Genomic DNA, 72,089 nt, shown 5'->3' with positions numbered 1-72,089 from the left:
GCAAAGACTGAATTGATTCAGTCTTGGACTTCTTGACTGCTAGCCCAACTGTTTCTCTCTGCAGCTTTTTCTTTAAGAACTTTTGTTTTGATCTCAGGCCATCTGCCATGTTGCCCTTACCCAGACTCAAGAACAAAGTTGCACTTCAGATTGAGTATTACTATTATGGATGACAATTCATTACATTTCAAACAGGATTTAGAACATGAACACAGATCATGTTATAGGCTCAGTAAAACTATAGAGAGAGATAACTGGGAGAAATGACTCATGACTTACCACTGGAATTCAATGAAAACAATATTAAACAAAGATCTTGTTTTATACTTGGATAACAATTTATCACTTTGCAGAATCACCCCTGCAAACTCAGGGGTTAAATGTCCCTACAATGTGTTTAAACTGGCACTCTCTTTTCCCCAAGATTCTTCAAGCACCATAAATATGGGAGATAACAGTTAAAAATAGAGACTTTCAAGTTACTGAAAAATGATCTCGCATTACACTGGCTTCAGCCACTGTTATGAAACAAAATATTTCCCATCAACAGTCATTAGTATTCAAGTCCATGTTAGAGTACTGTTTGTTACAATAGAAACCACTACCCACCATGGAATAGAAAAACCAGCAAAATGATTATTTTTCTAATTTAAAAAATATATTTTAGAACATTAATATTGCCTGTGTGTTTTCTTTGCTTTCATTCCAATGAATTAGATCCTTGTCTGACAAGAGCCTTTTCCAGTATGTACAAACCCTGCCCCCCACATCCAGCCACAACCACATGTATAAAAATGCGCGCGCACACACAGATGCTGAAACACAGATTTGCCCACTGACAGACAAACATCTGCATACGAACAGAGGCATATACAAGAAGATGTAAAAAATACACTTGCATACAACCATGCACACACATGCCTAAAAAATAGAGATACACAGAAATGCAGGCATGGGAAAAGACACACACCTACATTATAATTCAGGATAAGTTCCCTTTGATGGGTAGTGCTTAAAACTAGGGTTGGGAAAAATACAGTCCATAGGCCATATCCAGCCTACCAATTGATCCTGTCTGGCCCATCGACTGCCACTGGGAACCTGAAGAGGGAGGCTGCACCCTGCAGCACTCTGCTCTGCTGTAGCTGGGGCTGGATGGAGCTGTTTAGCATGCAAACTCCTCTACCCTTCCCCCCCACCCACCCCCCAAAATCTATCTCCGCACCTGCCCAGCTTCCTGTTGCTGCTGTGACTATGCAGTCCTGGCACTGCAGCAGCAAGCAGCTACCCTGCCTGCTGAGATTGAACTGCTGCTGCTGTGGTGCCACTAGTCCATGCTGGATGGGGGGCATGAAGGGGGAAACTTAACCTGGCATAACTTTCCTGGGGTAGCACATTGGCAGCAGTGGTTTTGGTGGGGCGGGGGGAGGGGATGGCTACTCATTGTGCTGTATTGCATCCTATCCTGTACTGCTGGTGGCCACAATGCCAGGACTGTGCAGGACCAACAGGAAGCTGGTGAGGGGGAATGGATGCCATGGGTTGGAAGAGTCTGCGTGCTGGCTGCATTAGAGTGGTGTGGCACAGGGCACAGTTTTCTCTCCTCAGGGTTTTTAGCAGGCCAGATAGGATCAACTGCCCCCACCTTCAGCCCTCTACAGCTCACCAAAATCCCTTAAGTGGCCTTCCAGCTCAAATAATTGCCCACCCAAAGCTTAAAAACATACTTAATTCTAAGTTAGTTTTAAGTTAAGCTTGTATTTAATTCCCATTGGTTTGGTTGAGAACTAAGTGCTAAGTTGTAACATGTATTTCCTAAATAGGGATAGACCTGAGCATGTGTGTAAGTATCTTGCTGAATTATAACTTTGTTTTTACCCTTGCACTTACAAAATAATGTTGAAAAGTCCCTTCAATTTAATGTTCTACATCTTAATGAATTCATTATCTCACCCTGCCCAAACATTACAGCTAGGGGAATATTACAAGAGAAAAGCCTGATTAGGTGAGGAGAATTTGGATAAATTAATAATCATTGGTAATATTTTCAAAACACTTAAATAGTTCAGGAGCCTCAGTCCCATTTTCAGAAGTCACTTAGGTCTTTAGGAGCCTACATCTAATTGTCGTTCAATGAGATTTATGTTCTAAAGGCCAAGATCCCCAGAAGTATTCAAGCACGTACCTTCCATTAGAGCTTGGAGGATCCAGGTCTGTTTTCCCAAGTCTTGTCTGAAAATGGGATTTTGATGCATAAGGGCAGGACTACACCTTCTTGGAGCATCTAGAGAGTGATATGGCTGAGTGGACCCTCCCACCTGCTTCTGCTCATACACACCAAGCCTGGAAAAGTGGTACATGGTAATTTTTTTATTTGTTGGCCTAAATCCCAAGCTGGTGTAAATCCATATATTCTGACTTGCATCACCCTATGTCCATACACAAGCAGGGATGTCCTCAACTCTAACAGACATTTTTCAACATCTTTGTGGCAAGGCCAGCATGGTGGCACAGCTGCCCCTCTAATTGCCCTCTGCAGGGTGGGGGACTGGTTCTTGCTGAGACTCTCACCTGGCACAACTTGATGGAAATAAACTAGTAGAATTTGGCCTAGTTAGAAGTGTAGTAGAAAGGGAGTTAATCCTTACTACGAGTGATCTCATCCACAGGAAGTGGTCAGGGATTAGTTGTTACAATAAAGGCTTAATGAAAACACGGAGTCTCCCTGCTTCTTCCAAAAACCCAGACTAACAAAATGTGTCATGAGTGGCAAATCCTGCCACCAACAGGAAATCAAACAGGTAATTCCCAACTGGTGGATCCAACTAGCAGCAGCTGAATCCAGCGCAGAGCAGAGACAGGATGTTTCTACCTGCAGCAGAGCCCAGTGCAGCACTCAGGCTGGCTACAGAGACCATGCAGGCACTCCAAGTTGCACCACCGGAACAGTTTGATTTCCAATCCCCTGGAACGTGGCCTCGATGGATCAGGCATTTTAATTGCTTTGGGGAAGTGTCAGGCCTGGACAAACAGCCAGAAGCTTACCAAGTGAGTACTCTTATCTACTCTATGGGAGATCAGGCAGATGAAATTCTGCTATTACTGCTTCTTACAGATGCTGAGAAAAAGCAATATGCTCCAGTGATAAAAGCATTAACTGATCATTTTCTGAGCAAAATAAATGTGATTTATGAACGAGCTAGTTTCTACATCTGTAAATAGGAGCTTTAGGAACCTGTGGACAGATTCATTACATCTTTGTATACAATGGCCGAATCCTGCCAATATGGGGAAATTAAGGAGGAGCTAATTAGGGACCACTTAGTTATGTGGCTTTGTGATACAGAGCTCTCACAACGATTGCAGTTGGACCCTAATTTAATGGTCCAGAATGCTATCACACAGGCTTGCCAATCAAAACTAGTTAAACAGTAAAAATGAGAAATCCAGAATGATTCTCAGTCCTGTTAGGCATTAGTTAATATGGATGCAGCGCACACTGTAAAGAAACTACAAACAATACAAATAGAACTGACAGGCACAACAAATACAGGGAGTGGCCTCCCCAGTGCCCACAGAGGCAATCAAGTGGGAAAGGAGGCTAATGCCGCAGGTGTAGATAAACTCTAGGACATAGGCGTGCTCAGTCTCCTGCCATAGAAGAGAGATGTCAGCGATGAAAAAAGAAAGGTCACTATGCTTCTGTTCGTTGCTCTGCCACTGGAGTCTGTGAAGTCACAGAACAGGATGCAGAGGATTGCACAGTACTTTTAGATGAAGTTACAGTCTTCATCAGATCCAGGAGTCTGGATGACAGAAATTGAGCTCAATGGACAGCCAATACCATCTGAAATAGATACAGGAGCAGCAGTCTCAGCTATCCCTGATTCTTACTATAGCCTACACAGGGATGGGATTCTCCTTTACTCTTGCTAAACAGTTACGGGGACCAGGAAACACTACCCGTAAATTACTGGGATCCTTTAATGCAAAGATGACACTGAAGCAGAGATGTGTAGACCAGAAAGTTTATGTGATTTGGTAATCTTGCTGTGCCTTTACTTGGATTACCGGCTACACAGGCACTGCAACTTGTCTATCAACCAGATGAAATAGTGGACCAGAAATCCTTGGAGCAGTGCAACTGAACCAAATATCCATCAGTTTTTTTCTGGTCTGGGAAAAATGTCAGTTACGTCTAAAAGCTGATGACAGTCCATATGCATTAATTACTCCAATACGGGTACCACTGCCACTAATGGGCAAAGTTAAAGAAGAGCTAATATGCATGGAGGAAATGGGAGTAATTACAAAGATTGAAGAACCTACTCCTTGGTGCTCTGGGATGATGGTTGTGCTAAAACACAATGGTAAGATTAGGATATGTGTTGACCTCACACAGCTGAACAAGTACGTGTGCAGAGAAAGACATATTCTTCCTTCCATGGAACCTACCTTAGCTCAACTCGCAGAGGCCACAGCTTTCACAAAACTGGATGCTTGGGCAGGGTTCTGGCAGATTCCTCTAGCCACTGAATCATCCAAGCTAACAACTTTTATTACCCTATTTGGATGCTACTGGTTTAAACAGCTACCTTTTGGAATCTCATCAGCTCCTGAATTCTTTCAGTTTTGGATGTCACAGATACTGGATGGCCTAGAAGGAGTTCTTTGCCATGCCAATGATATTTTGATTTTTGGGACCACCAAGACACAACACAATGCAAGAGTGGATGCAACTCTCAGAAAACTCCAAGAAGCTGGAGTTACACTTAATGAAAAGTTCACCTTTGCTACTTCACAACTCATGTTTATGGGGCGCTGGATTACACTGTGTGGGATCCAGCCAGATCCATCTACAGTTGCAGCCATCAAGGGGTTCCCGGAACCCAAAGATGTCCCCAAATTATGCAGATTTTTAGGCATGGCCACATACTTGGGCTGTTTTGTGCCAAACTTGGCAACAATAACAAAGCCTTTAAGAAACCTCTTAAGTGACAAGAACATATGGCTCTGGGGACCACGACAGCAGTCATCCTTTAACGAGATCATATCTATACTCAGCTCATCCCTGATACTGACCCCATATGGTCCAACACAAGAAACTTGTATTGTAGCAGATGCTTCATCATATGGGATCAGAGGCGTGTTACAACAATGTCAGGAAGCGGGGCACCTATTGCTTTTGTGTCAAGAGTGCATTCTCCACCTGAAACTCGATCTGCACAAATAGAAAAAGAAGCACTAGCAGTTACATGGGCATGTGACGATTCAGAACTTTCTTTGTGGGCCTGAATTTTACTTTACAAACTGATTACAAGCCACTTGTAATCAGTTTGTAAAGACAAACCTCTCGACAAATTTCCACTGAGAATACAGCGATTTTGCCTCAGAATGCTGAAATTCACCTACAATACAGTACATATCCTGATAAAAGTGTTACAGACAGCTGATACTTTTTCTAGGGCACCATTACAGACTCCAGTGTCTCCATAGGAATTCTGCCAGGAGTGAGAGATCACTGTTTACGTTCATGTTCTTGCAGATGGGATACCCATATCTGCTTCACTACAAACGAGAATTCAGGAAGCTCAAGAAGCTGATTCCTTTTGCCACTGTATAAAGAAATACTGCTTGGAAGGATGGCCTCAAGTAAGATTCAAGGACTGTGAACTAGCAAAGTACCAACAAGAGAGACTCAATCTCCATGTTGTCAGAGACTTAGTTATGTTCCACAACAGAGTACTGATATTTTCCACACTACACCAGGAAATCCTAGAGAAGATTCATGATGCTTACCAGGGCATTACAAAGTGTCAAGCCAGAGCTCGCCAGACAGTATGGTGGCCCTCCATCTGTGATGACACACACAACTGGGTGGCCAGTTGTAAGGTTTGTGCTCACCACCGACCAGTCCAGGTGAAGCAATGCCTCACGACTGATTTTCCAGATCACCGTGGCAGATGTTGGGGGCTGATTGATTCACCTGGAAGGGTTATGTTTACCTTGTTGCTATTGATTATTATTTCTGTTACTTGGAGATGGTGCAATTACAGAGCACCGCAACAGAGAGAGTTATAATGGCATTGAAGAGTATATTTGCATGTCATGGCATACCTTCAGTTTTAAGCACTGATAATGGCCCACAGTTTTCTGGAGCCATGTTTAAGCAGTTTGTAGCCCAGTATGACTTTCAGCATGTCACCAGCAGTCCACATTTTCCCCATAAAAACAGACAAGCAGAACATGCAGTGCAGACTGTGAAGGATTTGCTCCAGAAGAATAAAGATCTCTATAAGGCACTCTTGATCTACAATTCAACACCACTGAAGCATAGGTGGAGTCTAGCTGAGTTGCTTATGAGTTGTCAACTCTGAACAAGCCTCCCAAGTATGAGCAATAACTTGGTGCCAAAACTTGTCAATCCACAGGCATTATGTGAGACAGACAAACAGATAAAGGACTGTCAGAGATGGAACTATCACACCCGGCATGCTTCAAGACATGTACTTGCTCTATCCCCCCAGGAGGAAGTTTGGGTCCCAGAGCCAGGGGTCCAAGGCACTGTCCAGGCTAGGGCAGATACCCCTTGTTCATACTGGGTGGAGATGCCTAATAGTCTTCTCCATAGGGATCAAGAACATCTCTGCCACATCCACACTAGGTCTGGATGTGCCTCAGTTCCATCAAAGAAATTAGATCTGTGAATTAGGTGGCCCTAAACAAATAGACTTACCAATGTTTTTGCTTTGTTTAGGTTCTTTTTGTAACTTCAAGTTATCCCCTGAGAAAGGGGGATGTAGTAGTAAGGGTTAACTCCCTTATTAAAGAGTGACGTCATCCACAGGAAGTAGTTAGTCAACCATTTTGGGTCAGGGGTTAGTTGTTACAAAAAACGCTTAGTAAGAACACAGAATCTCTGTTTCTTCCAAAACCCCAGAATAATACATGAAGAAATACCTTGCCCCAGCGTGGGCATGTCCCCTGATCAGCTCATCCTATCCTTATATGTCGGTTGGCCTGGCTTTTATGGGGTCCAGATAGGGAGCTCCTCCACACCTACACTCCCACCACAGGCCTCCATATGGTTTTTCTTGTCCCGCAGGACTCTGGCTGCAGAGTTGTTGTTACACTAGCCCAGAGGGTCTCTTAACAGTGGATCCCTGGCTTCATGCTGGGAACTCCTGACAGTCCATTCATTATAAAAATAAAGAAATCCAGGCTTCTCACGCACTTCTGGTGTGTGTCCTGCCATCTGTTGTCTGGGGCATCTCTCCTCATGTCTGGGAGGGCTGTGCGAAGGAAGCTTCAGTCCCTGATTCAGTTCAGCGAAGATTCAGCATGATTCAGTGGCCCAATCTCTGAATCTGAATTGAATCAGAGGACCCTTTAATCTCTCTGAATTGAATCGGAACCCTCCAAATCGATTTGGAAAGATTCAGTGATTTGGACATAGACACAGCTTTAAATGTTTTTTCTATATACCTCGAGGTAGCAGGGGCTCATGAGTGCTGTGATGCTGGGGTGCATGGAGTGTCCCACAGAAGTGCAGGGGGCTCCCCAGCACACTCAGCAGCAAGCCTGGAAGTGGACCAGAAGCACTTCTGGTCCACTAAGGTGTGCACTGGGGGACACCCCTGTGCCCCCCTGGCTCAGTGACTGATACCTCCTGGGTCTGAGCGGGGGGCACCCAGGGTTCCCCCATGGCTGATTGCTGAGCCAGGGGGCCATGGGGGGGGGGACAACACGCTCCCCAGTGGACCCAGAAATGGACCAGAAATACTTCTAGTCTACTTCCAGGTTCACTGCCAAGCATGTGGAGGGCCCATACCCTACTCCTGTGGGATGCTCCATCCGCTCCAGCATCGCAGTGTTCACAAGCCATGCTGGTACCTTGAGGTTTGTAGAAAAAACATTTAAAGCTGTGGCTGTGTCCAAATCACTGATTCTCCAAATCTTCAGATTTGGATTTGGCTGAATTGAATTGGGGACAGTGATCTGAATCAATGAATTGATTCACTGTCCCTGATTTGGGCTGATTCCAAATCAAATAGGACCTGCTTCGCGTACCCCTAATGTCTAGCATCCTTTTACTTCTGCACTGGGAGTCATCCAGCTAGTCAGATCCAGGGCTTTACTCCTAGATGTGGCTTGTGCTCCCCATGAGAGGAGAACCGGCCTGCGATGAGTTGGAGGCAGTACTCTCTGTCCCCAGGGCACAGTGTTCCCCAGACCTCAGCACCCAAGCAGTGCCACTTCTGCCCCTGGCCAGTACTTCTCTCCCCGGCAGCTGAGTGTTCCCTGCCTGGGCTTCCAGGATGCCATGCACCTCTGGCGAGTCCCATCATGCAGTGCCAGGCATCCTGGCTACATAGCCCATGGCTGGCAGGGATCTTTGCCAGCTCACAGGTAAGTGGGAGGGGGCAAGCAGGGGGTTCACTCTCCTGACTACCCTCACCCTGTTACAGTCTTATAGGGGCTTTGATTAATACAGTAGTGCCTACGCTTCAAGAAAGTAAATAAAATACTATATAATTTTATAACTGTAAAATATTACCTCTGAAATACAGGCTCTGCTGAAACAGTCTAACTGTGTCTCATTCCATTCCCCTTTTACTTACTCAGGATAAATGAAGGTGTTTCAAAACTTCACATGTTCTTTAAAGGAAAAGTAATACTTTTTTTAGCTTTGCCTGAGGCAGAGAGACACTGCTCATCCTTTCTGACTGAATGAATGAAACTGCCAGCTATAACCATTTATAACTGTTGAACTGAGTTCTATCAAACCTGGATTTTCCCCCCAGTCTCCCCAACACATCTAAATCGGGTTTGATATTTTTAGCTTTGATTGTACTTGAGTTAGGCAAGCACCATATTTATCTCTGGAATCTGTTTTTTTCCCTTGCTTCTCATCAAACCTGTAGAAACGAACTGATTTTGCTTTAACCCCCCTGCCCTCCCCCCGCAAAATATCTATATATTAGCCATGTTGGAGCTATAGCTCTAGGCTGTCTGTTTATGGAAAATTTTAATGCGGAGGACATTTGAGAAAGTTATGAACAACCAAAGAATAGGGAAGTAGATTGGATTTTGGAATTCAATACTGAGTACAGTGCTTACTAAGTAAGGTCATATGGATGCTCAATGCATTACTGCTTTAAAAAGCTTTGAAATGACTGCACAGCCAGATATGAAAGGAACTAGATGGAGTTTTACAGGTCTTCCCGAGCAAAATAGAAATCCCCTCATGCTCTTTATACTTCTTTGGAGCAATATCTGATGGGTAGGGAAAACTCTAGCAGGAAAATTGCAAGATTTTTTAAAAGACTATAAAGACAGCCTTCAAAGTTTTAAAATGCAAATGATTAACTTCCTGCCCCTGGGGCAGAGGGCTGGTCTTGATGATCTTCTGAGGTCCCTTTCAGCCCTAATGTATATGAAAGAACTTGTTCTTGAAGACAGAACAATCTGATACACTTACATGAGGAATATGACCATGCTTAAAGTTTTAGTGCCAGAATCCACAAAGAACTCCAAAGGCACACATAGCAACTCTCTTGTGTTGCACTGCCTGTAAAACTACCTATCAGACAGAATCTATGAATATTTGTTATGAAACACATATTTAAGTGACATGGTTTGAAAGGAAATTATGATATTCTAGAGCAGCGGGGGCCAAGCATTTTGGCAGATGTACCATTAATTAGCCCTGAATCTTCTTCTAGTACCATTCTGATCCCTTCCCCTGCCTAATCTGCTGCTCTGGGTTCTACTTCCCCCCCTGTACTTCCTGCCCAATCTGCTGGTCTGCTTTCTGTTCCCTGCCCTATCTGCTACTGTATTCCCTGTCCCATCCCCAGTCTGCTGCATGCCACATAGAGGTTGCTTATGCCACTTGTGGTATTCATGGCACACATTGGCCACCCTTGAGCTAGAGCAAATTTTCAAGGCTATGATGAATGTAAATTGAATACATTTATTTTTCCTTCCATACTATGAGGTTATGGGGAGAGGCCAGGTGGTTCTGTTTTGTTGATATCTATGCTTTACTCTTTCTTTTCCTGAAAACATATTTTTATCAGGTGCAGCTGATGTCTACTGGCTATCATAATGCAAGTGAAAAATCGCCTGTTGCTAAAACATCACAGTTCAGGTGTCTACTGTGGATGAAAAGATAATCAAACATAAAGAAAGAAAGGATAAGAAATCTATGGAAGGATAAATCCTGTCCCTTCCATTCCTCTCCTTATAGCTAGCCAACATCTGAAAATGTAGCACTGTCTGCAGATATTTTCAGACAATGGACGAGAAAAACTTAGAATTCCCACATGCTATGGAGCACAGCTTCACAGGAGCTTTCTGCACTTTGCACCATAGAAGGTGCGTCTATATGAGATGTTTACTGTGGAGTTGCCTAATTAGCTCTGCAGTAAACATCTCAGCATCTCTATCTGCAGTGCTATTAGGATGAAGTGGAGTAATTAATTCCACCATAGGTTAGTACTTGTAAACACAAATACTATCTTATGTCAGAGTTTTTTACTCCACAGCAATGCATGTGTAGACACCAATGAAGCTGGCTGGGGCATCAGGGTGCTTCAGTGCTGAGGCTACCTGCCAACTAGCTCTGCAGTAAAGCACCCTCATGCTTCAGCCAGCCCCTCCACAGCATGCTGAGCTGCGTCAGAGCAGCCCTCATCTGGCAGGCTCGGTGCTCCAACCTGGCTCACCGTGCTCTAGTCTCATGTGCATGTGAAGATGTGGCACCTGGGAGCAGTAAACTCCAGCACAATATGCACTGGAGTTTCTTGCCCATTAATTGCATGTGTAGACATGTCCAGAGAGTAGCAATGCTTGAAGCCCAATCAGGAGGAACAGCAGTGGAAGCAATGGATTAGCACTATCCAAATTTTCCACAAGGGCTTCTGCAGTCCAGAACCTGTAGTACAATTCATAATGCTGCTCAGCCACTGAACTGAGCATAACCTGCCTGTCCTAAAGCATACGCTACCGAAGTAAAAAAGCTCATGCATGTGCTTAAGGCATATGCTGAAGTGCTTTGCTGGATCACAGTCAGAATGCCCAGCTCACTGCCAGGACCAAAGTCCTAGTAGGGAAGGACCCTTTTTCTCCAGCACCAGTGGAAATCCCTTGCCTACAACCCACTCAGTTGGCCCACACACAGGGACCAACATTTGGCTCCAAGAGAAATGACTGCGTCACAAACAAACAAACAAAAAAAGAAACTGCCTCTTTCCAATTCAACCCAGATGGGAAGTTAAGAGTTTCAAGAATATGTTGAACCCAAAGGACACAATGGCAGCTGTTTTTGCATACATGCTCTTGTCTAAGATGAAAGCCAAGCAAGATTGTGAGCGAACCACCCATCTGTCCATCTAGATTTGGGTCATGGTGGCATCTCCCCCCTGCTCTCCTTTGCCTCTCCTTTTTGCTCATTAAAGGCTAGATGGAAACCAGAGCAATGAAAGCGCATTACAAAATGTTCAGCAAAGCCAAGCAGCTATTTCAGAACTTGTGTTTAGTTTTATTAATGAAAAACATTAACAGGTCAATATGTCAGTGAGCTAAAATCCTCCACAATTCAGTTCCTCCAGAGAATAGCAGTCAGGCAATAAGATACAGTTCTCACAGTGTCTCAGGCAGTGTCTCCTGAAATTCTACCTCTGATGGGCTGTATAAATCGTTCTCAGATTGCTGATTGGACATAAATCTTTTTGAAACCGCGATGCTTACCAAACATTATTGTATTATTGAGACATAAATCCCATGTCAGCTCAGTGAAATGTCTGTGGCTGTTGAGTTAAATGAGTCAAGACAGCTACTTAACTATTCCCAAACATTACCTTATAAAATGCAGACAAGAAGCACATGAGGAACTGCACATATGAGATGGATTCTTAACAGCCATTTATCACATTTGCACAGCAAGTCATAAACAGGTCCATGGTTCTTGGCTCTGATTTGGATTTTAGGGAGCAGAGATGCTTCAGAAGTGGGAACATCAGAAGCTCCAATTAGATAAGTGCCTAGAAGTCTGATTGTCACCCCAGGCTCTGCAAGCAACAGATTTATTTTTCCATAAAACCTATTGACACCCCAGTGCCATTGCTACCTTCCCAGTCAACAGGCATCTTGGTCTGGTGACCAAGATATACATACCTGTCTGATTTGGGGACTTCTGAAAATACTCAAACTACTAAAACATGTGATTGTGTGGAAAATGTAACATTGTGGGTCCTGTCTGACAAGGCAGCTAGTAATCCTCTCTAATCCTGTACGATAAAGTCTCCGTAACAAGCTTTCCCATATCATATTTTAGCATCACAGATTGAAAACAAATCTGAAGCCAAAAGAGGGTATCTAATAAAGCTTTGAATGGAAGCTGAGACTCAGCCCACGGAGTGGTGACTGATGCCTTCGTAAGGAACAAGATTTATAGTATCCCATTCCCACTACTGCCTAATTTAATCTAGTCTTGAACATCTGCTGTTATGGTGCATCACCTTGCTCTCTTTGGCAGTCTATCTGACTGCCCAGTTTTTCCAGTGGTTGAGTATTTTTTCCCTAATGTCTAGTTTAAACCTTTCTCTTGTTAGCACCACACTACTGCCCCTTGTCCTACTACCTCCTACTGCTATGACCTACCACCAATTTATACCATCACCTTGCAGGTATTTTTTGACTGTGATCACATCTCCCCAGAGTCCACTCTTCTCCAGACAGTATAAATGGAGCTTGAACTGAGAAGCCTCTCAGAGAAACCAGCCAATCAGATTGCATTTCCCGGGAGGGCTCTAACTCATTTCTATAGCCAACTGGAACAATCTAATTATGCTCTACGTTACAGGGAGAGATTTAAAACCACTTTACTTTGCGACGCTAAGTCCCGTGACTTGGCTATGAGTCCTGCCAACTGCTTCACTCGTTCACAGTATGAAATATCATCTCAGCCTTGCACAGAGCATTCTCTAAGAGTTGATGCAAAATCTTCATATGGATGGGAGTGAGGAAGCACCCAAGTGTTTGGCTCTTATTCCAGGTTTATTTAAACATTATGAACTTCTTATTTCTGCAGAACTGAGCTGTAAATCTCTTAAGAATAGGGTCTCATGAGATTTCTGAGACTTTCTGCTTTGACTCATGCTGGAAGTACAGTGGGAATAAGCCTGCCCATCTGTCCATTTGTCCATCCTCTGAAATATGGTCCTCACTGCCATAGTATCTGAAAAGCTATTCTTCAAAGCAATGCAAAGATTCCACCTGAATTCTTTTTTTAGTATCAGTCAAAAGTTCAAATCAGTCCTTTTTAAGGGTTTATCCGTTCCTGATCTAATAGCAATAGTTCCCTGCTGTGTCTTGGGCTCTCTCTGTGGTTAGTTAAAAGATTCTAGTTTCCTTATACTCACAACCTAAAGCAGGGGCTGGCAACCTACAGCCCACAGAGCAGGGACTTTGGCATGCTTTGGTGGCAGTTAGGCTTCACCTCCACCACACTGAGGCCAGGCAGAGTGGAGTGGTACCTGGGTCCTAGTGCCAACCCTTCTTGGACCCAAGCTTGGTCATTCTGGCCTGCTGTTGGAAAGAGTTCCCAATCCATGGCTAATGTTTTTGGCTCAGGACTAGCCTACATCTTGTGATTATCCCCATGAAGATCACATAATACCAATGAAACTGGGAAGAGCAAGGAAGAATTATAATGAAAGCAGTGCTCAGTATTTAATGGGGAAAAAGAGCTACTGGAAATGGATATTCCCAAACTTATGGGAAACAGAAATTAACCATTAAAAGGTACTTTTATTCCACATCTTTTTGTTCAGAAGGTAATGTGAAGCCTCCAACTGGACAGGCTGGTGTCAAATATTGGCCTGGAGCCATAGTGAATGGTAAGGATAGTAAGTGCCTCACTGCCATGCATGCAAATATCATTGTGGCTGAAGTGATCTTGGACAGCAGGCTAACAGGCCATGGTAATGCAAGCCATATAAGATTCAGTACTAAATAGAATAGAGCAAAACTATGTTCTGTGGGTGATTACCTCAGCATTGTTTGAAGGGAAGGGCAGGGAGCTCAAACAAATGAGTTCTCCAGTCTTCTAATAGATCAACACCTTTTAAAGCCAAAAGAGACCATAATGATTACCTAGTCCAGTGGTGGCCATCCTTTTTGGCAGGAGTGCCACAAGTTAAGCCCTGTCCCTCCATAAATGCCACTCTGATCCCTGCCTCTCAGAAGCAAATGTAATAGAGTTTGCACTCAGGAGCACTGAGATGGAGCCAGGGGCGCCTGAGTCTCTGACTTCATAGAGCAGATTTGGGGCAGGATACTGTTGTAAGAGGAGGTGTCACTGCCGAAAGCCATGTTAACTCTTCCTTACCCTGCAACTGCTGCAGTTTTATATGGCAAGTAAAAATCCGAAGGCCATAATTTGGCAGCAGCTGCAGGGCCATGGAAGGGTTAATGTTGTTCTTGGCAGGAACACCTGACATCTCCTCTAGCAGCAGCATCCTGTTCCTGCTCCCCTCAACCCCCCCTGCTCAAGCCCCCCTTCCTTCATTTTGGTGCCTCCTTTTACTGAGTGCCTGGGGCTCGTGTGCCACACACAGCAGCTGCACGTACCACTTGTATCAGACATGCTGCGGGGTGGCCACAACTAATCTAGCCTGACTTTCTGTATGACACAGGTCAGTGAATTTCACCTCCCAAGTCCTTCACCAGGCTTGTAACTTTTGGAGCTAAGGTAGAGCACCTCTTTTAGGCAGACATCCAACTGTGGTTGAAAAACAAACATATGCATGGATAAATTGTTCCTTAGTTAAGTTTCCTCACTATGAAAAATTTGCAATTTATTTCTAGCCTGAATGTGTTGACCATTTTTTTCCAGCCACTAGATCTTGTTATATTTCTGTCTGCTGGCTTAAGGAGCAAATTTTCTTCTCCATGTAGATATTTATAGATGTCATGTTCAAGCCACTTCTTTATATTCTCTTAAACCAGCAGCATCCAGGCTTTGCTGGTACATGGGAAACAACACCAAGCAAGTTACATGCTCCAAGCAACGTCATGCTTTGCTTTCTCTCTCTCTCCCTCTCTCTCTCTCTCACATACTCAGGTTTAACTTTTTAATTTTGTGTGGCCACAAACAGCTTTGGGAGGGTTTCATGAGCAGCATGTTAATCATGAGACATATGTAAGAGACCACTTTGTTAGATAAATGAGATAACTCAGCCATTGTTATAATGTGTTTTCCTAAATTCTGTTTAGCAGAGCAGGAAGTTTGACTTACCCTGTGTTGGAAAGTTCCTACCATATTTTGGCCATTTTCCGAACCTACATAATGAATACGTTGTAATTATTAGTTTATATAAAAGTAGGCCTCAGGGACTTCTACACTCTTAGGGATGCAATAATTTTTGCAGGGCTCAGAGCTGCCTCAGAGTAGGAAGTAGAAGTTGAGATTTTTTTTTTTAAGTAAACCTTTTTTACCCCAAAATATCCAGTTCTCCAAAGCAAGCATTTTCACTCCTGTACATACACACAATATATCAATAGTGAGGAAATTTTCTTCCTTCTACAATTGTGTGTGCCTTCTTCAGTTTTAACATTTTAGTTCAGAAATTTCTATTTTTAAATATTATTGAAATGGTGATTGGCAATTTGGTAAACCAGACTGCTAGTAAGCTCATTGAAAAGGTACTGGTACATAAGCGACTGAAGTCAAGCAGTTTATTCAAATGGGAGGTGTGGGTACTGTTGCAACAGTGTGGAGGTGGGAGCAGCAACCTACAGGCAGTTAAACAATACCACAAAAAGTGGGCTGAGACGTATTCTCATCTTAAGCACTTCATAAGCAACTCAACACCTTATCCATCCTGGTACAAGCTCCCCTGCAACTTATGGATTAAACTAAATAGGATTCACTCTGGAGCTGGATGCTTTAATGCCACAGTCTGTAAGATTGGCTTAAGGGCAGTCCATTATGTGAGTGTACTGATGCACCCAGAGACTACTGACCACTAAGACTGTGTAAAGTTTCGGTCCCTGATTCAATTCAGTGGAGATTCGGCTTGATTCAGTGGCCATATCTCTGAATCTGAATCAAATCAGAAGACCCTTTAACATCTCCAAATCAATTTGGAGGATTCTGATTTGATTTGGAAAGGTTTGATGATTTGTACATAGACACAGCTTCAAATGCTTTTTTCTACATTCCTCAAGATACCCTTATTAATGTTGAGATGGTGGGGTGGATGGAGCATCCCACAGGAGCATGGAGGGCTCTCCAGCATGCTCAGCAGCAGACCCGGAGGTGGACCAGAAGCACTTCCAGTCCACTTCCGAGTTCACTGGGGAGCGCATGCCTTGCCCCCATGGCTCCCTGGCTCAGTGACTGGTGCCTCCTGTGTCTGGGCCCCCCATGGCTGAATGCTGAGCCGGAGGGGCACAGGGGAGCCCCCCTGCACACTCCCCAGCAGACCCAGAAGTGGACCGGAAGTACTTCCAGTCCACTTTCAGGTTTGCTGCTGAGCACGTGGGGGCCCCCCCATGCGTTCCTATAAGACGTTCCATCTGCCCCACCATTGCAGCATTCATGAGTCATGCCTGGTACCTCAAGGCATGTAGAAAAAATATTTAAAGCTATGTCTATGGCTGAATCGCTGATTTTCTGAGTTGTCATCAAATTTTTAGATTCAGATTTGGTTGAATCAAATCAGGGACAGTGATCCAAATCATCTAATCAAATCACTGTCCCTGATTCAGTCCAAATCTGAATCCAAATCAAATATGGCCCATTTTGCACACCCCTACTGACCACCTCCTCACATGTGCAGCACACCTGCACACCCAAGATGAGAACCTGGCAAAGCTAAACAATGAAGCAGTTGTGTGGCTCTGCCACATTAATGATGTGCAGAGGGGGAAATTAAGTATATGAGAGAAGATAAGGTACTCAATAAAAGTTTTCAAGAAGGTATGCCAATAGGGTGCAATGCAGTGCTATGTAGAGATATCCACATTAGTTCCAGTCAAACTAGTTCTGGTATCTTCTGAGGACCATAGGTGAGTAGTCTAAGTGGAGCACCATACTAATAAAGATTTTCTGGTTCCAGGACCCCAGCTGTTATCTCTGAAGGACACTGTAGTTTGTAGATATACCATCTTGTTCCTCCTTAGCATGGGTATCTCATATGATACTTCATTGTATTGTGTTAGACATACTCTACATCACTTGAGTGCTTTTGAAAATTGTATCTTCATTAATTGGAACATTATATTGGAACACTGTAATTTAGATATGTGGTGGCTAATTTATTAGCCAGTAAATACTATTTAAATGTTTGCAAACCAAGAATGTAAAATCAATTTTCATAATGCATCTAAACAATATAATCTTTCAGTTTACGTTTTAACATCAGTGTTAATATAAATTTGACATTGATATTTGTTTACACAATTTTACTTGCTGAGAAAGCAGTGACCTACATTGTTCCAGCATTTTTATATTGCAGTCTGGAAAACATTATACATCCCCAAGACACGCGTGTTAATAGGAGAATTACATCATATTACCACCAGCTTACACCAGACTCCAGCATTCTGTGGCCCCAGTCACCTGGGACAAGATAGTTTATTTGATGGGCAACACAATTCCCCCCCTGCTGCGCACACACACACACTCCCCCCTCCCCCAACACTCCTATTTCTGTGGCAGGTAGATCTTGCCTCTTGGCTAGTAAATTTTCCTGTCACTGTTGCATGGCTGATTCACATCTAAATGTAAACCTTATAAGCAGGAATCAAACAATGCTGGGGATTAGTGGGATAAGCAATTTCGTCCCAAGGGAGGGTCAGGAATGGAATAGCAGAGAAGGGAGTTTCTTGTATAAAACACTGGCCTGGAGAACACTAGCTATTTCAAAAGTACTGAAGTGTATCCCATACTGAGGTGGGAGGGAGGGATGAAGGGAATGTCAACAAATTAGCAAATGAAGTCTTTTCCTTCTTGAAATTGTGTTGGCTTCTTACCATCCAGCTGTGTTTTCCCCTGTGGACTCAATCCTTTCCTCAGGGCTGGAGTTAAAATGACCTGTGTCTAATTTCTCACTGTCTTCTGAAGAACATTTTCATAACACTATTTTGTCTTCTTTAGGGACCAGTCCTGAACTGAGCCAAAGCCTGAATTCCTCTGCTACTTAACATCTAATTTCATCCTCCCCAGGTTGTTTCCTGAAAGGCCTATAAAAAGCCTGAGAAGGCCACCACAGTTTTTCTATAATCTCTTACTCAGGGGGAAGTTATAACTCAATGCAGGAATAAGTAGATGAGGCTTCTCTAGCCTGTGTTATGCAGGAGATTGGATGAGATTAACATAATGTTGCTTCTGGTTTAAAATCCATGAAGTTAGAAGAAACACTGTGAACAATAAGCAACTGAAAGGTACTGCATCCAGGGAATCATAGACTAGTTTTTATCAAAAAGAGACCTGAAGCTTGAACCTGAGGATGATTTCTCTTTCCTTTCTAAGTGAATTTAATAGTTTAATAAACTTGCAAAGTTACCAAGCGCTAAGTTGAAGCTATGCATAGCATAATGGAATACTGATTTATCTAGCTAAATAAATGTATCCTACCTCCATTCTCTGTTGGTACAAACCATCACACAGTGGTCAGTGGGTCTTATATTGACTTTTAACATTTACTGCTATGCCAGTCCTATGCTTCTGCATAACTGTCTCAGTAGACACATCTACACAAAATGCTAACTGTGCAGTAGCCTAATAACACTGCGCAGTAGCATGCCAGGCAAAAACTGTGCTAATATGCTACTGTGCAGTAGTATTAAGTTACTGCACAATAAGTGTCACTAAAAACCTATGTGCTGGTGCTACTATGCAGTAGGACTGTGCGAAATTTTGCCAGCCGTTTTGTTCCAACATTGTTTTGACCAATTTTGAGGTCAAAACAGCAAAACTGGAACAAAACAAAGGCCGTCAAAATAGCCTCAAAACAAAATGAGGCCGGTCAAAACATTTCGAAAGTCAAAACATTTTGACCATAGGCTGGGGATGGGAAGTCAGTCCAGCTGGGCTGTCTTTCCATCCCCACACTAGATCATGTTGGGGGTGGGAGGCAGCCCAGCAGGGCTGCTTCCCAGTGCCCCACACTAGATCACACACTCCTGATCTAGCATGGGGCACCAGGAAGCAGCCCCACTGGGCTGCCTCCCCGGCCCTGGCGCGATCTAGGGTGGGGGACAGGGAAGCAGCCCCACTGGGCTGCCTCCTGGACCCAGCATGATCTAGCTAAGGGAACTGGAAAGCAGCCCAGCTGGGCTGTCTCCTGCCCCCAGAGCAATCTAGGATGGGGTACCGAGAAGCAGCCCAGCTAGGCTGCCTCCAAGTGCGATCTAGGGCAGGGGACAGGGAAGCAGCCTCACTGGGCTGCCTCCTGGTCCTGATGCAATCTAGCATGGGGCACCAGGAAGCAGCCCAGCTGGGCTGACTTCCCATCCCCGCAAAACTTGAAACAGTGTCAAAACAGACTTCTGTTTCGACAGAACCGAATGGAACAGCTGTTTTGACTCAAAATGAAATTCAAGATGAAACACTGTTCCCTCGAACCATCAAAACACAACACGCACAGCCCTACTATGCAGTAGCACAAATTACTGTGCATTGATTTAGTACTTGGTTAACCAAGTATTAAACATAATGCACAGTAACTTTGGCACATTAATGAACATGTAGACATACCCACTGTACCTCTCACTTCTGATTTTGTAATATTCACTGCTAATCCATCACTGACCTCCATGTTCTCCAGGAGATACATTGTATACCTGAAGTAGGGGGCCTTCTTGCTTCCATCCCAAGCCTGCTGAAACATCTTCACCCTGACTTTCTTAGTTCAGATCTAGAGGTTCACCCAGGTGTGCCAATATACCTATTTTGTAAACCCAAATAAAAATAATGGCAGTTCTCAAAGGAATGGCTCCCTATGGAAGAGACTGCATGTTGCAGAGATTTTTAGAAGGGGACCACAGCTAGACAGTGCTATTCCATGAAAATTATAATACCCATGAAGTTGTCTCTAAGGAAAAATGTTTTGTCAGAATCCTGGGCTGCTGGCATTCTCATTGTCCAACCTGATATGGGGAATCCTAGTTATTCCTTGCTGTCTTGCAGTCATGATGCGCTGTTGGAGGTATGTATACTATAGGATCCCTTGTTCACATCTCTGCTTAAGAAATGTGATCCAAAATGTACTGAAGTCAATCAGGAATCTTCCCATAAAAGACTCATTTAGAAGCTATAGAGAGGGAACAGTTTTGTGCAAAACCAGTCTGTGAGCTAGAAAAAATGAGTGATAAGTTATAGTGATCCCAACTGTCTGAGTAATTTAGAAGGAATGCTGTCGTTCAAAATTTGGGCAGTCCTGACCTCTTTCCTGTGAAATAATTGAGCACATTAGCAGTGCCTCAGTCCCTCCCAGTCAGCTTCCCTGCTTGTAAAATATGGCGTGCAAGGGTAATGATTAATTGTTGTAGCTAATGTTTATAAGCTCCCCTGGGAGGGAAAAGTGCTTTAGAAGTGCTAAATATGATATCACTGGCATGGGTCAAGCATCCCTGTATGGCCTATCCAGCTGTTTTAAGGACATTCTCAGTAAGCAGGATTTGGCCCATGAATAATAAAAGATTGCAGGGACTTAGTGGCTCAGGGGCATGATGATAGCTACAGACAGAACCAAAAAACTGGATCCAAATGCCCTCAAACTATAGATATGTTCAAAATATGAAGTAGGATCCACATCTGAAGTTTGCCTTTCTCTCTAATGAGTTAAACTAAAACCCCAGACCTGAACAATGTAGACTATTGGAGATTCCAAGTCCAGACTATTTTCTCTTTAGTAATTTCCTTTAGGTTATAGGTATGAATCCAGGCCAGCTCAAAAGTTACTGAAAATCACCAGTGACTATTTAGAGGCTTATAGGAAAAGATCTCAGTCCAGCACACAGTGGATAATTGACTACCATGCCATTATTTCAACTGATGCTTGTAACTAGCACAGAGTATTCAAAACTGGTTATTTCAGAGAGTTAGATTCAGCCTCACCTGTGTGTCATTAAGCAATCTCTCAGGTGTGGAAACTAAGAATTCAGCTGGGGGCAATAAAACTTACCACAACAATTAAGGGAAGGAGATATCAGAAGTCTTTTTGGGAGTGGTCAGATTGTTGTTGGTTTTCCAAAGCCTTTAAGTGGCAGAAGCATGAAATGAAGGAGGAATTTAAGGCTCTTAAGAGACTGCATCTGTGGGAGCAGGATATGGTGGCTGACACCAACCATTGGCTGGTAAAGGGCTAAAGAGTAGGGCTGTGCAAGGCTTTGGACAAAGCTACAGATCCAGAGAAGCTTCGGGCACTTTGGCATCTGAAGCAGCATGTCTGGATCAAAGTGCTGGCTTTGTTAGGCTTTCCGAAGTGGTTTGGAGCTTCTGAAGTGCTTCAGAAAACCTTTGGAGCCACTTTGGAGATCCAGCCATAGGGTATAATGGGGAAACAAATATCTATACTTTTGTTGATTTTTGTGTGATTTGGATGAAATTTGCAGAGATTGTAGTCTCTGCTGAGAGCATGAAGCCTGCCAAGTTTAAAGAAAATTGGTGCAGAGGATTGGGGGGAACTGCACCCCAAATTTGTGAAAGCAAAACTCAAGTCACGTCTATGTTTTAAGCCACAGGGGGGTGAAAACTGCAGGGGTGGTGGCTCCTGGTGAGGCCACAAAGCCTACCAACTTTCAAGAAGATTGGTGTAGGGGCTTGGGGGGAACTGCACCTGAAGCTGCAGACAAGCAAATCTTGTGACACAGGTGACACTGTGTGTGTTAAGACGTAGCAGGGTGAAAGCTGCAGGGATGGTAGTCCCTGCTGTGGCCACAAAGCCTGCCAGCTGTTGAGGAGATCGGTGCAGGGCTTCTGGATTCTGGGGCCCTGCATCCCTAGCTACTGACAGGCAAAACTCGTGCCATGGGTGCTTGTGCAACTGACTGTGTCTGTCTTGGGGCGTGGAAGACATTACTGCAGGCCTGGCTGCTAAGCTACTGTGTTAGCAGTTATTAATTAATTATGATTCACTCAGGGACCAGCTCAATACACAGTACCTAGTTAATGTAGCCAGCTGATTACCTTCAATTAACATCTACAAAAGCAGAGACTAAGGAGAGGAAGTAATCAACACAGACAATCAACTGCCCCAAGACAGACACAGTCAGTTGCATAAGCACCCATGTCATGAGTTTTGTCTGTCAGCAGCTAGGGGCCCCAGGAGTCCCCTGCACCAATCTCCTCTACAGCTGGCAGGCTTCATAGCCGCAGCAGGGGTCACCATCCCTGCAGCTTTCACCCTGCTGCACCTTAACACACACAGGGTCACACATGTCATGAATTTTGCTTGTCTGCAGCTTGAGGTTCAGTTTCCCCCAAGCCCGTGCACCGATCTTCTTGAAACTTGTCAGGCTTTTTGGCCTCACAAGCATCTACCACCCCTATGGTTTTGACCCCCCTGTGTTATAACACATACATGTGACATGAGTTTTGCAAGAATTTGGGATACAGTCCCCCCTAAACCCCTGCACTGATCTTCTTGAAACTTGGCATACTTCATGCTCTCAGTAGATGCTACCATTGCTGCATGTTTCATCCAAATCAGACAAAAAATAACAAAGTTACAGATATTTCATCGATTCCCCATTATACCCTATAGCCGGGCCTTTGAGGCAGCTCCAAAGCCAGATTGAAGCAGAAACCCAGTCTGGAGGTCCAGATTGGATCCCTGGCATCCGAAGTGTCTGGATCCAAAGCCAGATCGGATCACTGCCAACTTGCACAGGCCTACTAAATAGACTATTGTGCTGGGGAAGAGGTGGAAGTTAGCAGTTATTTGGGTCTGCAGCATTATCCCCTCATCCCTCAAGGTGGTAGGGCTTGTTGGTAGAGGGTTGTGGGAGGATTGTGTACTAGAGGCTATTAGACCTGAAATCATAAAAAGACCTAGCAGTGGTGGTGCTCAATGTTGCCTCTCAACTTCTAGATGCTCAGCACTGGAAGTGGAATTTCTAAACCTGATTTAGTACCTCAGTTTGGTATATGATGAATGCAGAGAGTTAAGTGCCAAAGAATGGGATGTGCAGCAGTCAGCATGCCGAGCATGGGAGGAGCTGCCTAAGCCAGCCACGAAGGAATGCTGAAGTAAAGGGTATGTCCAACATCCCTTCTCCCTCCTAGATTCAGGTATCAATAGAAGACTGATATTCACAAACTGAAACTTGCTCCTGGACTTAGCGCCTAAGTTGTCCTTTTAGGCTGCAAACAACTGTTGATCAATTTGGAGTAAATAATGGTGCTTTTTATGCAATAGTGTACTGGTTACAGAGCTTTCCTAAGAAATAGGAGGCCTGAGTTCTAGACCCTCGTAATCCTAAGGGAGTTGAAAATCACATCTCCCATGAGATGGCCTTAACCACGAAGCTGGGGTAAAGGCACTCTCAACACCACCTACAGATGCTGGACAGCTATGCAGGAAGGAATGAAAGATTCATGAGGTCAGGAAGAGGAAAGTTGTGTGGAGGAGGGGTGAGAAAATGTGTGCAATAGGGGTAATGACCTTGCAGTCCTTTGTTGAGGGTGTTCCCCTGGAAAGTCCCAGCACTCTATACACATTTTATACAACAATTCTGTAATGCAAAATGCATGAGCAGTCTGACGTGCATGAAGCAGAGCTCAGGACTGTCCCCTTCCAGATGATGTGACCTCATCTTTGAATGAGTCCTCTAAACACTATTTGAAATCTCCTGTTTGACAGTGGCAGCAGTATTTTCAGTGCTGAAGGAGTCAATTGACTTCATGGCTCATAATCTTCCTGATCCCTTCTAAACTCTTCATTCCACAGGTGTTAATGACCCTCTCACCATTTTAATGGTCTTGGTATTCCACCAATCCAGCAAGCCTTTGCTGTGCAACTCTGCTGCCTGTTAGCTGCTCCTGTAATGCAGCTCCTATTTCACAGCCCTGCAGATGATTGGAATGAATTAAAAACAAAGTTATGTTTATTTTTTGCTTTAGTATAGGCCTTGGCTCCTAGCATACCAGTAAAGCTTGTAGTTTCTTTTTAACTGGAGAAAAATATGTGGTGTTTCATAAGTGATGATATACCTTACCTTCTACACCCCTCTTTTCAAAATTCTAGATTCACTCATCACAGGTGGGCTAGTTAAAAGAAAGTACTGAAGAGCAAACTTGATGGGCATAAAAGGGGCACCAGTGATGTGGCTAGTTTGTTTCTATTCATCTGTCTGTGAAGGTTATGTGGTTGTCACATGTGTTCAAATTCAGTTGAATTCTAGTGGAAATTCTCATGTGCAACCCCATCTAACTAAAGACTCAGTGGATTCCCTGGAAGAGATGCAGAAAAGGATTAGTAAGATAATTGAAGGAATGGACAGCCTATATTATGGACAAGACTAAGAGATCCTGGCTTGTTTTTGCCTAGTAGGGGATACAACTCTTCCTTCATTGCTGTTCATCTTCAGACATCTATTTGAAGAGAACTATCAAAGCCAAAGAATAATGTTTGCACAAGAACAAATGGTATAAACTGTTTATGAACAAACTTAGGTTAGAAACTAGAAGAAAGTTTCTAACCAGCTGAGAGCTGGAATAGCATTTCAGCAGCAGTTGAACTAGGTGAAAAAGAAGCTTAACAAATTCATGAACAGAATTACGTGACTGTGCTGTCTTTGACAACAGAGGTCGGGATCAGAGGTGCCAGGAAGATCATTCCAGTCCTACATATCTATGTACTGTCAATGTCTCAAAGGATTCTGTTCCTATGAAAGTTATGTTGCTCTTTCAAACATTATCTAAATCTTGGAGGAGACATGGAATCTGTCCACTTATTTTGGGCAGGACCATTGGCTGGCTGTGACAGTGGTCATGGCTGAGCACTCTCTTCTCCCTTTCTCTCCCTCGCACTCTCTCTCGCTCTCTCCTGAATATGCTTGGTGATTAAAACAAACATGTAGGTCTTGATCAACTCATGAAAAGATTACTTTTGTCACCAAACACAAGACCCCAATACCTCGCCTTTGTTGGTAAAAGTGAAATACGCTGTTCTTGTCATTGGTGCTCAAACTTGTCCTTGGAGTGTTAAGCTCTGTGCCCAAATTCTTGAATTGGGATTTTTTGAAGTCTGTGATGATGCTTAAGTGCCATATAGTCCCCAGTCACACCCTCAGCATCTCAGTCTCTGAACCCAAAAGCATTCATTTTACTCACAGGAGAACTTTTTCATCAACAGCCATGAAAGAAAGGTATGTGTTTCACAAAGTCTTATTTGCAGAGTGCAGCAGGGGTTCTGAAGTATGGAATTGGATGGCTGGGAGCTGGTGCATTGAGGGTCACTGGGGTTTGTCCAAATACAAAATGGTACTGACAGTACTTAGTGCATGACAGCTTGATAAACATTTGAGTACTGCTTTAACAAAATAAGCTTGTTAGATTCCTACATCACATTCAGTTTCTGTTCAGTTCCGATCACTGCCACTGAGTAGCACTGCAAAAGGGTATACTATGTTTGACTAGTTCAGGGTAAATATTTAATCCTGCCTAGCAATTAGCCCAAACCCTGATATTTGGGGGCTAAACTGCCTCTCAGCCCTGAGTATTCTCTGCAAAGATGGAGTGTTACACACTGGCAGCCTCGGAAAGCACACTAATGTTTGCCTTTGGAGCAAAGCACCATGTCAGAGACAAGAATGCAAGATTTTTGGAGTCAAAAGGCAAAGCACAGTGAGGAGTGGAAACCTTTCCTGCAAGAGAGGATGTTTTTTCTCCAACTGGAATACCATGGGGATCATGGTTAGAAGGGCCCCACATTTTTTTTGCATTCATGTCTAGAATCAGAGTGGTGAAGGCAGGCTTTCCAACCTTATGAGTGACATGGAGTTAGAGGTAAAGAGACATTGCTGCTTTCCACAGGGAGTTAATTATTTACACAAATAGAAAATGCATTTTTTAACATCATAACTCTACCAAACTAACGCAAACCAGAGACCATAAAAGGGAATGACATTGGCTACAACACAAGAATCAGAAAGTTTAGGAAATGAATTCTAGACTTTGCTTTGTGCTGTTCTGATCAACTCCCCTAATTCTTGTTTTCACTTGTGTTGCATATGTAAATTTAGATTATAGCAGTATTAGAGCAAGGACTGCATCATTTCATATCTTTCATGAACTGCCCAGGATATTCTTGGCTTCAATGAATCATTGCCTTGACTTGGTGAGGACAGACCACTTCTGATCACAGACATGTACAGGTCAGAATAGTGAAACATTTAGTAGAATACCCAGTTGTGGTTCTTATTGCTTGGAAAGATATGACTAGACACCTAAGGTGGAGTGGGACCCAATGATATCAAACACGTTCTCTGGGTGTGCACATGCTCTGAAACCTATAGAAAAGAAAGACATGTTTCTTCTGGACTCCAGTTCCTTGGACCCAGAGATCTTTCTGATACCCATGGAAAAGATCACCAGGATAAGGATTCCAGTAGCAAGAAATGTGAAGATTTTGCTGAAGGTCGATAGACTATAGGGCTGTGTGAAACTTCAGTAACTGATTTGATTCAGGGGAGATTTGGCCCAGTTCAGCAGCCAAATCTCTGAATCCAAATTGAATCAGGAAACCCATTAATCTCTCTGAATTGAATCGGAGGCCTCGAATTGGAGAGATTCGAGGATTCGGCCATATACACAACTTTATGTGTTTTTTCAACATACCTCAAGGTACTAGACACGGCCTGTGAATGCTGAGATGGTGGGGTGGATGGAGCATCCCACAGGAGCAAGTGGGGGTCCCCCACACACTTGGCAGCAGACGTGGAAGTAGACCAGAAGTACCTGTGGTCCACTTCCAGGTCCACTGCAGAGCGCGAGGGGGACGCCCCCCCCCGGTGTGGTGACTGGTGCCTCCTGGGTCTGGGGGGCATCTGGGATCCCCCCATGCCCAACTGCCGAGCTAGGGGGCATAGGGGGGGTTCCCTGTATGCTCAGTGGTTGACCCAGAAGTGGACCGAAAGTACTTCCGGTCCATGTCTGAGTCTGCTGCCAAACACGTGGGTAGCCCCCCCCCCCGCGCTCCTGTAGGATGCTCCATCCACCCTAGCATTTCAGTGTTCATGAACTGCGCCTGCTACCTTGAGGTATGCAGAAAAAACATATAAAGCTGTATCTGTGACCGAATCGCTGATTCTCTGCATCAGAATTGTATCTTCAGGTTCAGCGAAATCTAACTGGGACAGTGATCCAAATCAACAAACCAAATCACTGCCCCCTGAATAGGGCCCAATCTGAATTGAATATGTCCTGCTTTGCACACCCCTGATAGACTGGGATGATGATTTGTTTCCCAATTCAGAATATATCTACCTGCTGTGGACCACCTGTCTCTACTGAAGAAAGAAATTCTTGCCTCCTAATCCTTTCTCTGATGCTTCTTCTTTCACTCTGCGTTAGCTGAAGTCTTTGGAGATATTTAAAGAACATATTATGGTGGGGTGGAGTGGTGTACCAGGGTTTTGGTATGCATTAATTTTAGGCAGCTCCTGGAGCTCTTAACCCCTGGATTGTCCACACATTAACACTTGAAACTAATTTTACACACACTTCAGGTGGCTTAAAGTTACACAGTTCCAAGGCAGGTTTATCTCTGATCATCCAGCTTGTGTTCCATTTAATGCATGGCCAATCACATCAGATGTGCTGTGCAATTTGCAGTCCTCCAGCATCCCAGGATGCAGTGTTGCTTCCCACACCCTCCTGTTCTATGTGGAAAGACTTCATACTCCCTGAACTGTACTGCTCTGGGGGCAGTTCTAGCACCAAGCCAACTCCCTCTTCTTCCCCCAGGGGTTCACATGCCAGCTAGTAATGTCATAGGGCATGGACAGGTCTAGGAGTGGAGTCTCGGGGGAGTGGAGGTGGAACAAGGTAGGGGACTCGATCGGGTCCCCATGAGCTGGGGCTTTCTTCCTAGGGTAGGGTCAGTAAGATCCCCCCAAAGGTGCCTTTCCTCACTGCTCCTACCTCCCAGCCACCGTGGGAACCATGACCAGCCCCCCCATACCCCAATATCAAATCCCAATGTACTAAAACATGAGACCCTCTTTAATTTACTTTCTCTTTTTTATTTTTTAAAAATTGTTTTACTTCTTTTTATCTTATCATTCCATGGCTGACTTTCTTCATTTCACCACCCATATCCCACCCCCATTTCTTTCCACCTCCCATTTCATTACCCATCCCATTAAGTGTCCACCTCTCAACTTCATGTTCCCACACCCCCAACCCATCTCTCTCTCACCCTTCCTAGATCAGGGACAGAAGCCTGTCCTGGCTCACCAGCCCTCTAGTGGCAAGTCACAGCTGCGCAGGTCGGGGACAGTCCAAAAAGGTTTTTAGTCTTCTGGTGTCACTGCTGAAAACTCAAGCTTGCATCAGAGGCAACACGTAGGGGGTGCATGTGGGTGCACATGCACCCCCTAAGTGTGGCAGTGCATCCCTTACAAAAAGACCGCCTGTGGGTGGTCACCGCTTGCCATCCCACCGCTGACACCACTGGTGGTGTCTGTGGGTGGTCCACAATTCCCACTGGCTGCTGCCACCACTGCTGGCAGTAGCTGTGGGTGGTCGCCGACCCTTTGTCAGTGCTTGCCACCCCCCATCCTCCCCTGCCAACAGCACCAGCGGTGTCTGTGGGAGCTCCCCACTTGCGCCACTGCTGCTGCACTCCTGCCATTGCTGTGCCCCCTCCAGCTGCTGGGGACACTCGCCATTCATGGCTAGCATTAACATCAATCAACATTTGAGCAGCTCAAAGTGCAACATATAACAAGGCCTTTAGTTCTATCTTCCAGGGTCATCACCTCACTGATTGTATGAATGGGCTGTCTTTAAAGGCTCTTACAAAAATGTCTCTGACCAACTTTGAAGTATAATGTCTGTTAGTTCTTATGCCAACTATTGGCTAAAGATGCTATCTTGGATGTGTCCAGCTGTATTGGTGATGGGAGGGCTCTCTGTGACAGCTCTTTCAATTCATAAGCTTTAAGTAAAACATGTGTAACTGCAAACCATCTTGAATGAACATCTGTCTAATATTTAATAGCATGAGCAAACTGTGAATGGTTAATTTTCTAATGATTAACACTGTGATTAGGTATGAAACATTGATCAAAACTAGATGTTTTTATAATAAAGGTATAATGAAATCTTTGACAATTTTCCAGGTATAGTTGTCATATTTAATCAAAATGTTTGCATTCCATCTCTGACACGTTAGATGAGAGGATTCACTTTGGAAGGGGTGTGTATGTGTAAAATATATATTTTACTACAGCTATAATATATAACTGGCCTTAATGGTGTACGTGTTATGGCTGTGAGTTTAAAATCTACCTAATGGCAACAGGAGTCCAAATCCCTTAATTTTAATAAATGTTGGCTATCCAAGTCCCTTAAGAGGAGTCTGTGCTGGTAACCTAGAGAAAATGTTTATGCTGATAAAAAAAAGAAAAAGAAAAAAAAGATCTTGACATTTGGTTGAACGTAAAATCTTTTAACAAAATACAAACTGTGACCAATCACTTCATGGCACCATGAAAGGCATGTCTACCCTTCCTCAGTGCTTGTCCCAAATGTACTGCCTCCTGAAGCAGAAGTAAGATAGCTGCTTTTAGTGTGGTCCTGGAAAAGCATTTTGGCACATGCCCTCCTTGCACCGCACTAAGGTGGCTTTCTTACAACATTTCTTACAATGTTGAAGGAAAGAAATGCAGAAGGTTGGAAGATTGCATGTATAGCAGCCAAAGCAGTGTGGGCAGGCAGAAGTGTTCCTGCTCACCATAGACTAATGGAGGCACTTGCACGGTGGTGTTAGACTGGGTTGAAGCCAATGTCCCTATGCTTGGCAGGCTTGAATCTGATTTGGGTCACTGTTCACGGTTTCTTTAATCCAAATTCCTAATAGATAAGGGGCTCCACTCTATTTCTCAGCACTCCCTCAGTCAAGTGGAAATTGAGAATGGGGGTCAAATGCCAGGATGGATCTATTTTGGTAAGATGCCAAGACCTTTTAGAAATGCCAGGCAGGGCCATCCTGCTACAGCTCGACCGATATGCAACGTTGACCTACTCAGCATTCTCAGTCTTTCCTGCAGCTTTGCCTGTTTGATAAATTCATGTTTTACAAAACTGTGCAACCTGAAGTGAAACACTTTTGCCTCTCTGTACTAGAGGGATAATACCACCACTTGCCTTTCAGCAGTACATACAGGGCAAATAAACTGGAACATCAACTATGAACCCCCTTAGCGCAATATAATGATCAAAGGCAGAGGGAGAACTTAGTTCTGTGATGGTGCAAGTATATTTGGGAGATTGAAGTGCCACCCTGTGGAAGAAAGAAAACCAAAAAGAGAAATCCAGAAACCAGCAGAGAGGTAAACACAATTGATAACAGCTGAAGATCTGGCCCAGTTAGCAGGAGAGGATATGATGATCCATGTAATTCAAGTGACTAATAGAGAGGAAAGACACTGTGTAAGTCTTGCTCATAAACTAAATAGTATATAGGGGGGAGGAGGTGGGGAATGAATTCTGGTTCATACTGTTTCAAAAGGATAAGCAAGCAGGGGGAACTGATAAGATGCTGAACATGAGCAAATTTTTTACAATGAATCAAGAGAAAATCTATGACTACTACTAAGTCTTCTGCCCTGGTCACTAGACTTTTAAATAACTTAAGTGAAAATAAAAGGACAACTAACATTTGTATTAGATGAATTTTGAAGAAATGTATAGCTTAAAGTGGAAGGAAAATTGCTTTTAGAAGAAGTCTGATTAAAAAAAAAAATTCCTGGAAAGTAATGAGAAGAAGAAATAACAATGAGGTTAAAAACTAAAAAGCTTAAACAGGAATATACTGTTTAGAAATAGTGTTTCAGGTACTTCCTCTGTTTCACTCTGGTTTGCTTGTCTTCAGAAGGACAGATTAGAAGTAGAGAAGCTCAGAACAATGTGACACAAGACAGGCTACAGCCCCAGAAAGACTTGTCTATGAAAAGACACCAAAAGGTGTGAATGTTCAGCATGGAGGGCACACAATAGATGTATATTAAATAATAAATGGTAGAGATACTTCTATTTATTGCCTGTGCATAATGTAAAAAGAAGGGGATGTGACAGAATGAAAAGGCAGTGAACTTTTACAACTGGCTAAAATCCGTGTAGATTGCAGACTTTACTTTCCCCTTTGCCTGGTAAGTGGCAGAGACTGCTTTTACCATTTTTTCTCACATATTAATGTGCACTCCGGTTTTCAGCAGCTGATTTTTTTCATAAAAAAGGCATTTGTTGTATGCATGGAGATTGGTAAATCTAATAAAAATGTAGATAGATGCATGTAACTAATGATGGTATATCTATGATTGTGAACCTGAAGAGGATGAAGCATTGAGCACGTGCAGAATAAAGGAATCCAGCAAGAGCTCAGAGATCCTTTCTCTAGGATCCCATCTGATAAAGTAGGGGAAGGGGCTTACTTTGGGGATAAAGTGTTTCCATTCAACCCCCAGCACACTTTGCCTTTGTGCATGCACATGTACATTTGGTGGCTGTGTGTTTATTTTTTGGTGGAGGTTTGTCCTTTCTCGAGAAAGGTGCTGCAGCCCCAAGCCCCCAAATTCACTGGCTTCTCCCTCCTTGTTTGTTTGTCTCCTCAGAAGCTGGCTATCCAGATGTCCTAGGGAGCTCTGTACTTAACCATATGGGTTGTGTGCAGTGTGGAAGCTGAGCCAGTGAGATGGGTGCCAAATTGCAATCAGTGAGGGCTCGCTGGTATGGCAAGGAAGGATGGAATGTGCTGCTCATGCACAATCGAGGCGAGGGCTTGGAGGCATCTTTCCAAGGTAGATTCTTCCCATGGCACTGACCCAGCCCCTTTGCTGGGGCCTTACTCTAGACAGTGTTTTGGCTGCCTTCTGTCAACGGAGCTGAAAGGTGAAGCCGTGCAATGGCAAGCAGTTAAAGCTGCAATAGGACAAAATGCATGGGCTCTGTTTGTGCAGGCTGGACAGACTCCTTGCTGACTGCCAATGGGGAGTTTTGGCCAGTAGGGACCAGCGAATGGTACCTGGGTGGAGGAGTTTCAGCACTCTTCTGGGGAATGCAGTGGACACACATCATGGCTGATCTCCAAAGCTGGAATGTAGCTTGAGGGGGGGAGCTGCTGCTGCTGCTTTCTGGGACTATAAACAACTGGTTAACCCCAAGGTGCATTCCAGTGTTGGGCTCTTCATAACTCTGTTTCCCAGCCCAGCAGTAACTGAGTGTGCCTGGGTACCAGACAGCAAGTCACTAGGAGATAACCTGGCCCAGCCATGAGGTTAGGGTAGAAATTCTAACCTTCCCTTCCCAGCCTTCATTGCTCCCCAGGCATCCATAATGTCAGACGTGTTGTACATCTTGTAACTGAGGTGTGCTGAGAGTGCAGGAAGCTTCCCTGTTGGATCAGGACTCTCCCCCTGGCCAATCTCCTACCCTGGTTAATAAAGAGCTGCAGGTGACACTGTGGGTAACCCATCTCTTTCCTTTGAGTAGTGACCTACTGACCCAGCATGGCAATACCAGCTGGTGCAGCTTGAGGTTGGCAGGAAACAGATCCTGATGACTGATCCCATGGTAGCTTTTTCAGTGAAGGAAGCTCTGCCTGCACACTTACTTGTGTAACTGTATTCTGATTTCCTTGGTAGCTTCTAATGGCTTCATCCTCCTCTTCTTTCCAAAGACTTAGTTAATGTTCAGCATGGTGGTTTACTTTTCTTGGTGTTGGTTTCCTCCTGTGCTGTTAGCTGTGGTTCCTCATTTACATGATGTTTCAAGGAGAATTGATGCCGTTTTCCAGGGTGCATATAAAGGAACATGTCACCCTTAAATTTAAGGTGTCAGAGTATCTTATCTGGGTCTCCTGTGATGCTTTATATATCTGACTGGATATACAGTTGTACCTCTCACTGCATCAAGTCATTAGAAACTACTTCAAATATAGCCCTCTAATTTAATATTGCAAATTTTTAAATCTGAGCTAGTTCCAGCACTCCTTGTCTATGACAAGCAACTGGCCAAATTTATTTTTTGGCATATGTGATGTTCTTTGATGTCTTTGATTGTTGCTTCCAGTTTAAAACCCCAAACTCATGGTATTCCCAGAGGTGGACCCCTCTTGCTCAATATCCATGAGAAACATCCTTTTAGTGGTATTTCCAAAAGGAAAATATGTTCTTGGCTTCTGTAAATAGCACAAAGAAATGTTTTCGCATGATTGTCTTGCTAGAACCAGTACCTTCCATTCCTCAAGCCTAGAAAACTTTCAAACCAAGTTCACTGGAAAATCATCCTTCAAACACCAGATGGTCCAGTTTCTTCTCCTATGATTGTAATAGGTGTTAGAGATCCACGTTGAGATCCGAGCCCTACTGTGTTAAATGCTGTCTACACACACAATGAGAAACAGCTGTTTCCCTGGGGAACCTGCAGTCTAAACAAGTAAAGGAAGAATTATTTCAGTTTTTAGAGACGGAGAACTGAGGTACAGTGGAATATTCAAAAGTGCCGAAATCCTTTTGGAGGAGATATGCACTTAAAGCCACTCTTTTTTAAATAGAATGGGGTTGGGATCCATATTGCCATTTAGTAAAATTATTTGTGGGTCAGGGTTTCTATTTAAAATATGGAAGAAAGTTGCTGTGAATTTGGGTCTTGTACAGCCCAAGTAAATACCTGGACTACTAACTTATTCACTTTTCTTTGTTTGTTTGCATGCTCTCGTTCTGCCTCAGACTGACAGACTTCTTTCCTAAGGAATCCTTAATTAAAACTTCTACACTTGTATGAAAAGTTCTGGAATTGATGGATGGGCATTTTCCAATTGTATGTCTGCATGTGTGTACCCATGCATGTGGGGATGGGGCAGAAGGGATTCCCAGCTGGTGGTACGTCTATGTCACTTTGCTCTTGAATTCCATCCCAGCCCATCACCACCCTAAATATTTTTGCTCAGGTTTAGCTCCAAAGCCTGTTGTAGATCTGAGAATGGAACCCATAGTTTGGCAGGCTCTGGTTAGTACCTCAAGACTATCTTTCCTCTCACAATGAGCTTCTGATGTTCAAGAATATAGTTTCCACCTCACCCCCTCCCGGTTCCCCCAAGGGTTAGTACTTGTAAGACTCAGAGGTGTAATATAATACAGAGAGGAAGACACATCTTTCTCTAATCTATATCTGTACAGTTCCTTATAATCCTCTGAAGCTCTGCTTGCATTAATCAGGGTTGAACTCATCTCACAAGTTCTAGTTCTTGATGAACATCTATTTCAAAGTAGGATGCCAAAGGGGCTGCCTTATCTCTCTCCCCTTGTAGCACTATAATAAAGCTTTGGATTTACCCTGATTCAGTTCAAGTGAATGAATTTAGCCTTGGTAAAAGGTGGTGTTGATAGCCCTGGGTACTGGTTCACTGTGTACCCACAGATTGGTGCAACATGGGCAGAAGCAGTGCCATCTCTTCCATTACCTCCCTGTCCATGTGCTTCATCCCTGACTTTGAAAGGCCACCTTTCTCTCAGCTAGATGTCAAAGGGACTGTTATACCTGTAGGCTCTCTTCTTAGCATACATTCCCATTCTCCTTAGGCCAGGCTACTCTACTTTGGAGGACCTCATCCCTGATTCTCTTTTCACAAGGTACAAGTCACTCCCATGAATGTCAGCAGGAAAATTCCTATTGTTTATTGTATGAAAGGTTTTTCTTGCATGTAGTGTCATGTTGACATTCTGTTACTAAATTACATGGCCAGACTGTTTGGGTGGATATCTCTTCCTCCTCAAATATTGTGTAGAGTCATCCATTAGACATAAAACAGAAGCTCTCTTTTGCTCCCCTTTTATGTCAAATCATGTTGACTTGGTGCATCTCCTTCTGCACCTTGATTTTTTCATTCCCTTCCCTGCCTTCCTTTCATGAGTACCTCCAACCATACCAATATCATGAATGACCAAATTTTTCCAAGACAGCAATGACCTTTTTTAAAGCAATGATGAAAGGGTTGACTTTTAAAACATACTGAGCACTCATCAACTGGAAAATCAGGCTTCTGTACAGGGTCTTGGGCATCAAAATTATTAATCATTTTAGACTTGGGTCTTAAGAATTTCTTTTTGAATAAAGTTGGGGAAGTGTTCAGCCAGTGTCCACAGACTGTCCACAGAGTTCTTCAAGTGTGCAAATTTTTCCATAGATCATTTTTAAATCATCCTTTTAAAATTGCAAGAAGTACATCCCCTGGCAAAAAAACAAGAAGTTTTGCTCCTTATTCTATTTTTTCTATTCTATAGGTATTTTAGTAGTCTTTATAGGACCCTGTTGTTTTCATCTTTGCTTAATTGTATAGGGTGTTTCCATTAGAATTCACGCACTCCTTCAAAGCACCTGAGTGGAAGTGACAGTTTTTATGATGCATGTAGCTAGATGGAGCCTATAGATACCACACTATACATGGGGCATAGTAGGTAGTGGTGTGACTGTCTGCTTGTACATATTTGCCCCTGTAACCTCACAATCAATGCCAGATCATAAAATATAAACAATGGAGAGGGGAAGATGGTTTAATAGTGACTGGAAGTCTGAACTGAGGCCTTGACCCCAGATCCGCCTTTGTGGCAGTATTTTGCAGGTTTTTGCTGCCGAAATTCACATAAAGATTATTGACAGATACAGATTTGGTTCAGAGAGGTGACAAGTAATGGAAGCCCAGAAAATAAATAATCATGGGTCAGGTAGGAATAAGGTGGCAAATATAGAGTTGGAGGGATCAATATTGGGTTCTCTTGTTCATTCAGTGCACTGTGAACTGGCAGGTCTGCCTTTATTGCAGGGATAAGAAACAGAATGGTCCAGACAAGTATAATGAGGAGTCAGGATTGATTAACGGGTCCTGGCAAATTCATATATGAGTCTAATAAATGGCTTACACAATAAAGAAGTACTTACATGTGCATGTGTGTTGGAGGAGGGGGCTAGGAGAGAGATGATTGGATAATAAAACAAAACAAAGAACTAGAAGAAGCAGAGAGGAAAAGAATTTGAGGTAAATGGGCAACATAGTGGCAATCGCACATTTGTCTATATACTCACTGGGCATGTCTACACACGTATTTACTCTGGCTTAAATTTACCGCGTAGTAAATTACTGCACAGTAAGTGGGAATAGTCCAGTGTCTACATATGCAGGCATTAAAGCACGTTAATGCTGTGTGCGGACTGACTTGGGACTAAAGTTAGTTCCAAGTCAGTCCACATACACACACTGTTACTGTGCAGTAAGGCATCTACATGTGCATGCCCTACCTGCATGATGCAGGTATCAAATTTATGCTCAAGTCAGCATATTTACTGTGCACCATGAGCATGCACATGTAGACATGCTCATACTGCACAGTCATTTTGGTTACTGGGCAGTAAATGTGCATGTGTAGACATGCCCACTGAATACAATAGTGCTCCTAGTGCTTTTTCATCTACAGTGCTTTTTCGAAGGAGATCATTACCATTATCTCCATTCTAGAAACAGAAGAACCAAGGGGCAGTGACATACTCAGGGTCAACAATCAGACCAGTGTTAGAGCTTCTAATAAAACACGGGTCTTCTGAGTGTCAGCCCTGTGTCCTATTCACTAGGGGTAGGCCACAATTGTCAGGGGTACAATGGCATTTCTATAGCAGATAGCCACTGAGAACCTTAAAGCACTATAGAAGTGTTAACTAGTGGCTTTATTACATGTAGACCGGCAAATACATGGTTGTCCACAGGCGCACAGAATGCATAAAGCTATGTTTATAACAGGCATGTACACATATGGATATAAGTGTTATATGCTCTATGTTATACCACACGTACGTGTCCTTATAAAGCTTATGCTTTTCACCATAGCTGTGTGTGGCATTTCATTGGCATGCAAAAGGGCACTGCTGGTCAAAAGGAGCTAAAAAACAAGTGGCCATATGAACATGCATGTGTGGAAGCATGTCCTAGAGATACACAAGGGCACACACAGAGATGACCGTTTTGTGCCGTTTTGTAATGAAACAAGCCGCTTTGGTTGCGTTTCTCATGCTTGAGACAGACCCGTGATTCAAGTCCAGGCTGACGCACAGAAAAACCTGGCCAGGGAAAAAGGAGGGTATTTCCCGCACAAAAATAAGTCCTTATATAGGAAGATCTGCTCCTAACTACCATGCCACAATGAATCATTTTCTTCCCGACCAATCAGCAAATTGCTGAGAGAGCCAGACCTGGCATATGGAAATTTCAGCCCTTAAGTCAAATATTATTTCAAAGTTAATGACAAACAAAATCTATTTTTGCAGTGGTCTTGTTTAAAATATTTCCCCTTAATACTCTTGAAATGGCAGTAATTGAAAACAGTTCTTTGAAATGCCAGTGCATACTTCTTTAATTATATCCTGTGCAGTCTGTTTCCAATGAAAGGGCCCTATCTGTTTGCAGTTACTGATCTTATGAAAAACAGGCTTGTACCCAACTAGATTGGAACTGAAATAAGAAAACATTTCCCTTCAGAGGCATCGTTCAAACCAATTAACTTTAATCATTACAGAAATGTCCTTTTAAGATATATTTCCAATCTTAGGGCCAGTTTGCATCCAGACCAGCAAGATGAAGAAAAAAAGTAGGTGGAAGATGAGGACAATGAGTTCCTTTTCAGGTGCCAGGCACAGTTTTAGTAGTTATGTGTAAAATATGTGAGGCTAACGATCTGAAATCACTAGCCAGTAGAAATGGAGATGAGGCCACGCCCTCTATACTTGAGAGAGCAGCTAAATTTCATGGAGTGTAAAGGATTTCTATGCTGCCCCTCAGCTGCCCTAATTTGTAAGAGATGGAACTAGCAGAACTACAGAACCACTTGCAAATCCTGAAAGACTTCTCTCCTGTGGAGTGCATCGTGTTGCAGGGGGAGATGGGGTGTGGGGGAGGAAGGCCGGCACCTAGAGTATAAGACCACAAGGGGTTTAGACTAAAGTGCTAAACCTAAAATGATATGGGGTAATGCAAGACCACCATCCTTCCTGCAAGCATGGTTAGATACAGAGGGAAGAACCTAGATGTGCTTATTCTTGTGCCAAATGCAGCAGCTCTGCCTCAAGCCAACCAAATGTACCTTGGCCCACCTGTAGAAGTGAATCAATTCGCTCTGTTTGTTTGTCTGTCTCCAGTGGTTCTGTTCCAACCCCTCTGTTTGCTCTTTCTATTAATGCATGAAGAGATGCAAAGCTTTAATACAGCTCTCATTATCATTTCACAGTCGTTATAAAAATCTTCCAGCATGCTCTTGAGTTAGGGAAGAGCTGTTACCCCCATTTTAACTGAGACACAGGGTAGAGTTTAAAAAATTAACTCCTGGTCACACAGCGTCCAGAACTGAACCCAGATTTCCTAGTGGTCCTTTCCACAGACCTAGACCATCCTTCTCCCTTATGTTTTTTGTATGCCAAGATTATGCATCTCTAGGCTCAGGAACTGGTTTGCAATTATTTTCACTAACTGCTTTCGGAGGGAGACAATTTTCACCAACTGCTCTTTGATTGTTTATCAGTTTATGGGGCTTCAGTGATTTGCCCCTTTGCTCAAGGCTCTTCTAAGTCAGTCAGTAATGTTGACTTCTGCATCTCCTGATCTCTAATTTCCTCAGTGAACTAACGATGAACGATGCAGACCTCTTGTTTTGGTAGCCAGTATTCTTACAAGCATCTTTGATTATGCTCTAATCAAGGTTGATTGCAATAAATCCACTGACTAGATGGTTACAAAGGAAAGTCCTGTGTTCCTTCTGTTTGATTAGGAACTGAGGATTCTTTAACTCCAGTTTATCATTCCATAATACATCAGTGTTAGTACGGCTATGAAGAGCCCTTCCACTGTAAGGCCCGGTTATGATAGTTGGCTCTGTACCAATGTAGGTTCACTGCCTTGAGGATACTGCATCATCTGCAACTGGATATAAAAAGATCCAGTAAATGGAACTGGAGGCAAGGCAAATTCAGATTAGCGATTAAGTGCAGACTTTCTAGAGTGAGGGTGGTTAACAACTTTCTCTATTACTGGTTCTTGGCAATTTAAAATCACGATTGGATATTTTCCTAAAATAAATAAAATTAATTCAGAGAAGTTCTATGATCTGTGTTACACAGCATGTCAGATGACATGGTGGTAATTGTTTTTTCTGGCTTCATAATCAATGAAAACTAGTAGGCAAGACAGACCTCTCACTTAGGTTCTGAAGCAACTAGTGTTATGAGGTACAAGAAAAATGGGTTGAGGTACAAGAGCCTGATACAGCTCTAAAACAATTGCTTCTGTATTGGGTAATACTGTGTTTTCTTGTATACAATAAGTACCTTTCCCCCCAAAATCAGCCCCTTAAAATTGGAGTGTACATTAAACAAGGGAGCCGATATTTCCGTCCAGAATAAAAGCACCGTGCTTTGATTCCTGCTCCACAATGCCGTAGCTCTTGCACTAGTCAAGTAGCTGAAGGAGTGACTTGACTAAATGACCCATTGTTCCTCACTCCAAAGGTGTTAATGACCATCTCTTCTTTTTTTTAGTGGTCTTGATGTTCCACTAATCTGCAGCCATAATCGTGGAAAAATCTTTTTTTCTCTCCCTTCATTCTGCCTTTTAAAAATAAGAAGCTTATTTTATTTAGGGGCATGTTATGTATGGGAAAACACCATATGTGTTTTCTCATATATAACAGGAAAGTACACAAGGAAATTATTGGGCTCGGAGATTTACAAGTCTGCCACTGTGAAACTGGGGTGAGGGGGCAGAATTATGAAGGTATCTTGCCATGGCTCCAAAGGCATGAATGCAAGCTCTCACTCCAGACTTCTGCCAAAGGCTTCTCTTACTGATCCAGTTATTTGTGGTGGTTCAGTCTGGGAATTCAAAGGTGGAGCTACATCATGAAAAGTAAGAGGTGACTTTTTGCAGACTTCTAGAACTGATAGGAAGATAATGGGCCAAAGTCTCAGGCAATAACCATAAAATGCTACCAGAATAAAAAAGTCTTGTCTCCTGTTAGCAATGGTACTGATATTGCCAGGGACATCGGCAAATCCAAGCAACAAGGAACTGCACTTCTATTGTCTGTAAGTTGATATAGTGGTTGGGTTCAGTGTTGCCAAATGTATAATTATTGTACTGGTAGGATGGATAACTGTGAAATGCACAGTAATGGAGGAAGTACCAAAGAGTGCTTGTAGTTAAATGAAAACTCTTACATTTGATCAGTTTTTAAGGTCATCTGAAAATTATATTGTTTTGTGCAAACCCTCCTGCACCTGGACTTGCTCAAGGGCATGTTACTCATGAGGCTGCACTTCTAAAGCAGCAGAAGACAGCATTACTGATGGAGAGATATAAAAGTTGTAAGAAGTTACAGTGAGCAAAATTAAATATTAGATATTTATGACAATATTGTTCAATTAAGGATGAAAAAATACATGTTCATGTTGTTATTTGTTTGCAGTTTACAATACTTTTTTAAAGCTAAATCTGATTAGTAGGGCCGTGCGAAGCTTCAGGTGCTGATTTGATTTGGAGGAGATTTGGCCTGATTTTCAGTGGCCGAATCTCCAAATCCAAATCGAATCAGGGGACAAATAAAAAGGTCCAAATTGATTTTGAAACTCTCCAAGGGAGCTAGAGCTGGAGCCGGAGCTGGTAAGTAGGAGGCGGGGGAGGGGAGACTGAAGGAGGGGCAGGGGACGATGTGAAGACCCCTGCCAGGCCCTATCCCCTGCCTGCTCCCCTGATCCCCACATACTGTCCCAGTCCCCCCATTGGCTGCCTTGCCTGGCTCCAGCTCCCTGCCCTTTAAAAAAAAAGGCAAAAAAAAGGCCCCACACATCAGGTGCTGCCGGTTGGGGGGGCAATCTCCACGCCACATGGGGGGGACTCTGCCACAAGACCCCTGACCCCCACATGGCATGGGGCAGTGGGGGGGGGGGGCAGTGGGGATCACCTCCTCCCAGCAGCACCTGGTGAGTCATGGCTTTTTTTTTTTTTCTTTTCAAAGTGCCAGAAGCTGGGGCAGGCAGGGCAGCCATTGCCAGGGCTGGAAGAGTATGTGAGGGATGGTCCTGTGTGATTCAGAGATTTGGCAGCAGCTGAATCTCTGAATCAGATTCAGCTGAATCGACTGGGGACAGTGATTCGAATCACCAAATTGAATCACTGTCCCCTGAATCGGCCGAATCCAAATCCAAAGTGAATACTAGCCATTTCGCACAGGCCTATTGATTATACTTGATACTGTGATGTAACATTTCCATCTTTCAAATATGTCAGTGCTGGGTGCATTATAACTATTTGGAACTGTGCATTATATTACACTTGACAAACAGCACTGGCATTACTGTTATGCTTTTGGCTCAGAATGGAAAATGTAGCAATGGGAACTGTACCTTACAGTGGTTTAACTTTCAGAGGCAGGAAATCCAAGGGTAGGTCATTGTGAAATCCTAGGTTCAGCTATGTAGAAATAGTTGGAAAGTAATTGGTTATGTCTACATAACACAATTTGGGACCCAGCAGAGATCCTTGAGCTAACTCTGAACAGGATTGCTTAGGTACCAAAATCAACAAAGGGGCTTTAGTGCATCACTCTACCCATGGTAATTAGTGCTGCAGACTACAGAGCTAACTTCAATATCTTTGCAGTGCTGCCTTGAGCCTTGCTGGCATATCCTGCATCACTGTGTAAAGCAGTGATTCTCAGCCAGAGTGATGGGAGATCCTTTTGAAGGCTGCCATGAGATGTGTAAGGAGATAAGCAAGGTGTGAGAAAATGATCAGGTAAGTGTATGCTCAGGCTTGCCCTACCTAGCTGTTCCCCCTTTGCCATCTCCCACTCCCACTGCCTAGACTCTTTGCAAAGAAGTACTGAATATCAAGTATTTTTTTAAACTGGGTGCCTCTCAATTTACAAAAGTTATAGAGGGGTTTCTCAAGGTTGTATAAAGGATTCCTTAGGTCTAACATCTGAACATGATTACCACCAGAGGGAGGACTAAGACTACAATTGTTAGTTCTATATCATTTTTTGGTATTTAGGTCTCCTGCTACATTTTTTGTTGCTTGTTATGCAACTTTAAAATAATAGATATTAGCAAAAGTTGTGCCTGATTCTCCCTTGCCTGCCATCTTGTGGATCAAGTCAACATCAGTGTAAAATTATCCTGGATCTAAATCTCTTGTTCTTACTTTGTGCATCAGGAAAGAAACACACAGAGTGCTATACTGTGGGGAATGGAGCACTTTATCTCTAAGTATCTTGGGGACTGCAGAAGCCTACAAGATCATAGGAAATGGCAACTGCTGTTGAGGAACCCACAGAAGCATAGTCAGCAAAGTCTGTTCTGTGTGACCTGAAGTCAGGGTGATGTGAATTTGGGCTTTGCTGAATCTGAGATCCCATTAGGAATTTTTATTACCAATGTGAATGGGGACTGTTGTCTTGCAGGCTTTTGATAAAATGGCAGGTCCAAACTCTTGTCCTGAGGACAGCATGTGTTCCTGACTGAAAGAACATTTCATACTGGGCTCTGAGCCCCAGGTAAGGGTGTCCGCTTCCTTAATCTTGACCCAAATATGTGAAAGGCCCAAGGAACCTGTCCATATTTCTGTGTTTTACAAAGGGGCCAGAGTTCACTGTCAGGTCTGTCAGTATGCCTGCCAGCCACTGCCAAAGGGGAGGAAACAAATATGTCCTCCAAGGCTCTCAACCCTCCCTGCTGGAGCAGAAAGGGTGTGGCCAGGCACCAGTTGGGTTTAACAGATACAGGAGATGCCAGCCATCAGTCTGAGATATGGGGACGGGGAAAAAGTCCTCTCTCTGAAACTGCACCTCAAGCTGTGGACAAGCAAAAGTTGTGAAATGCGTGACACTGTGTGTGTTAAGGCGTATCAGGGTGAAAGCTGCAGGGATGGTAGCCCCTGATGTGGCCACAATGCCTGCCAGCTGTCAGGGAGATAGGTGCAGGGCTTCTGGGTTCTGGAGCCCTGCACCTCTGGCTGCAGACAGGTAAAACTCATGACATGAGCAATGAGTTCAGCAGCTTGAGCACTAGTAACAGAAAGAGAAGCAGATTCACTAACAGTATGGTCAGAACAGACAGCATAGCCAGCTCAGAGAATACCATGATTGTCTCGAAAACAGGAGCCATCAACATAGAAAACGAGGTCAGGATTAGTGAGGATTGTTCAGAAAGATCAGGGCGGGGAAGAGAAACAAAATCTATGAGCTGAGTGCAGTCATGGGGTTGACCATCTGAGGGTGAAGGGAAAAGAGAGGCAGGATTGAGGGGATCACAGCAGACAAGGGTAACATGGTCCGCAGCTAGGAGAACCACCTCATAGTGGGTTAGATGGCCAGGGGACAAATGCTGAGTTCTGCAGTGCTGAAGGAGAGTAAGGACAGAGTGTGGGACAGCAACAGTGAGGGGGTGCCCAAGGACAAGGTTATTGGTTTTAGAAACCAGCAGAGCAGTGGCAGCAACGGTGCGGAGACAAGGGGGAAACCTAGCAACTGGGTCAAGGGAAGCACTATAGTAAGCAACAGGGTGGTGTGGGGAGGGTCTGAAAGGCTGAGTTAGAACACCAGAGCAGCGCCTTGGTGTTCATGACAGAAGAGAGTGAAAGGCTTAGAACAGTCAGGCAGACCGAGGGCGGGAGAAGAAGAAAGGGCTTGCTTGAGCTGACAGAAGGCAGATTGATGGACAACTTCTCAGGGTAGCGGGACAGGGGAAGAATCATGGGTGAGAAGGGTGGGAGGCTTGGAAAGTCCAGAATAATTGGGAATCCACTACTGGCAGTAATTGGCAGCACCTAGGAAACCACGGAGTTGGTGTTTAGTCTGTGGGCAAGGAAGAGAAAGAACAGCAGAAAGGCAATCAGGAGACAGGTGATGGGTACCATGAGAAATAGTTTGTCCTAGGTAGGTAACAGTAATCTGACAGAATTGGAGCTTAGAGTGGGAGGCTTTGTGGCCCCGTGCTGCAAGTTGTTCCAAGAGGGCAACAGAGTCAACTTGGCAATGAGGGAGGGTATCAGAGCAGAGAAGCAAATCATCTACTTATTGAACTAGCACAGAATCATGCAACTGGACTGAATCAAGGTCAGACTTGAGAAGCTGGCCATATATGGTGGGTGAGTCACGGTAACCCTGAGGCAAACGGGTGAAGGTATATTGCCAGCCTTGATAAGTAAAAGCAAATAAGTATTGAGAGTCGGAGTGAACTGGTATAGAAAAGAAGGCATTACAGAGATCTATCACAGAAAAATAAAAAGTGGAAGCAGGTATTTGAGAAAGGACAGTGGTGGAGTTGGGTACCACAGCTGTCAAGGCAACCACAAAATTAATAGCATGCAAATCTTGGACAAAACGATAAACAGGCAACCTCTCAGGTGTAAACTTTTCCTTTTTTCGGACTGGAAGGATCGGGGTATTACAACAAGAGCGGGTAGGTACAAGGACACCTTGTTCTAGGAGACCTTGTATTACAGGAGCAATGCCTTTAGTGGCAGCAACAGATAGCAGGTATTGCGGGATCAATGGGGGAGACACTACTGATTTAACCTTGATAGAAACTGGGATGGCACCCTTGAGAAGTCCCACATCAGTTGTGGAGTGGGACCAAAAGGACTTAGGAAGGTGAGCCAATAGTTCTTGTTGCAATGAGGAAGAATTGGACTTGGGTTCCTGTTCCATTAGTTTCATCATCAAGGCAGGAATTTAAGTCTGGGGTAATGTGAGGAAAACCCCATCTGGAGAGCAGTGAACTGTTGCCTGCAACTTGCAAAGGAGGTCTTGCCCTAATGGATTTACATAAGCACAAGGACTCAGCAAAAAGGCATGTTGCTCAGTAAGGGGATCTAAGGTAAACAAGAGCGGCTATGTAACAGGGTGGTCAATGGGTTGGTCCCCAATACCTACAGTGGTGATTACTTTATCAGAAACAGGAACCTTAGAAACAAAATGAGAGCTAAGCATAGACAAAGAAGCACCGGTGTCTACAAGAAAGGGAACAGTTTGTCTTCCCACAGTAACAGGTATCATAGCATCAGAAAAAGTAGAAAGTAAAGGGGCTAGAGTCTCTGGGTCTTCTCAGCTGTCCTAACACTGATTCTCACCCTCAGAGGACTGGAGAGGAGCCGGTCAGGGCAGTGGAGCTCAGTGGGCACCTGGCTGAAATGGAGGGGCACTAGCCGAGAGTGGGGGCCCCTGGGGTTTATTCGGGCACTCGTTCTTCCACTGACCTTTCTGCTTACAGTAGCAACAGACATCATAGGGAATTTCAGAGGGACTGGGTGGTCGGGTTGAGTGAAATGGTACTGCAGGGCGCCGTGGTCTGGCACTACCCTGGAGGTCTTTGATTTGCAAAGCCATAAGTTTGTCCTGACCCTTGGATTTTTGCTGTTGGGCTTTAGTATAGAAATGAGTGGCAGCAGCTAAAACTTCAGTGAGGGGTTTAGTTTCCCACCCGATCACAGTGTTTTGCAGGGAATCGGAGATCCTAGGTAACAGTCCTAAAATGAAGGTCTGAATAATCATGGCAGGAAGGCTAGTTTCTGGGTCCTGACTGCCAGAATGTGCCTTAAAGGCTTGGATTAGGTGAGAATAGTAGTCGGCAGGATGTTATTCTGGCTTCTGCCTACAGAATTTTAGACCAGGCTGTTTTTTGTGAGGAGACCTTGGGGACAGCCTCAAGGACCTGTTTATAGAGGTTCGGCAGATAGTCCTTGCTGGGATCTTGAGGAGGCCAGTTGGCTGCTTTAAGGAGGGTGTCTTTCTTGTCTCCAGGAAGAAGACCACTGAGGAGCTTCTGAATATCGCCATGAGTCGACTTATAAACCTCAAAGAGGGTTTGGAGTTTTTGAACAAACCCGGTAGGGTCGTCACGAAGTTTAGGGAAGGTGGTGGACCAACAGACGATTGCTGAAGATGAGAAGGGGACATGGACCACCATGGGTTGCCCCCCTGGCACAGGGTATTCTCAGAGGGGATACTGCACCCCGACAGGCTTTCTGCCCCAGCAAGTCTTCCTTATAAGGGACCTCTGGCAGTCTATCTCGGTGGTGGCATTATTTTGGTTCTGGACGGGCAATTTGACTGGGGTGTCTTGCCAGTCTAGGGAAGCTGAATGTATGGTCCAGCCCTCTTGGTGGTTCAGGGGGATGTTGATTTTGAACCGGTCCCCCATAGGAGAGTCAAAAGTGACGGTGGTGATGGGAAACAAAGGGCCAGGGTAGGGACCCGTGGAGTTGTCGGGGCAGCCGGCACAGAGGATGCGGCAGCACCTGAGGCCACGAAACCGGCAGGAGGAGGTGGGAGCAAGACCCAATGATCCAATAAATCGTCTCGGGCGGATTGTTTAGTGGTGGAGGCAAAACGGTAAAGTCTAGTCAGATATGGTGAACAAGGGGAAATGGGGGCAGCCCCTGGCATTGAAGATCTTTAACTTGATTCTGAAGGTGATCATTTTGTTTCTTAAATTTTTGTTCATTGTCCTTATAGAAATCACTAGGGAGCGCTTCTGGCACTTTTCAGACTCGTCTTCCCATAGGTACGAGGCTTCCATTTGAACAGAGTGCTTACTTTCCAAGCTTTCTTGGAGATGTTTGAGAATATGATGATCCCACAACCCATCTAGGGGCCAACACAGTTTGGGGTCATCATTGGTATACCGGTTCCATTTAAGTAAATATTGAGTTGACCAGGGCCCATATTTTAGATACATAAACTGGACGGGTCCCGCTACCCATTGTCACGCCTAGGACTTACTGACACCGAAACAGACAGATACTCACCCTGGCCAGGGATTTTTCCAGAGCCAAACAGACGGATGGTAGATCAGGGTCCAGAGTGTCGAAGCTGCAGAGCAGAAGAACCAAGTCAAGGATAGCCTTCCCGGAGCGACGAAGTTCAAGAGCTGAGACAAGGGTCTGTGTGAGGACACATCCTGGACTCGCCCCCAGGATGATGTAGAAATTTAGACAGGATCAGTGTTTAGCTATTAGAAGCGCCTTCTTTTGCGAGGCCACAGGAGAAAAAGCAAGGGGCAGCTAATTCTCAGTGAAAGCAAGGCACAGACCCCTTTATATACTAGTAAGCCACAGACAGGTCAAGCTGCCCCGTAACATACTCTTGGCAATCTGACAGTGACTCATCCTGTTTTTTGCTGAAACAAACACGGTTTTCTCAAGCTGTCTCCTGATAAGCTTATCCTGAAGGCCGCCTTGTTGTTGCTACTCGGCCTTCACCCACATCCCCCATCCTGTCCCGACACATATACACTTCTCTCAGTACTTTTCCATTCCTCCTCACCCCCCTGTGGTGTAATAGATGCATGTGACATGAATTTTGCTTTCAAGAATTTGGGGCACATTTCCTCCCAACCCTTGCACCAATCTTATTGAAACACAGCAGGCTTCATACTCACAGTAGGGTCTACCATCCCTGCAAGTTTCATCGAAATCAGACAAAAAACAAAAAAGTTACAGATATTTAATTGATTCTCCATTACACCTTATGGCCGGATTTCTGAGGCAGCTCCAAATCTTCAGAGCCGCTTCGGCTGGATTGAAGCAGAAACCCAGTCCAGAGCCCTGGATTGGATTCCTGGCATCTGAAGTGGCTGGATCTGAAGCTGGATTGAATAGCTGCCTACTCGCTCAGGCCTAGTTAATTGTGACCAAATACTTACTAAAATAATTTTAACAAAGGGTGTAGGGAGGGAAATAGATTATTTAGGCAAGTTGAATGTCTTCACATTTTACACAGCCTGATGAAATTCGTCTTGAAGTACTTAAGAAACTAGCCAAAAGCATTCTCAACCATTAGTGGAGAATGGGGGAATTCCCAAAGGAAGGGTTAGCATGGTGCCTACCTCTTAAACAATGTGAACCTAGGGGACTTTAAACTAGTCAGCCTAATTCTGATACCTGGAAAGAATAAATGTTTAAGCAACCAATTTACAAGCACCTAGAGACTAATAAAATGATAAACAGTCAACATGACTTTGTCCAGAAAAAATCATATCAAACCAATCTAATTCCCTTCTTTTATGGGGGTGGAACTGGGAACTGGCCTAGTGGCTACTTGGAAGCAGTGATATATTTTACTTTTTGGCATTGTCCCACGCAACATTTTTGTAAATGAACTTATGAAATATGGTCTAAATTAAATTACCATAAGGTGGGTGCACACCTAGTCAAAAAAACTGCTCTCAAAGTAGTTATCAATCACTTGCTGTCAAACAGAGAGCATATTTCAGGTGGAATCCTGCAGGCATCTATGTGGGTTCAGTTCTATTCAATATCTTTGAGTATCTTAATTTGAAATAGAAAATGCAGTTAAAATTTGTGGAAGACACCAACCTGGGAGTGGCTGTAAGTTTGCTGGAGGACAGGATCACAATTTATGATTCTGATAAATTGGAGAGGTGGTCCAAAATCGACAAGGTGAAATTAAGTAAAAACAAGTGCAAAAGCACTATATTTTAGAAGGTGAAGGCAAATAAAATACAAAATGGGGCTACGCAGCAGGACTTCAGAAACAAAATCAATAGTTAGTTGGACCAGTGTGCAGTTATGGCCACCATGTCTCAAAAAAATGTGGTAGAATTACGATACGTACATAGAAGAGCAACCAAGATAACCAAGGGTATGGAGCAGCTGCCATACCACAAGAGATTACAAAAACTAGGACTCTTCAGTTTGAAAAGAAGTCTGAGGGGAGACTATGATAGAGGTCTATAAAATCCAGAAGGATGTTGAAAAAGTGAATAGGGAATTGTTGTTCAACAAATGCCAGGATACTAGAATTAGGAGGCACCCACTGAAACTAGCAGGAGACAGGTTTAAATCTAACAAGAGAAAATACTTTATTTTATTTTTTTATACATAGTTAACTCATGGAACTCATTACCACAGGAGGTTGTAGAGGAAGATAATATAGCTATGTTTAAAAAAGGGACTAGACACTTATGGGTGATAGGTCCATTAATAGCTATTAAACAGAACAGCCAGGGATGTATACTTTGGCATAGCTATACCAGTGATGGTGGATACCAGTGCATGTATGACTAGGCATAGATCACTCTAGATATACCTGTGGGGAGAATATCGATGCCTCCCCACAGGAGCCCCCTGATCCAGTCTGAAGTTCTCTCAGAAGCAGTCCTGCTACACTTTGGAGGGAGCTTCCGGACTGCCTGAAGCCAACTTTAATGGCTTGCCAGGTGAGTCAGATTGGCTCCTCCTGTACCCCAGGAGCTACTTCTGGCAACACACTCCAGCAGGATGATGGGAGATGAGAGGAGGAGAAATGGAGCTGGCAGGTGAGTCAGACCATCTAACTGCCAGTTGAAACTGAAATCCCCAGGAACGGGGAAGCAGGTCAATCAATTTGAGAGCTGGGAGGAGCTCATTATACATGACAGGTGCTAATTGCCACCTCAGGCTTTCAGTTATTGTGGTGGCAGGTCAGTTAATGAATTCAGTGATAAGGACTGCGGCAGTAGCTGGTGGGCTGTAGGCAGGGCAACAGCTGAGCCTGCCAGCTGATTTTTGTCCCTCTTTTTTAATTATTATTTGTTCATTGTTGTGGTTTTTGCTGGAGCCAAACCCACGGGAGAGACCCACAGCTGGGCCAGCCTGCGTGGACATCATCCCTCCCAGAACCTATTAAAACATGAAAGTCATGGCAGACAAGAGAAAGGAGGAACCCGTCTGGCTAAGGCACCAAGGTTTTCTTTTCAGTGAGGGCAGGCTCCTGGATGTCATCAGGGCGCAGAGGGCCGTGTCCTTACGTGGTGAATCCCTGACAATACCCTGTTCATATACACTTAAAAGCATCCATTCATGCCACTAGAGACAGGGTACTGGGCTAGACGGACCACTGATGTGACCCAAAATGGCACTTACGCCCTTGCAAATTGACTGAGTCAGTAATGTTTTTCTGTTGCAGACAAGCAAATCTTACTGTTGGAGGTCTTGCCAGGAAAACTGATCCACACTTACAACATCACTGTAACACTACCAGAAAAGCTAAGTATTCTGCCCAACTCAACAGTGGGAAGGTGGAGTACTGTGTCCAGTTGTGAGCACAGGCAACTGGTAAGGGAGGCATGGAGGGGCATGTGCCCCCTCCGAACTTGGCCACTACTGCCAGCTTCTGCAGGCTGTAACTGCTCACCACACTGTCACTGGCTTCTGTGGGTGGTCACCGCTAGCCACCCTGCCACTGCCACTGGTTTCTGCAGGCGGTCTCCGCTAACCCCCCATCCCCCACCAATGCTGCCACTAGCTTTGGGGGTGGTTGCTGCTCTCCACCCCATTGCTGATGCTGCCAACACTGCCACCCACAAACTGTGCCCTCCCAGTCTCTGGAGGCACCAGTCACCCATTGTTATAGGCACCATTCTTTAAGAAGGATATCAATAAGCTGAAGAGAGTCCACATGAGAGCAACAAAATTAAGAGGTCCTTTGGATCAAAACTGGACCAAATATAGGTTTAAAATGCTAATAGTCAAAGGTTGTTAAAAAGTAGATGGAGATTGATTGCTCTCTGTGGCTGGTGGGGAAAGGACAAAAATCATTTTAACAATTTGAAAGAAGGAGACTTAGGGTGGATATTAGGAAACCCTTTTTGATGGCAGGCAGTGAAACACTGATATAAGCTGTGTAGAGAGGATCATGGAATCTCCTTCATCAGAGTTTTTGAAGAACAGGTCAGAGAAATGTGTCATGGATAATATAGGCATACCTGATCTTGCCGCAGTACAAGATGTCCTCTTGAGGTCCCTGTGATTCTATAATCATTAAAAACTTACAAAAAAGTTTGAGGATCTGCATTTTAAATATGCAAGCAAGCAAACAACCAAGTCCCCTTCTGTGTTTCAACAGTTCCATCCTTGATGCTTACAACCTTTTGGTTCCAGTTACAATGTTTATTGCCTACCTCCTTACATTAACTAGAAAATCATTGCTCTGCTGAAGTTCAATTCAAGCTAAAAGTCAGACAGGCAAAAGAAACAGCCAGAATTCTAAGCATGCATCCAACATCTCAGATCGCCAAAAGTTTTTATAGGTAGTCGTTTTTGTAAATTCTCCTATGCAGCTAAGTGCCTGACTTCCACTGCTTTTAAGGTCTTGTCTAGACTAGAAGTGGCTTGTTGGTATAGTTACAGAATTATAGCTATACTTGGCAAACCCTCCTAATGTGGAAACTACTTACAGCAGCAAAAACCCTTTCTGAACTGTCCAGTTTTATAGCAGGTCCTTAAATAAAGTAGATAGTATAACTGTTTGCAATATGGTTTAGGCTGGTAAAGCGATGTTACTTAGAGGTGTAACTTTTTCTTATGGTCCTGAATAGCATATTGGCAAAACTTCTAAAGAAAGATCAAGCCATAGTCACTTTGGAAAAAAGGGAGTAGGGATCCTGAGTCAGTTGGGTACTTTGGGTAATGTTATTTCCCAATTCAACATGAATTCAGAATAGAAAATTAGGGTCAGGTCCACAAAAAAAAAAAGAAACCTCCTTTAAGCCTAAAATTTGCCCAGCTGGATTGGATTTTTGCTCATCATCAGGTTTGTTTTTGGTTTTTTTGCTTGAAACAGTCACCATAACAATTCAGCAGGCAACATATATTTATTACCGTATCATTAATCTTGAAAGTATATAGGAACACAAGGTCAGAAAGGAGTACCTATGTGTCACTGAATCTACTCCCTTTTCATCATTTCATAGTTGTTAGGGGCTGAAAGAGACCTTACAGATCATTGGGTCCAGCCTCCCTGCACCTGGGCAGGAAAGACTGCTGGGGTCAGATGACCCCAGCAAGATGAGTGTCAAGATGCTTTTTGAAGATCACCAGGTTGGATGATTGTACCACCTCTTGGGGGAGGCTGTTCCAAACCCTCGGCACTCAAGTTGTAAAGAAGTTGGTCATAGTCAGCTGGATAACCTGTATAGGCAACTGTATAAGAAAGTTTATGCATCTCTGATTCAGTAAGTTTATAAGGTGCAACTCTACCCTGCCCTCTGCATGATCTCAGACCAACACAATTAACTACCTTTCTCTGTATAATAGATCAGGGGTTGGCAACCTACCACCCATGGGCCAGATCTGGCCCCTAAAGAGATTGGATCCAGTCTGCTGCACCTTGAGGAATTAGCAGCATGCTCCAGCTATGGCAGCAGTGGAAGCATCCTCGGAGTCCTATTGCCTGTCTTATTCAGTTTATTCTCTCTGCTGCAGCAGATGCAGCATCCCTAGGGCCCTAGCAACTGTCCCTTTCTATCTATTCCCTTCACATCATTTGCTGATCACTTGGGAGGTGTGGGAGTGTAGCCTATGGAGGTGGCTGAGTCACAAGCAAGAACTTTTAGTGGCAAAAGGTTGACTACCCTGTAATAGATAGCTAGCAAAGGGCCATAAGAATATCCACTATGGCTCATCCTACACAACACAGCTACAAGGAACCACATAATATCCAATAACAAATTAGGGATGTTCAGTATAAAAAACTCCAGTGCCCTCAGAAAGAGTACATTGTGCCAGAGAATGATAGCAGGAGAGACAGGGATGTCATCAATGCCTGGGGTTCCTCCAGTGGAAGTGAATTTATTAGGTAGGGTATATATTCAAATGATGTTAGGAAGTAGACCAGGCACCATGCTACAGAGGTAGGCAAATAAAAACCATCTGTCCCTGCCAGTGTGATGTGGGGGGGGGGAGTAGGGTGATTCCTCCTTATGCCAAATTTAGTGACAAGCATGTGTGCACAACCCACCAACCAGACACTTGAGAAGTTTCTCAGTAATATCAGTAATACCAGGAGCACTAACAAATCCTGGCCAAACTACTCATTAGTTGAGGAGGTATGTATTGTAGTAGCAGGGAGCCAGACAAAACTAGATGAGGAAGGTTCTGGCTGCAAGGTCTACAATGAAGCAGGAAAAACAGAGTGGATACATCTACACAAGACATTTACTGCACAGTTGACTAATTAACTGCTCATTAAATGTTTCAGAGTCTACACGTGCACCCCTATTGGGGTACACAAAACTAATAAACTCCACAGCAGGGTAGTGCTTGTATTTACAAGTAGATGTACAAGTGTAGATATACAAGTAAATACAAGTACTACCCTGCTGTGGAGTTTTTTTGTGCACAGCAGCACATGTGTAGATGCTGACCTGGCTGACTAGGGCACGAGGGCGCTTCAGTGCTGGGGTTGCCTGCCAGCTAGCCCTGCACTGAAGCAACCTTGTGCCCCAGCCAGCCCCACCGCAGCACACTGACCCTTGTTGGAGCAGCTCCAGGCTGGAAGGCTGACCCTGGAGCCCCCTGCCAGCCAGGACTGCTGCAACCTGGCTCAGTGTGCTGCGGTCCAGGTGCATGTATAAACCATGTGCCCAGGAGCTTCCACAATTTATTGCTGCTCCCTAGTAGCAGGTGTAGATGTGCCCAGTGGCTTTAAGGATAATGCTATGCTAGTTCCAATATAATTCCTCCTTGTAGCACTTGCTGTGATTCTTCTGTTTCATGCCATGGTTTCTGACATTCGTTTGCTTTGAATTAATATAAGTGAAAGGGAAATGAATTTATAGGATCCAATCCCTCCCCAGGACTTTCCCTGTGATGTGTTTACAGAGGAGCCTGAGGAAAAGGAGTGAGGCACTAGAATGTGAGCTATGGTGATACTAAGAGCGTGACAGCTTGTTGAATTATACAGTGCGGAATGAGGCTAAAGTATGTGTAAATCATAGCCTCCAGTGAGGAAAGAGATAAGAATGACCTAATTCATAAAATATGAGACCAAACCATTGATGGATCTAATGTTTCCATGCCAAGGTGGAGGGAGAGGAAAATAATGGATGTGAAGGACACTTGGGCCCAGATCTTCCAAAAGATGTAAGTGTTTTACACTCACTGATTTCTTATCTCTCTAAGCCATAGATTGTCATTCACAGAGATCAGGAAGGCTTTGCTCCCCAAAGGCCCAATAATTCAGGTGCCTTATTGAGCCAGGGAGCCTTATAATAACCTAGGAGCCTTACTGACTTTCTTCAGAAGTCACAGGTAGCAGCAACTGCTTGAGGCATGAGAATAGATAAGATGGGAATTGATGCTGTTGAGAGTCAGGCACTTAAATACATAAGATGACCAAGGCATCATACCTTCTCTGCCGAATAAGTATGTTTGGGCAGAAGATGTATAGCTTAGGCCCCCTTAGTTTTCTGTCTAGCCCACCTCAGATCCCCCACTGGGAAGAGGCTGTTGCTGCCACTGGCCAGTTCTTTGTTTACAATCACCTTCAATCACTGAAGTGGTAGCGACTCCCATCCTCATGCAAATGACTCAGACCCATCTATTCCTGACTTGTCTCCTCTTGTCCAGCCCCACATTTCAACTGCTTTCTAACATTTTTACTTAAATATTTTTGTATTGTCATCATGGACAGATCTGAATTCCTGAACTGTTATCTGAGGCCACCTCCATTCCCCATTCCATGTCCCTGTGAAAAACACTACTAACCCTTTTGCTCCTCAGAGTCATTACCTGGAGCAAAGAGAATAAGTTGCCTTATTCTCCTGCTGCCCTGGTCTCTTGTTTTGCAGACCCAGCTTCTGTCTAAATCTTGCTGGTTCTTCTTACATCATGTTTCTAAGGTCTATTAGAAACAAAGCTCAGTAGATGGAAAGAAGAATACGCTGGTCCCAGATCAGGCTGTATGTAGTATTGTAGTTTGGATACACTCCTGGGGCTTTTGAATCTGAAAACTAAAGAAGCCTGGAAACCAGGGGTCCCACTTCCTGAGTGAGTGCTCAGAGTTATTGAATAGAAAGTAGACATTATATTGCCTCATCTGGCCATGATTGCTGTGTTTTGAGATGAAGCCAAACCTGTCAGTCTGTGGGAAGCATATTTTGAACATACCTACCAGGCCAGGCATTTCTGGAGAGTTAGGCATAGGGATGTTTACTCATGGTCCCCTAATGAGTTTAGGCAGGAGATGGGCACTGAGCTACTCAACCCTTTGGAGATGGCTTCAGTTCTGAGCCTTCCCACAAGCCAAATTGCAGGCATTCAGTGCTCTTTACTAGGTAAAAACATGGGCACTTACAAAGTTAAACTGGGATTTGGTGGATTCCAGTCTCAGATTGTGGCACCTAAAATCTGCCTCTGTCCCTCTTTAGGCACATACCCTGAAAAATCGCTGAAGTAATTCACCTAAGGTCACACAAGAAGACTGGCAGAGCATGAAATTAAATTCAGGTTTCCCAAGTGCTGGGCTAGTGGCCTGACCTTTGGGCCACCCTTTCTCTATGTGAGAGCACTACTCAGTGAAAACTGATGCCTGTGAGAGATGTTTGGCCAACATGTTCTGGAGAATTTTGAGTGCTTAGTAGGGGCACCAGAAAGGACACCTGTCAGGTGGCAGATGCTGAACACTAGGTCTGCGCAAAGCAGCTAGTATTTGCTTCGGATTTGACCAATTTGGGGGACAGTGATTTGATTCGGTGATTCGAATTGTCCCAAATTGATTCAGCTGAATCTGATTCAGAGATCCGGCTGCTGCCGAATCTCCAAATGAGCCAGGCCTATTCCCCTTGCTCTCCCAGCCCCGGCAATGGCTGCCCTGCCCGCCCCAGCTCTCAGCACTTTGGGAAAAAAAAGCCCCAACTCACTAGGTGCTGCTAGGAGGGGGGGTAATCCCCACTGCTCCACACTGCATGGGGGGCTCTACATGAGCCCCTGACCCTCCCCCTGCTCCCCTCCCATGGCTGCCCCACCTGCCATGGGTCCAGCCCTTTAAAAAAAAGAAAACACAAGAAAACCCCCTGGACTCACTGTTTCTGCCGGTGGCAGACTGTGTGTGCAGGCAGGGGCAGTGTGTGTTCATAGGATGAGTCCCACATGCACACCCCACCATACACATACACCCATACCCCACCTCGCACTGGCATATACACAGACCCCACACCACTTCATACACCCTAGCTACCCCAGCTTCCCTCTCCCCACACACAGCCTCCCCACAAACCCCATATGCACCAACACCCCACATACCCATACACCCACAACCCCCCACAAACCAGTACACATACCCCACAATATACAAAAGTAAGACTTCATTTTAAGCTATTGTGCAATCACCTCTGCATACACTACACAAACATATGTAAATCAGGACAAAAATATTTTTTGAAATCAAATTAATGAATGCTGTAGGTGTTTGCTTTTTATAATATAATTTGGCATTTTTCTGGTTCTGAGATGGCAAAACCCCTTGCTGAAAGGAGTACTTCCAAGGGCAAGAGGAGGTACTTTGGGTCACAAAGGTCAGGGGTTAGGTGGTGGGACTTCCGGTCACAAGAGGGCGACCGGGGGGTGGGGCACCTGTCAAGGGGCGGGGCTACCCATGCAGCCTTCGACAGCTTGACAAAACTTGGTAAGCGACCCTCTGCCCAAAACAATTGCCCGCCTCTGATATAAACACATCCTAAAAAGGAGCGGTCTTGTCTTGGTAGGCAGGTAGTACTGCCCATTTCTGGTGAGACTAGTCTTGGCTGCACTTGGTTGCTCTGAGATGTTTCATAGGCTCCAGATGCTACTGAGCTTCATTGGGGTAGCAGATCTGCATGTATTTGGGGATAGGTAGATGGATGGACACACAGACTTAGGTATCTTTGTAAATACTATTTAGTGGGCCTGTTGTACTATGTGGGTACTGACTATAACACATAGGTAAGAAGAAATGTGACTCAGTGGGCACATCCACATGGGATGTTTACTGTGCAGTTGACTAATTAGTTAAGCAGTAAACATCTTGGCATCTACACATGCACCCCTATTATCCTGCTGTGGAGTAAAAAACTCTGTGGCAGCACACATGTAGACACTGGCTGTCTGGCTACGACACAAGGGTGCTTCAGTGCAGAGGATGCCTGCTGGCTAGCCCTGCACAGAAGCTCCATCATGTCCCAGCCATCCCTTCTGTAGCATGTTGAGCCAGGGAGAGCAGCCCCAGGCTGGCAAGCTAACCCCCAGGGCCCTCTGCCAGCTGGAGTTGCTCTGACCCAGCACCATATGCTGCCCATTAATGAACCACACAGCTTCTTGCTCTGCTGTTAATTGCTCTGAGGCACACATTCAAACAGCGCACCTAGGAACAATAAGCTTCGAAGCAGTAAGCTCCACAGTTTATTAATGTGCCCTAATTGCACCAGTAAGTTGCATGCTAACCTGGAAGGAGGGTGCTTTGTATTCTAGCTTTGGCCCTTATTCACAATGGGGGAGAAAATCTTTCCCAATGTTGTTTATCCCTTTTATCCAGTGAATACTAAATGCTAGGTCTGTGGAAAGCTTCAGATCACAATTTGGATTTGGAGATGATTCAGATGATTTGGAGGCTGAATCTATGAAACCAAATTGAATTACTGGAAGCGTTAGGCTTTCCAGATTGATTAGAAGCTTCCAAATAGATTCAGAAAAGATTTGGTGATTCAGCAATTGGGCCATAGGGTATAATGGGGAATCAATGAAATAGCTATAACTTTGTTGTCCTTTGGCTGATTCTTATTAAACCTGCAGGATTGGTAGCCTCTGCTGAGAGCATGGCATGTGCCAAATTTCAAGGTGACAGGTGTAGGAGTTTCTGGAAAACTGCACCTCAAAATCCTGAAAGCAAAACTCATGTCACGCGTGTGTTAAGTCACAGTGGGGTGAAAACTGCAGGGATGGTAGCTCTTATCAAGGCCCCAAAGCCTGCCAAGTTTTAAGGAGATAGGTGCAGGGGTTTCTGGGGAACTGCACCTCAAGCTGCTGACAAGTAAAACTCATGGCACATGTTTGTGTTAAGCCACAGTGAGGTGAAACCTGCAGGCGATTAACTTTTTATCCTCACTAGCTACTGTATTACCAATCAATCATGATTCATTCAGGGACCAGCTCAATGCACAGTAGCTAGCTACTAGTAGCTACTAGATAATGAGTTAATGAGCAAGGATTAACACCTGTGAAACCACAGACTAAGGAGAGGAAAGAATCAATACAGAGCCGGGAACTGCTTCTGCCCCAAGACAGAAACAGTCAGTTGCACAAGCATCCATGTCACGAGTTTTGTCTGTCAGCAGCTAGGGGTGCAGTGCCCCAGAACCCCAGTGCACCTATCTCCATAGCAGCTGGCAGGCTTTGTGGCTGCAGCAGGGCCTAGCAGCCACCTGCAGTAGTTCCCCCCCCCCCGTGCCCCAAGACAGGCACCAGTTGCATAAGCACTCATGTCACAAGTTTTGCCTGTCAGCAGCTAGGGGTGCAGGGCCCCAGAACCTAGAAGCCCTGCACTTATCTCCTTGAAAGCTGGTAGACTTCATGGCTTCAGCAGGGGCTAGCAGGCCTGCAGCTTTCATCCTGCTGTGCCTTAACACACACAGTGTCACCCATGTCACAAGTTTTGCTTGTCCACAGCTTGAGGTGCAGTTTCCCCCAAACCCCTGCACCTATCTTCTTGAAACTTGGCAGTCTTTGTGGCCTCCACAGGGGCTAGCATGCCTGCAGTTTTGACCCCACTGTGGCTAAACACATACACATGACATGAGTTTTGCTTTCAAGAATTTGGGGTGCAGTTTCTCCCAAACACCTCCATCTATCTTCCTGAAACTTGGTAGACTTTGTGGTTAGATATAATGTGTGCTCTACCTTTACCATGCATGGTGATGCCTTTCTAAGGTTAAATAGATCCCTTTTTCTGACTTGCGTGCTTATCAGAAATGGCCTGCTTTTATACCAGGCATTTGATGATTTATTTATTTTTTTGCATTACTAGTGGTAGCGGCATTATAAAGTACAGACCTGGCTTGATATACACTATTTTTTCCACATGCTTTATTCATTTTTTACTTGCTTCCATGATGACTCTGCACAGGGGAGTTAAAAGATTCATGCTGCTGCTGAAACTGGAGAAATAAAAGCTTGTGTTCACTGTCTTTCTCCCTCTTGTTAGAAAATGATACATCTCTTAGCTATATCCACATGCACAGAGGTAGACAGCCCCTGAAACGAGAGTGACTTGGAGCTTGTACTACCCCCTATTAGGTGATTTTGATTGAAACTGACAAAGCTGTTTTGTGGTAATGTAATTAGCCTTCCAGTGGGTCAGGGTACTGTAGGAATACTTTGGTTCAAATGCTTGCAACTGGGGATCCATCCTGGATATGTCAGAAAAAGGCGATGATCTTGAGTCATTGTGTCCATTGGCTTTCACTTGAGTTGGGGTGTTTTTTTCTTTTTTTTTTTAGTTTGGTTTCTGATGAGCCTATGAGTCTGCTATGACCAGAGTGGGCCAAAAATGACATGAAAAACCCTCTGGAAAAATAAAGAAACTTTGTTGCCTGTGTCTGACAAAAGCCCTAAGAAGGGGTGAAGCCAGTGCAGGCCCAGGAGGGTATAAAAGGAGATTCCCCAAGTGACCATGAAGCAAGCAAACAGGGACAGAAAACAGGACAGTTTGCAAGCAGTTTGCTAGAAGCAAGAGGAGGGGGAGGGGGAAGGAGAAGGAGAAGGAGAAGAAGAGCCAGAGCCAGAGCCAGAGCCAGAGCCAGACAGCTACCAGATCCTGCTCCAGGAAGGTAAGTGAGCCAGGGCTGTCTGTGTGTTTGGTTTTCTGAGTGCTTGTTTGGAGATGTTCTCTGAGCAGCTTGGAAGTGCTGCTAGCTGGGTGATTGCTGCCTGTGTCTGACAAAAACCCTAACAAGGGGACGAAGCCAGTCTAGGCCCAGAAGGGTATAAAAGGATCTTCCTGGAGCAACTAGGGAGTAAGCAAACAGGAACAAGAAACAGGACAGTTTGCTACCCCCTGCTTTGAAGAGAAGCCTTTAGGTATTTTTTTTCCCTTAAGAGTAACTAAACTACATATATTTAGCATTAAGTAGCTAAAACTCAACAGTTAGACTAGGGGTGGGCAATGTCCAGCCTATGGGCTAGTTTGGGTTCACAGTGGACTCCATTTCCCAGCACTGCCTGTCGCATTGGCTCCTCCTGACTGCTGCCACCAGACCCATCCCCACTGCCCAGGTACCCCAGGCTGTCTACCCCACATCCACTGCATGGAGCAGAATCCACGGAGGCAGGGCATGCAGCCAGGATGGCACCGTGGCTGGGACTGAGGTGGGCAGGTGGGGCTGGGGAGACCTTGGGATCTTGTGGCAGTGACAGCATGGGGCAGGTCAGGGCAGAGCTGTGATCTGCTGCCCACATGCTGTCATTGCCACAAGATCCTGGCCCTGGAGTATCTCCCTGACCAGCCACATGCCCTGCCTGAGTAGCTACCAGTAGGGCTGTGCAAAGTTTCAGTCCCTGATTCGACATGGCAGAGATTCGGCCCAATTCAGTGGCCAAATCTCTGCATCCGAATCGAATCAGAGGGCCCTTTAATCTCTCTGAATCGATATGGACATAGATACAGCTTTAAATGTTTTTTTCTACATACCTCTAGGTAGCAGGCAGTTCGAGAATGCTACGATGCTGGTGCGCACGGAGTGTCCCACAGAAGCATAGGAAGCTCCTCAGCACACTGGGCAGCAGACCCAGAAGTGGACCAGAGACACGTCCGGACCAATTCTGAATCTGCTGGGGAGTATGCTAGGCCTCCCCCTGCTCCCCCCCGCAAGTGCCTCCTGGCTCAGTGACTGGTACCTCCTGGGTCTGGGTGGGCACCCAGGATCCCCCTGTGGCTGATCACTGAGCTGGGGGAGTATGGGGAAGATCCCCTGCATGCTTCCCGCGGACCCGTACTTCTGATCCACTTCTGGGTTCACCGCCAAGCACGTGGAGGGCCCCCCTGCACTCCACTGGGATGCTCCATGCTCCCCAGCATTTCAGCATTCACAAGCCACACTGGTACGTTGAGGTATGTAGAAAAAAACATTTAAAGCTGTGCCTATGTCCAAATCACCGATTCTCCAAATCAACATCGAATCTTCAGATTTGGATTTGGCTGAGTCAAATCAGGGACAGTGATCTGAATCAACTAATCGAATCACTGTCCCTGATTTGGGCCAAATCCAAATTAAATAGGGCCCACTTCAGACACCCTTAGCTACCAGCTGGTCTCCATAGGGACTCCAGGAGTGCAGGGCTGTGACAGTGCAAAACCAGGCCTGGCCAGGCTGGGACAATGCCCCACTTCTGTTGCCCCACACTGTCATGGCTCCATATTCCCAGGGTTTCACTGGGAAATTTACCTGTAAACTTTCTCTTTCGCCTTCCCTTACTGTAAGCTTGGTGAAAGGAAGCAGGTTAGCAGGGAAAAGTGAACCTTTCAGGACCAAGGAGTAGTGAACAGGCCAGCTTATAGGCCTTCCCTAGCCAGACACCCTGCTTGGGGAGAGGGGCAGGAAGAGAGAGGCAGTGGATTTAAGAAACCCAGAGATGTGGCTGGAAGACTTTGCAATGCCAGAGTCACTGCCCCTGTCAGCTCTTCCTCTGCTTGCACCTGTGAGGTGTCTGGTCGGGCAAGACCACCCACTGTCGAGGCCTCCACCCAGGTCCTGGGTTGGTGCTGTGCAGACTGTGATTTTCAGGTTCCTTTCAGAGACAGCCAGGTGAGGGAGTGCCTGCAATGTGAATGATGGATCCTGGTGGTATCCCTCAAGAAGCAGCCAAGAGGAAGCAGTGAGGCTCTGCCGTGAGGACTTCATCAATTTAATGCTGGAGGAGACCACTAGGACTGCAGAAGAAGGACTACTAGAGGCTGTGCTAGAGAATGGATAGGATGTGGACTCCCAGGAGGATGGAAGCTGGAAGCTTGTGACCTCAGGCAGCAAGCAGAAGTCTTCATCCCCACCTGCAGTGGTTTACCTGGAGAATAGATATAGAGCCTTAGCAACAGAGGAGGAGTGGCATGTTCCATTGGTGGAGGAAGCCAGGACAGGCATCCCCAAAGTTGGAAGGATCAAGACTGCTGCCACCAAGAGGAAGCAATGGATGGTGATAGTTGGAGACTCCCTTCTGCAGTGGACAAAGGCATCCACCTGCCAGCCTGACCTGTTGTCTCTTGAGATCTGCTGATGCCTAGAGCCTGGATCTAAGATATTATGGAAAGATTAATGAGACTCATCCAGTCCTCTGACTACTACCTCATGCTGCTCATCTATGTGGGCACCAGTGCCAGGGGCAACGCTTAGCAGATCAAAAGTGACTATGGGGCTCAGGGTGCAAGGATGAGGGGGACAGGATCTCACATGGTGTTCTCCTCAATTGTTCCAGTCAAGGGGAAGGCCCCAGGCAGAAGTGGACATCTGCAGATCAATGCATGGCTATGCAGACTGTTTCACCATCAGGTTTTTGGCTTCTTTGACCATGGGCTATTGGTCCAAGAAGAAGGTTTGTTAGGAAGAGTTGGTATCCACCTGACAAAGAGTGGGAAGAACATCTTCACAGACAGGCTCACTAATCTAGTGAGGAGGGCTTTAAACTAGGTTCACCACGGAGACCAAAGCCCTGAGGTGGGGAAGCAGAGGTGACTTGGAGGAAGCACAAGGAGCAAAGGGCACCAGGGGAAGCCTTCTCATTTTTCCTGAGAAAGTAAGGCAATTGGTTAGTTACCTCAGATGTTTGTACATGAATGCACAGAGCCTAGGAAACAAGCAGGAAGAATAAGAAGTCCTTGCACAGTCACAGAAACATGATGAAATTGGAATAACAGAGATTTGGTGGGATTAAGCTTTCTTCAAACAGCTAGCAGAAGTTTCCCAATCACAGGCCATGGTTCTGATGGGGGGCTTCAGCCACCCTGACATCTCCTGGGAGGGCAATACAGCAGTGCACAGATAATCCAGGAAGTTTTTGGAGACTGTTGGGGACAACTTCCTGGTGCAAGTATTGGAGAGGCCAGCTAGGGGCCATGCTCTTCTTGACATGCTGCTCACAAACAGAAAAGAATTGGTGGGACTGTAAAAGTAGATGGCAACTTAGATAACAGCAACCATGAGATGACTGGGTTTAGGATCCTGACGCAAGGAAGGAAAGAAAGCAACATAGTAAGGACCCTGAACTTCAGAAAGTCAGACTTTGACTCACTCAGAGAACTGATGGGCAGAATGCTCTGGGATGCCAGTCTGAGGGGAAAGGAGTCCAGGGGAGCTGATTGTATTTAAAAAAAAAAAACCTTACTGAGGGCATAGGAACCAACCATTCTGATGCACTTGAAGACTCGCAAGTATTGCAGAAAACCAGCTTGGCTTAGTGGGGAACTCCTCAGTCAGCTCAAACACAAAAAGGAAGCTTACAAAAAGTAGGAACTTCAGCTAGCAAGGGACATGAAGGGTTTCTACAAGTATGTCAACAACAAGAAACACCAGGGAAAATGTGGGTTCCTTACTGAATGGGAGAGGCAACCTAATGCCAGATGACGCAGAAAAGGCTTAATGCCCTTTTACCTCAGTCTTCACAGGCAAGGTCAGCTCCCAGACTATTGCTCCTGGCAGCACAGTTTGGGGAGAAGGTGAGCAGCTGATGGCATCAAAAGAACAGGCTAAGGACTATCTAGAAAACTGAGCATGTACAAGTCCAAGGATGCTGAGAGAGTTGGATGATGTGATTGCAGAGCTGCTGGCTATTATCTTTGAAAATTTGTAGTGATTGAGAGAGATACTGGACAATTGGAAAAGGGCAAATATTGTGTCCATCTTTAAGAAAGGGAAGAAGGAGGATCCAGGGAACTACAGACTGGTCAGCCTCACCTCAGTCACTGTGTGAGGGGATGGGGTGCGTCACCTACCGTGAGTCCCCCTATCCCCGGACGGCCCCTGGAGAGGAGGGGGTATGTGACGGGCCGTTTCTGCTTCCGCCGATCTCGCCTGCCACGACTTGATGGAATATGGGGGTTCACCCGTGCGGGGAAGTTGGCGGTCCGGATGGGGTACCTCGTCTCCAAGGTCCAGGGGTCCTGAGGGCTCCTCCTCCCCTACACCCTCGCCCGGTCCTCCGGGATTAGCCTCTGTCAGGGGCTCCCTTGTCCGTGTCCTAGTCCTGCAGTGGGGGGGGCGCCCTCACACTGCCGGACCCTCACCAGGAGTCCTCACCGCACCTAGTCTACCCAGGTGCAGCTAGCTCCTCTAGGTCTGGGGTGTCCTTACCCCTATGGATTGTCTCTCAAGACCCGGGGGGGGGTTACGAGGCTTACCTCCCTGCCTGCGGGTCTTCTTCTGCGGCCAAATGGCCCGCAGCCGCCGGAGAAGGGTCCCTCCGTCCGAACCTCTCGCCCCGGTCTCCTCAGGCGCGGCGGCCGCCGGCCCCCTTGTTACCGTTGGGTCGTCGAGAGTCGCTACTGCCTCGGGCCCCACAGCTCCTGGCCCCGCGGGCTCCTGCGGTGCGGTCCTGGGCTCCGCAGCTCCCCGTGCCGCCGCCACCGGTTCCTGCTGCGTGGCTCCCGGCTTCGCGGCTCCCGGCTTCGCTGCCGCCGGCTCCTGCCGCGTGGCTCCTGGCTCCACAGCTCCCGGCTCTGCGGCTCCTGGCTTCGCTGCTGCCGGCTCCTGCCGCGTGGCTCCCGGCTCCACCGCTCCCGGCTTCGCGGCTCCTGGCTCTGCAGCTCCCTGCGCCGCCACCGCCAGCTCCGTCCGTGTGGCTCCCGGCTCTGCGACTCCCGGCTCCGCAGCTCCCGAGGCAGGCTCCAGCTGGAGCCTCCGTCCTTCCCTGCTTGGGGTAGGTGGGCTCCTTTTATTCTCCCGGGCCGGTCCCGGTCCGGCCCGGTCCGAGTTCCGGGAAACGTTAAGCCCCCGGCCAAACTTCCGGGTCGGGCCCTGGAAGTCGGGCGGAACTCTGGGGTTCCCCGCCCGACCCTGGCCCCTTGGGGTCTTGGTCCCCTCACACACTGGAAAAAAAACATGGAGCACGTCCTCAATGAATCCATGTCTAAAAAACTTTCCACGTCTAGGAAAAACTCTCACAAGGAGTTTATTAAAACATTGGAACGAGTTATCTAGAGAAGTGGTGGAATCTCCATCCTTGGAGATTTTTAAGACCTGGGTAGACAAAGCCTTGGCTGGGATGATCTAGTTGGGGATGCGCCTGCTTTGATCACGGGGTTGGCCTAGATGACCTCCTGAGGTCCCTTCCAATCATTTTCCTATGATTCTAGTAGTGGTGGTTGGGATAGCTATGATGATCCAGGGATATGAGAGGGAAGAATTATGAGGTGAAGCAATGTCTTTTATTGGACTAACTTGTATAATTGGGAGAGAAAGGAATATGGTATAGCTGGGGAGGACAACTGGGGCAGCTGTTTTAGGTGCCAATGTGGTGGGTGGGTAGGAGGGTTTGGACAAAAAAAAGGCTGTTACTGTAGCTGCATATTCACCCTGGTGAAAGCAGGGCAACCAGAAGTTGCTGCTGCCTCTGAGTGTGGAAGTTGCTCCAGGCACTTGTCCACATCTTCATGCCTTTGAAAAAGAGACAAACACTGGGGTTTTTAAAGGCTTTCCCAGACCTTCAGTAGGTCTGGGAAAGAAGCAATCAAGGTCCAGATTCATGTAGGCCCATAGAAGTTCTCTATGCCCATGTCTATTTCCTTCCCTATTATTTAATAAATTCCTGCTCTGCAGCCCAGATGAGCTACTTGGCTCAGGGTAGGTGTTGGGCCCCACCACACAACTCTTTTTCTTTTACTTCTGATACTAGATAATTTAAATAACAGGCTGTATTTTCGTTCCCTTACAACTAGATAATTACCGGTTAGTTTTGTCTTGGTTCAAACCCCAGGAGGACATGACGTCCTCCTCTGACCACTGCACACTTGCATGTAAAATCCCAAAAGAGGAAGTAAAGAGAGAAAAATAAATGAAAGGAAATGCCAGCTCTAGACTCAATCACAGCTGCATGGCAGACCAGCTTCTTGCGGACTGGAGACAAAATATTTTTACCATCCAAACCAGTAGTAGCTCTTAACTGTTTAAATAATGTTTATACAAGGCTTTACTGTGTGCATTTTTCCTATAGAGGTATCCCTGTACGAGTCACCAGCTCTAGGTATCATCCGCTGTAAAATCATTTTTAGAGCTGGCAGTGTTAGTTATGTAGCAATCTGAACTTGTGCTAATAAATCTCCATGTAAGGATTAGAGGAAAAATTAATAACCAATATATAGAATGATGTTTAACCTCTCATATGAGGTAATCAGACTATAATAATTGTGTATATGCTACTGCTTTATGTGTTAGGAAAATGTGAAGAGTGGGTATTCTCTTGGAATGAGAGACAAACAGATTATTTATATTGTAAAATATATTCAATTGGATATAAACCTATGTCCTTCAAAAGGAATATTTGTCCAGGAAAGTAATCTGAATGATCAATGTTTTCTTTCCTAGAGTGTTCCCTCTAATCACTGTCGTGGGGAAAACGCACAAGTTGTAGTGGTGACTCAAACAGTAGGTGCATGGAATGCGGGGTGGAAAAATTAAACCAGAGTGAAATTCAGCAATAGAAACCTCTCTGTTGTTCCAGAAAGGGGAATGTGTAGATTAAAAAAAAAAAAAGTGAGTTATGCATTCATATGCATTGCCCTGGGAAATTGTAAATATTCAGATTAAGTTATATTTCTTCATTTTCGAAGAAGGGGGGAAATATTCAGTAAATCTATCAAGTTAATAAGATTTATTTTAGGTTAATTTGGAACACAGGTTTCTTTTAAAATGATTAGAGTTTAACAAGGTTGTCAATCAGCATTGTAGAAAATTAAGGATCTATCAACTATGGAAAATTCATGGGGTAATCAATAGGGCTGTATGAAGCTTCAGTCCCTGATTTGATTTGGTGGAGATTTGGCCTGATTCGGTGGCTGAATCTCTGAATCCAGATTAAAGGGTCCTCTGATTCAATCTCTCTGAGTTGATTTGGAACCCTCTGAATTGATCTGGAGAGATTCAGCGATTCAGACATAGAGACAGTTTTAAATGTTTTTTCTATATACCTCTAGGTATCAGGGGCTCATGATCACTGCAGTACTGGGGCGGATGGAGCATTCCACGGAGCACAGGGGGCTCCCCAGCACGTCTGTCAACAGACCTGACCCTCCAAATTTATTTTCCCTGCTGTAGCAGTGGGAGGCGGACAAATTCAAGGCACAACCTCCAATAATTATATTCTATACCCAGAAAAATATATAATCTAATTATTGTGGAAATCATCTTATATTCAGGGCTTTCTCGTATTCAAGTAAATAGCGTAGAGGTGGGGGAAGGGGACAATGGGGGAACCCTTGCCTGCCCCAATCCCCTGCTAGCACCAGCTCCTGGCATTTTAAAGAAAAGCCTCAGTGATGACTGGATGCCGCTGGGTGGGGGGGAGGCAATCTGCGCTGCCCCCCACTGCCCCATACTGCATGGGGGTGCTCCACAGAAGTCCTCCAAGCCTCCCCTCACTCCCCCAGCCTCCCAATGGGAGCCCCATCCAAGCCAGCTCTGGCCCTTTAAGGGAAAAAAAAAAAATGAGAAAAATCCCAGGACTCACCACTCCTGCAGCAGTCTTGGGGCTTTGGCGGGGGGGAGGGCTGGGCAGTTGGGGGCCGCAGGGATCATCCCCCACCTGGCAGGAACAGTGAGTCCCAGGGTTTTTCTTGGGTTTATTTCTTAAAGGGCTGGAGCTGGGGTGGGCGAGGCAGCCATGGGGGGGGCTAGGACAATAGGGGGGTCAGGGAGCTCATGCAGAGACCCTCATGCAGCGTGGGGCATTGGGGGGCAGTGGGGATTGCTCCCCACCCAGAAGCACCCAGTGATCCGGGGCTCTTTTTTACAAGTGCTGGGAGCTAGAACAGGCGGGGCAGCCATTGCTGGGCTGGGAGAGCAGGTAGGGGATGGGCCTGGCCTGGTGATATGGAGACGCAGAGATTCAGCAGCAGCTGAATCTCCAAATCAGATTTGACTGAATCGATTTGGGACAGTGATTTGAATCATCAAATCGAATTACTGTCCCCCAAATTGGCTGAATCCAAAGCGAATACTAGCCACTTGGCACAGGCCTAATGTCCATGTGCACCCATTGGAAGCAAATTTACTGATGGGAGCAGTTCAGTGCAGGGCTACTCCTGCCCTACTCTTCCCTCCTACAGCAGTCAGGGGGAGTTTCAGGCTCCCCCTGGTGCCAGCCACAGGCTGGCAGGTGGCACTGGGGTCAGGCCTGGGCTCCACAGGGTGAGGGGAGCTGTCCTGCCTCTAGGAAAGCTACCTCCCAGCCCCATGCCTCAGTTGGCAGATCAGGGCACAGGGCAGGGACATTGTCTCCTCCTCCAAGCAGCTGCTTACTAATCCCATGCAGGAAACTGTCCCTTGGGCTGGGAAACAGCTGATTTGGAAGGGGGGCAGTTCCCCTGCCCCTTGCTGCCTGGGCTGACTGGGAGCTATTTGCTCCTGGTCAGCTGTCTACATGTGTACTACTGCACAATAGCTAAAGTGCAGTTAATCTACTACATGTATTTTCAGGTGGTAGAAAACTGCACATTCACCTAATTTACTGTTCAGTATCTGCTGCATATGGTGATGCCTTACTAGCTTAGTCTATTGTGCAGTACAGCATCTCCTGTAGATGCGCCCTTTGTGCGGCAAAGAAGTTCTAAAATAGACAAAGCTTACACAGCCATAAAAATCAGCACTGAGGATATATGAATGGCATTCTTAAGAGCCAAAAGTTGGGGGAAATGGAACATTAGAATGTTCCTAAGTTTTTATCCCTCCTGCTTCAGATCCCCTTCCCCTAAACAATTGTTCAAATATATAGAAATGATGGTCATGTTGTATTGTTTTCTTCTCCGGTGTTAGATCATAATTATGCTCTTTTGCTTAGACTTGTAAAGAAAGCTATGCTGTATCAACTTTTTTCATGCGACTGTGTTGAGGTCCTCATTTCAGTAGTACCTATTGTAGCTATATAGGGGAGAACCCTATCTGGCCCATATGTTAAATAAACATTTAATAGTCCAAAAGAAAAAAAAAGCTACAAGCTAAATTCGGTACATATGTGTAAACCCTGAGAATACTTCAGAGTAATGAAGCCTTGCTGAGAGGTAAACAAGTGATGAAATGAACTGACACTTTAATTCAAACAAGAACTTCTCATTGGAAGAGCATTGACATTTGTTTTCAGTCAACTCCTTACACTTCTAGGAAGCAGAGATCCATCACTCTGCAGCAATGTTCATGTCAGATGTACGCAACACACCAGCGTAACTTGAATCAAATAGTGACCTGGACAGAAATTTTCTGAGAAAACAGATTTTATTGGAAAATACTGATTGATTAAAAAAACGTAATTATTTTGAGCAAATGTCTGGTATGTGAAAGACTGATGGGATCCTGCCTACGTGGCTACTGGGGGACCTAGAGTTCCAGAGTCCATGACTCAAAGGCAGCCTGATCCAGGGCTAAGAAAGCCTAGTAGCCTTGGCTCCTCAGCAGAAAGCTGCTATAGTCTTTAACTAATCAATCCCTATATCACCTGAGAAGTTAAAGTAAGTTTTATCACCATTCTCAGATGAAGAAACTGAAGGATAGGATGAAACTTTCGTTACATTTCACTAAAAAGTATAAATGTATACATCAACATCAGAATAAGTGACTTGATTTTTCATAAGCATTAAGTATACTCTATTATCACAGACAATAGCTAGAATTAGAAGTTTCCAGCCCTTTTGGATTACAATCCCCTTAATTTGGTGTGTTCTTATGAATTTAGATGTCTAATTTTAGCTACCAAATTGGGAAGGGGAGATTTTAAAGGACTTGGTCAATGTCATGCATTCAATCCATGACAGGGCAAGAAATGTCTTGATTTTTCTTTTCCTCTCTCCTTAATCTACACACTAGATATTAATGCTGCTTTCAAACTTTTAATGAGAAGAAAATAAAAAAGACTTTTTGGGGGGTAATTTCCCCCTCTCCTGTAACTAATAAAACAGCTCCCTTGCCTCCACTGTCTCGGTGAGTATTTTACAAGTATTTTAAAAAATTACTACATCAAGTGTACAAGAAAAATAATTTGATTAGTTTTGCAATTGCTTGCTAACCTGTATGTGTAAAATTGAAGGAAAGATAAAGAAACGAGTATTTATTTAGTTCTGAAAGTGTTGCTTTTCATAGCTTTTCTTGTCTCCTGTGGTGCTGAGTCCAGTACTTTAGGAAACCTCCACAAATGGTGAACCACCACTTGCAACCAACTCAGTTGCCACTGCAGGCTGCCAGTCTCCTGCTGCTGCCCTAGCATACTCTCATGGAAGAGGGAGAGAATTTTTTTGTTGGGGGACTGAGTGCATGTGCATGTGCCCCCCCCCCCCCAAAGTCTGCAGGGGAAGGGGCGGGGGGAGGGGAAAGGGCTGTGGGGGGGAATGGGGCTGGGGCTACACCAGGCTGCACTCAGGCTGGGTCGGCTTGTGGGATAATTGGAGCCCAGTGGCTCCTCCAGGGGCATGGGCGGGCTGCCCCCACCACTGTGGGAGCTGGGGCGGGGTATGTTCCCCCCTCAGCTCCCCCATGCCACACCCGTGGATTCTGGGCTCTGACTGCCCAACAACCTGACCTAGCTGGTACCCTATTCACCGATGATCAGAGCCCAGCAGTTCCTTCAAAGGCGCAGTGTGTTGCTGGGAACCAGGGGTGGGGGGCATGTGCCCCCCCGATCTTTGCACAGGCCAAGGGCAGGTTGCAACTGCGAGCTGGGCTCAGCTGGCTCCCAGCCTCCATGCCTTGCTACTGCTGCTTTGAAACCAGTGCAGCATGGTGCCATGTGCCTCGCTGAGGCAATGGGACTTGCATGGTGCCATGGCGCAGCACTTTTGAAGATTCATGCCTGCCCCCGCCCCACCACCTCCTGCACTGTGGGGGTCTTGATGGTCCCCCTCCCCCCTCAAGCCCAGGTAAAGAAAGAAACTTACCTGCCTGCTGAGATGGCTGTGATCCTGGCTGCACAGGGTATCAGAGTGTGCACACTCTTCCCCCCTGTTGCAGCAGCCTGTGGCCAGGCTGCCCTCTGGCCATACTTGCTTCCCCCTGTTTTTGTGGGGGCTGATCCTGGTTAGCTCACACCTTCTTCCACCTATGCATATTCTGCACTCTCACTGTCTCATGGACCCTTCCTCTTGCAGTCTGTATTTACATGTCACAGTTTCAGCAGGGCCATGGGAAGAACAAGTTCAGCTGTGAGGCAGGGTTGAAGAGAACAGGTAGAATTGAGGCATCAGTACTGTGGAGCATGACACAGAAATATGCCAGATTGGACAGTGGACACAAGGAGTATGGGGGTGCCACTTCTAGGGCCGTGGCAACAAGTGCTGCTGGTTTTTCCCCATCCGCAGTCAGCTGGGTCCAGACTCTTCATAGACCCAATCCAGCCTGAAGGCTGGAGGTTGCTGATCCCTGCATTTAGGTATACCTCCTGACAGTGTTCTCTCCCTTCCACTTAAAAGTTTTCCTATTCATCAACAGTTTCAGCACTTTACTAAAAACAAATGCTGTTATGTGACATTCTACATCACTAAAGGTTGGAAGACAGTTTCAAAAGTTCTGGGCAGTTAGTCTGTTTCATTTTCTAGCATCTGGGGTTTTTCACAGGTATATGGCTACACTCAGAATTTCTTAAAAGTGGTCATTATGATCATCCAGTCTGTCCTCCTGTACAACACATGCCAGAGAATTATACTACATGATTCCAGCACAAGCCCACATCTTTGGGGTCAGCTGGATTATGTCTGTGAGGAAAAAAATGAGTTATGATTTGTACATCCCAAGTGATGGAAAAATCATCAGACCCTGAGGT

Source organism: Crocodylus siamensis, chromosome 5, assembly GCF_052110815.1.
Source record: "Crocodylus siamensis isolate JL-2025a chromosome 5, ASM5211081v1, whole genome shotgun sequence".
NCBI classification, from domain to species: Eukaryota; Metazoa; Chordata; order Crocodylia; family Crocodylidae; genus Crocodylus; species Crocodylus siamensis.
Note: the sequence above shows the minus strand (reverse complement) of the source record.